This window comes from Bubalus kerabau, chromosome 5 (genome assembly GCF_029407905.1).
Source record: "Bubalus kerabau isolate K-KA32 ecotype Philippines breed swamp buffalo chromosome 5, PCC_UOA_SB_1v2, whole genome shotgun sequence".
NCBI classification, from domain to species: Eukaryota; Metazoa; Chordata; class Mammalia; order Artiodactyla; family Bovidae; genus Bubalus; species Bubalus kerabau.
The window spans coordinates 15,995,866-16,067,954 of NC_073628.1; the positions used below are offsets into that span (position 1 = coordinate 15,995,866).

Sequence of the window (72,089 nt, forward strand, 5' to 3'; positions counted from 1 at the left end):
GAGGCGTGGCTGCAGTCTGATGGCTGCTAGGTGGCAGGTATTCATTTCCTTCCTGAGTTTCCTCAGGCTCACCTTCGGTGGTGGCTGTAATCGCTGGTGTCTGTGACATCCTTTGTTTACTGATGTGGCAGAAAATATTCCATTTCTCACATGTATTGAGCATTTATTAAATGCTAGGCATGGTCTTAAATGATTTATAAATGTTATCACTCTTAATCCTTCCATCGGCACCTGAGGCAATTACTATTATAATTCTCATTTTGTAGGAGATGAAATAAATATGGAGAGGTAAGGAAACTTGCCCCAGGCCACATGCTTGGCAGGATTGAGGAGCTGGGGTCTGAACCCCGAATGTTTACTCAAGAGCCTATATTCTCCCATACTCCTTCAGAGGTGATTTGATGTGTTACTCTGTTCCCACATCATAATTGGAGGGTGGGCTGTGTTAAGCAGAACCAAGGAGTGCTTGGTCACTAAGTCATGTCCGACTCTTTGCAACTCCATAGACTGTAGCCTGCCAGGATCCTCTGTCCATGGGGATTCTCCAGGCAGGAATACTGGGGTGGATTGCCATGCCCTCCTCCAGGGGATCTTTCCAACCCAGGGATGGAACCCAGGTCTCCTGCATTGCAGGTGGATTCTTCACTGTCTGAGCCACAGACAGTAAGTAAGTAAAAGCACCACCATTATCCTGGTGTTATACCATACAGAGTCTCTTTCCCTTCAGTGTGTGTGGGGTGAGGTAAGCCTGGGATTTTCTTCTTCTAGTAGGATACACCAGAGTTGATGGGTGCCCCTTCTAGAGCCTTGTTGCCTGATCTGAGACTTGTCTCAGCAGACTGGAGTGAGAAAGATTCTGTGGCCGGCTTTGAAGAAGCAAATAGCCATGCCCTACCCATGGAGATGGCCACATGGCAGGGGGTTTCTGGTGTGCTTTTGGGCCCAAAGGTGTTCTCTAGTCAACAGCCAGTGAGAAGCAGAGACCTCCAGTCTGCAAGGAAGTGCACTCTGTCAAGAGTATGAACCAGGGGGGTTGGCGTTTCTCCAGTCAAGCTTCTGGGGAGAGTGCAGCCTGATCACACCTGGATGGTGGCCACATGAGAGTCTGAGCACAGGGCCAGGGTAAGCCAGGCTGGGACTCCTAACACACAGAGACTATACGAGGATAAATGCGTGTTGTTTAAGCCACTAGGTTTGTGGTAGTGTGTTTGGCAGCAATGAAAACTAATCCGCTGGGCTAAAGAATTTGCCCAGGGTCACATCCTCTTAGTAAAATGACGCAGCTGGGATATGAACTTGGTTCACATCTGAATCTGATCATCTGACACAAGAGCCACATTCTTAGCTGCTTCTCTAGTCTACCTCTTTCAAAATTACTTTTATAGATGATTTTCTGTTCCATACTGTAATTATTTCTTCAATTTTCTACTGCTTTAGCAACTCATAGCCTCCTGTAATGTTCTTAACAGGAGAGACCTTGGAAAGGGTCTTTGAGATTCCTTTCAAAGAGCTCACCCCCTCTTTGACTTTCTTTTTTTTCCTTTTTATTTATTTCCTCGGCCGTGCTGGGTCTCTGTTACTGCACCAAAGCTTTCTCCGGTTGTGGTGAGTGGGGGCTACTCTCTAGTTGAGGTGCTCAGGCTTCTCATTGCGGTGGCTTCTCTCATTGCAGAGCACAGACCCTAGGGCACATGATCTTCAGGAGTTGCAGCACGTGGGCTCAGTAGCTGTGTGCATGGGCTTAGGTGCTTAGGTGCATCGGCATGTGGGATCTTACTTCCTGGACCAGGGATCAAACCTGTGTCCTCTGCATTGGCAGGTGGATTGTTGGTCACTGAACCACAAGCCAATGTCCCCTCCCTTTGGCTTTCTTTTGGTTGCAATGTTGTAGCCACCTGTTCCGGGAAACAAACTCACTCAGAAGGACAATGCAGATAGTGGAGTGCAGTTTATTATACTGGCGGGCCCAAGGCAGCGTCTCCTCTTAGCCAAGGACCCCGACTAGCATTTGTGAAAATCTTTTATATCCCACGTGTACGTGTCTGAACCCACCACTCCAAATTCCTTGAGACTTACATAAACCAAGGAAAATACAATCCCAATAACCCCATCATTCATGGGCTATGTGCTCCTGTGCTCAAACAGTCAAACAATTAGCCAATAATCAATAAACCCGAGGATACACTCTGATTGATACAGAAAAATTTATGGCCTGTCTGGAGGAAGGGGTGATTAGTGTATCTTTTCTCTTAGGCGATGAGTAACCTAGATTCGATCGTCAAGGTTCCCCTGTCTGGAAGGGGTCTTATCCTTCTGTTGTTGTTTTCATAGGCACTAAACACAGAGTTCAGAGTCCATTGGAAAGGTGGCCGAGCATGATCAGCATGAACCTAAGACGGAATCCAGGCCCTATGAATTCCTTCTTCAGCAACACTGGCAATTGAGTGTGTCCCAGACCCTGGGCATTTCAGATTCACTGGTGCCCTCACAAGGGCTTCAGGTTTTGACAAGTCTGTACACTGTCCCCTAAATTACATATGATATCTTAGGTAGGAAGGTTGCCTCTCTATGAAGAAAGTCATGAAGATTTTAGATGTGAGGAGATGTAGAATGTAAGAAGGACATTTGAAGTGCTTAGCTAGAGATACAAAATAAACAGAGACCAAACAGGAAAGAAAACTGACCAGGACAAAGGGCTATTTTAGCCATGGGGTAGTATGTCAGATGCCTTGTTAAAAATGATTTCATAATGTGTGTCCTTGAGTCCGGTCAGAATCGGTAACATAATTTGCAGGACCCAATGTCAAAGGAAATGCAGGGCTTCTTGTTCAAAAATAGAGTTTCAAGGCAGTGACAGCAGAACATGAAACCAGGCATGGGGCCCTTCTGAATGTGGGGCTGCGTGGGGCTGCAGGAGCTCGTATGAGACCAGCCCCGAGCATGTTCCCACACATTCAGAGGTATCTGGAGCCCCAGGTGTTGATTGTTAGACATGTATTTCTAGGTAATAACTCTTTTTTTCCCTCTCTGTGTCTAACCTGCCCACTTACTCTCCAGCCGACCCCTAACATTTACAGTTTACTGGGCCATCAGATAACCTACAGCATAGGTGTGCTCGCTTACCCAGCCACCGAGACAGCTGGGGGCTCAGCCTGGAGAGAGCTCAGAAATCTTCCTTAAGCAGAGGCTGCTTTCCTTTCTCTTCCATCTTTCTAACCATCAGTCCACTGTCAGCACAGTCTGTGGTCCAAGACTTTCCTCCTATTTTCAACACTATTTGGGCAAAATCTATTTGATTTCTGCTTATATTGTATGATTACATCCTATGTATGGTAAAGTCCTTTTATGAACTCTTAGAGCTAGGACATGAGACTAATTTAATCTAATCTCCTCTTTTCATCAAGATGAAAATCAAGGCATTGCAGTTTTTAGGATAATACGACCATCACCAGCAAATCCACAGCCCGGAGTCATGGCTTCTAATTGCACATCCACTGCTCTTTCCTGCATAACAAGCAACTCCTTTCTCCATGGAGTTATTTATTATCTTCCTAGCTATGACCTCAGCATTTTTTTTTCTTCCACAGCTGCCCTTGTGAAAGTGTGTTAGTTGCTAAGTTGTGTCTGACTCTATGCAACCCCATGGACTGTAACCCACCAGGCTCCTCTGTCCATGGGATTTTCCAGGCAAGATTACTGGAGTCGGTAGCCATTCCTTTCTCCAGGGGATCTTCCTGACCCAGGGATTGAACCCAGGTCTTCCTTGCAGGCAGATTCTTTACCATCTGAGCCACCAGGGAAGCCCACGGTTGCCCTTGGTCCTCAGACACATTAAATGCCTCTCCCAGTTGTGCTCATGGACTCTATGTCAGGACTGTGTCCAGAGTGCCTGTCTTGGGTTCATTTTCTCTTTCCTTTTCTTTTTGCTGGTGTGACTGGTGGTAGTGGTGATGTATGCAAACCAGTTCCAATTCATTTATTCCTTCTCAATGCCTGTGTGTGTGTGCTCAGTCACTCAGTCATGTCTGACTCTTTGCAACCCCATGGACTGTAGCCTTCTAGGCTCCTCTGTCCATGGGATTTTTCAGGCAAGAATACGGGAGTGGGTTACCATGCCCTCCTCAAGGGGATCTTCCAGACCCAGGAATCAAACCTGAGTCTCCCGAGTCTACTGAATTGGAAGTAGATTCTTTACTGCTGAGCCACCAGGGTAACCCTTATCAATATTTCATCTTTATTGATACTTAACCATTAACATTACACAAATTCTTGCTTGAACACTTTCTAAATATTTAAGATCCAGCATGAAATCTCATGGACAGAGGAGCCTGGCAGGCTACAGTCCATCGGGTCACAGAGAGTCGGATACGACTTAGTGACTAAACCACCACCGCTACTCATGTTTAAAAGAACACAAAAGACCCTCTCAGCTCTCATTCCCTCCAGCCTCTTCTAGTGAGCTTATGCCCTGGGAACTTCTGTCCTTGGATTCTGAGTACCAATGAGGATTTTTATCACAGAGTCCGCCTTCTTGTCCTGATGGTTTACCTTCAAGCCATCTTCCTTTATGGTAGGATTTCAAAACAATGAGGCTCCAATTCACTTTACGTTAGAGACATCTATTCATAGAAATCACAATTGGGTTATTGCAATAACCCTGTGTACGAGACAGCAAAAGAGACACTGATGTATAGAACAGTCTTATGGACTCTGTGGGAGAGGGAGAGGGTGGGAAGATTTGGGAGAATGGCATTGAAACATGTAAAATATCATGTATGAAATGAGTTGCCAGTCTAGGTTCGATGCACGATACTGGATGCTTGGGGCTGGTGCACTGGGACGACCCAGAGGGATGGAATGGGAAGGGAGGAGGGAGGAGGGTTCAGGATGGGGAACACATGTATACCTGTGGCGGATTATGTAAAGTTTAAAAATAAAATAAAATTAAAAAAAAAAAAAAAAGCTATAATGGCCAAAAAAAAAAAAAAAAAAGAAATCACAATTGGGCCTACAAGTGCCCAGACTATAACTTTCTCCATCTTGCTCTCCCTGCTTCCTTTACGTAGGAGCAAGGTCTTTAGGAAGAAAGATAGAAGAAATATGAGATCAGCAAGCTACATTTGACTTACTGGCTGGCATTTGGTGCACAAATCACCACAACCTGTACATGGAGGGAATGTCCTTTGGAAAGAAACTCATTTCCGTCACTGCTCTCTCCCTCCTAGCTGGGCTCTGGCACTTTCTGGGAATCTTTGCATTTTATCATCTCAAAGGTCTGATGATACCTGAAATATTAATGGATTCCCTAAGTCAAGGCAGGTGGGGGTCTACCCATGAAAAGGCCCTGTTTCCTGGGAAATGGGGAGAGGGCAGGGGGTAGAGATATCCAGAGCTTCTTTCTGGCTGGTTCCTGAAAGGTAAAATTCTCAGAATGAGAGAGAAAGCTGAAATCAAGGGTCGATGGCCACTGAGACATGCTGGTAACTGTCAGAGTTTTGCATGTGGCGGTGTATCCGTGACAAATGAGACCTGCAGGAGAGAGCCACGTGCCGGGTGGGGTGTCAGAAGCTGTTCAGATGCACACACCACAGTCAGCGTCTGAGGTTGTCATGTTGTCTTTTTCTCCCTGTGGTTTTGCATAATCCAAGTCTTTCACTCACTCATCTCTAGTTTTCTTTTCTACCGCATTTCTTTGATTCCTTCTGCATGACCTAGGCCCAGGTGCCGGCTAGTGCAGCTGGTCACCCCTGTGCTGAAACCCAGTTGAACAGAATGTGTCCACGGCTCCACTCTGAACAAAATGGGCTGTAGCTCAGACCCATGGGTTTGCATATGCTGTGTGGTGAGTGCATGTGTGCATGTGTGTGTGCATATGTGTGTGTGTGTGTTGCAGGATTGGCTGCAAGTATTTGATAACAAACAGAATAATACTGTTTATATTCACATGGGGAAAGACTTGACTGCAGAACTGAGCTCTTCACAGCATAATTACAACTTGCTGAGTGCTGCAGCTCTGGTGAACAATGAAGATATAATCAGTGCACCTATTTGTCCTCCTGGATTCCAGCTGCTAAAGCAATTTCTTTTTCACAGAACTGACAATTTTGCGGTTCTTGTGAAAATCCATCGTCCCCCCTTCCCGCCACTGAAATCCTGTGCAATGGAGCCAGAGGAAACACTTGAAAGCAGCCCTGTGCCTGCATCATCTCCATGAAATTAGACAGATCGGGTTTCCAGCACCGCTCTCCTGATTGCATGTTTGTTTAAAATGACAGTTGATGTTGTGTATCTCTCTCATTAGGGAGGCTCAGCGATCTTGACATTATTAAGTAACGGCAGCCCTTGCAGCGTATAAGCATAGATCTACAGAGACATCTCAGATAGCACTTGAAGGAAAAGGAGGCTCTGGATGCGGGGAACCAGCAGAAAGATATCGGCCATATTTGACATTTGGCAGGTGTGCTATTAGCCACTCACAAGTAAGTCATTTTCCACGAGGTCTAATCCTCTGCCCCGGATTCAGAGAGTAGCCATCGACATCTGGGTTCAAGTGCTTCGAGTGGCCAAATCAAGTGGAGGAGAAACTGGAGACTCCTGGAGGAGAGAGGGAGCCAGGATAGGGCTGATTGACTTTCCCTGCTTCCCTTCTTTGAGCCCTGGCTGCATGAAGCACCTAATACTGAATGATGAGTCACACGCAGACAGGAAGGATCCCTTGGTTTTCTGAAGATTTTGAATTGTATAGGCACACTGAAGCCTTGATTTTTTTAAAATGAGATTTAAAAAAATATTTATTTATTTGGCTGCATCAGGTCTTAATTGCAGCAGGTGGGATCTTCTCTGTGTCATGCGAGATGGTTCACTGAGGCCCCCAGTGCTCTACTTGTGGCCTGTGGGATCTTAATTCCCTGACCAGGGATCAAACCTATGTCCCCTGCACTGCAAGGTGGATTCTTAATCACTGGACCACCAGGGAAGTCCCTGAAGCCCTGATTTTATTTTATTTTTGTTCATCTTTTTTCACTATATATAAAATTGAAGTGTTGTTCACTTACAATGTTTCAGGTTCAGAGCAAGGTGATCCAGTTATACATATACACATATATTATTTTTCAGATTATTTTCCATTATAGGTTATTACAAGATACTGACTGTACTATACAGTTCCCTGTGCTATACAGTAAACCTTTCTTGCTTGCTGCATATTTTTTTTTTTTTTTGGTTAGAAAGCTTGCATTATATTCATACTAAGTCTAACAAGTAGAATCAAAATGTCATAAATTTTTTAATTAGGCAAAAATTCATAAGTTTTCTAAAATATATATATATTATACATGTTATATATATATATACTTGTATATATACGCATAAAAGCTTTTCTACTACGCTTGATAAAGTGAATCCTTGATTTTAAATGACCAGAGTTTGATAGGCTGGGAGACCTGATTATGATATTGATAATGTTTTCTCATCTGGTGTTTTTAGGGCAACCTGTAGCAACTGCTTTAATACCTAGGGTGCCCTCCATGAGAGGCCTTTGTGATTCTGGAAACTGGTGACACTCACCTTGCTCCTCAGTCAGACTCAGTTTGGCTGCTCCCTCCTGGCCCAGACTTCTTGCCTCCTCGCTCTCAGGGACTGACCCTCTTAGCTGCCTGCTTAGCTGCTTGGGGTCATAGTCTGTCCTGGCCTCTGTGCCTGTCTGGTTCCTCCTTCACCATTCTCCTGCTCCTTCCATCTAGCTCCAGTCTTAGGCCAGGTCCAGATCGAGGTCTGCACCCCACCTCCTTCTGCAGTTCTGGCCACCTGTCCTCTTGCAGGGCTCTCCTGAGAAGCTCACACCATGCTGTGTCCCTAAAGAGTTGACCCCAAGTTAACTCTTTGCTGACCTCTCATGGCCCATCCACTGTGGTTCCACGCAGGCCTCAGACCTCCAGCCCCTAATCCCATCCCTATGTTGGGGGTGGAACCAACAGCAGGACGGCAATGACTCTTGTGAGAAGAAAGGGGGTGGGATAAAGGAGTTGAATTTGCTGAGGTCTATAAGTAAAGGGGAATGACCTCAGAATCTCAAAATCATTGCTGTCGGCTCCCTCTCTTCCCATTCTTCTTGCCCACAGAAGTCATTAACTTCACATTGTAGATCCTCCTTTAGAATGGGGAGTGGGGGAAGGGTGGTGGTGGGGAAGGGGTCTGCTGCTGCTAAGTCGCTTCAGTCGTGTCTGACTCTGTGCGACCCCATAGACGGCAGCTCACCAGGCTCCCCGGTTCCTGGGATTCTCCAGGCAAAAACACTGGAGTGGGTTGCCGTGTCCTTCTCCAAGGTGCACTCAAACCACCACACACCACAGGAGGGCAGTAGAGAGTCTATTGTAGATGAATGAACTTCAAAGGGGACAGATTAATTATAATTACATAAACCACCACCTATGGCTTGAATACATATTTTACTGAACTGCCCAAGACACTGGCCCCAAATCATTGTGAGACTAAGAGAACTTACATGATGCTATCAGTATAACCTAGAAGTAGTAGCATCCATCTCCACGTAAGAGGATTTTAGTCTGGTTTGCCCAAGATAAGTCTCCATTTATATCCACAGTCCTGGGTTAATTACTAAGAGCACCTCCTTTCACTTTGAAAAGTATTCTGATTTGGAGAACAAATTACATGATCACTCTACCTGTAGGTTCCTCGGTGTCTTTAATTGTCCTAAGCCCCAGATGAACGATAGTCAAAAAGTTTAGAGAAATGATTTTGATGTCCAAATGAAGAAGGGTCTGGAAAGTGAGTTTAGAAAGAGAACAGGTAAACAACAAGAACATTTAATCAAGCAAAATACTGGTAATAGAGAAGAAATGACAAAAACTAAGAGGCACTGGGAAAGAAAATTTGGAAAGACTCTCAGAGGCAACAGTAAGTAGGGAAGGGACCTTTCATGGCTACTTACCCTGGGAAGGAAGAGAGTAACTATTTGCTCTCGGGGTTTGGAACTTAAGGTGTTTATTAATCAGAAACCTTTGACCTTTCTTCCTAGACCCTTGTCCCTGGTTCTCTTAAGGGTTTATTTGGGTGAAGGATCAACTGGGCCCTTTGTCAGAGGAGATGATGACATATTCTTCTTGCTCTCCAAAGTGCTTTTGTGGGAATCATCAATTTTTTAACCAAGAGAGTTGAGCTGGCGATTGATCAGATGGGGAAACCCACCGTCTGTTATAGGCCCTTTGTCCATCTGGGAAATTACTAAGCTGCAGTACATCAAAACTATACACAAACAGAAATCAATTGCTCGAGATCCCAACTCTGACCGCAAAGTCAATAAGAATGACAAGAATAAATTTGTTCTTCCCTTAAATGCTCTTTGAACACAAATGGAATGGAACTCAAATACGGAGTGTTGTGTAGAGGGGCCTTTGAAGACTGAGGATGGAGATGAAATGAGAGAATCCAAAACAGGAAGATATGGTCAAGGAAAGAAAAAAAATAGAAACGAAGAGGGATGATGGAAATTACCAGAAAACACCAGGGAACTCCTGTTCTGCCTGAAACTCCTCTTCTGCCTATATAGTCATAGAAATAACTATTTTTTTAATGCCTCAAAGGAAGAAAAAGATAAGTAGGTAACTGCTAATAGCTCTATATTATACTTGCCAGAGGGTGGGAAATGGGGAGATTAGAGCCCTATAGAAAAGTGTGCAGAATCATCACATTTGGGCAAAGTAACCACAATGATGATATATAAACATGGTAATAATAGCTAATTTTTGTTGGACTCTAAAGATAATGCTGGGAAAGGTTGAGGCAAAAGGAGAAAGGGGCAAAAGAGGGTGAAATGGTTGGATAGTATCACTGACTCAATGGACGTGAGTCTGAGCAAACTCTGAGACATAGTGAAGGACAGGAAACCTGGTGTGCTGCAGTTCATGGGGTCACAAAGAGTTGGACACGACTTAGTGCCTGAACAATGAACCACAGCAAAAGATGTGCCAAGCATTTTCTGAAGTGTGTGATGTTTATTAATTCATTTGATCTTAACACTAGTTTGTGGAGTAAATCCTATTATCATCCTTACTGTAGAAATGGAGAAACTGAGGCACAGAGCGGTCAAGTTAATAATGCAATTCACACAATCAGAATGGAGATGAACAAAAGTTCTTGGTTACACCCAAGATTCAGTGCATGGAGTGAGGAACACTGGAAAAATTTCCAGAGCCTAACTATAAAAATAAAGACACCTCAATCCCATGTACATATTCAGGAAAGAAAACCAAAAGCCCACACTTGTGAGTGGTGAATGAATTTCCAGATATAAGTCATTAAAGATATATTTGTGATTAATTCAATCTATCCCCTTAATATTCATTACATATGTGTTTCGTAACTGAGCTTGTTATATTATTGTTGTAGCTTTTTTATAACACATGCCTGATATGTTAGCATGGGTGTGGGAAACGTGGAGGGTAAGTCAGACTAATATTTTATGAAACTGATTTCTGGAGCAGAATTGTGAAAGACAGCATAAATGACAGGGATTCATAAGGAGAAGAATATGTGTCTTACAGGATGGAGGGAATTCATCCAAGCTCTGGCAGCAAGACCACAGAGTAAAAGCAGGGCAAGAAATTACAGGAAAATGCTTTGAAGGAATATCGTCCTGATTTTCAGTGGCCTTTGTTTATCGCTAGTAAAGCAATTCTAAAGTAACTTTTCCTTCAAGGAGCTTATAATTTAGCTGGGAATATGAACTTCATAAAAGTGTATATGGTAATATTCAACCCAAATAGTTTGCAGGCTGTGCAAGGCCAAGGACTGTATTATCTCAAATAGAAGAAAATCCAACTAAAAGTGGCTTGAGCAAGAAGACACCTATTATCTCACAGAAAGTCCAGAGGCACTGTGTGATCACTATGGTTAATGTGCTGCTTCAGAGTTACCTGGAACTCCAGGGTCCACTTCTCTGATTTTCTTGATTTTTCCCTCTTGATCACAAAATGGCTACTGCAGTTCCAGGAATCACAGATGATGTCAATGTCCAGAGTCAGAAAAGGAAATATCTGCATCTTTGTTTCCTTTTTTGGAATAAGCAAGACCTTCCAAGAAGTCTTTCCAAGTACTTATCCTCATCAGTCATAGGCCAAGGCTGCCTCATATACCCGGGACTAAGTCGCTAACTTGGCAAGGCAGAATGAAGTTACCATGATTGCTGGCGTAGACAAGCGGGTCTCAAACTGTGGACCATGGATGCGTGGGGGGCTCTACAAGATCCTTTCAGGGGTCAGCAAAGCCAAACTATTTTCAGTTGGTCTTTATACCAGATATCTGGTATAAAGCAATGGTGGGTAAAACAGATGGCACCTTATCATGAATCAAGGCAAACGTATCAAACTGTACAAACAGCACTATGTTCTCCACTGCCAGAAGCTCACAGTCAAGATCACTTTAAAATGTCCTCTATGGAATAGTAAAAATGACTGATTTTATTAAATCTTGGCCCTGAAATACTTTTCAATTTTTAAATTTATTTTAATTGTTAATTAAAACCTTATTTACAAGTTTCACATGTACAGCATTATATTTTCACTTCTGCATCCCCTACAACATGCCACCACCGGCCACACGTGTGCGTGATCAGTCTTGTCTCTTTACGACCCCATGGACTGTAGCTCACCAGGTTCCTCTGTCCATGGGACTTTCCAGGCAAAAGGACTAGAGTGGGTTGCATTTCCTCCTCCACAGGAGCTTCCCAACCCAAGGACTGAACTTGCCTCTCTTGCGTCTCCTGTCTTGGCAGGCAGATTCTTTACCACTGAGCCATGTGGGAAGACCCCACCCTGCAACATGCTCACCTCTAAAAATGTATTTTCCAGTGTATAGTTGATCTCTTTCCCCATTTTGATGTCTCCTAACTCCTTCCTCTCTGGTAACCACCACTCTGTTCTCTGTATTTATGTGTTTGTTTTTGTTTATTCATTTATTTTATTTTTATTTGTTTTATTAGTTTTTAATAGTCTATGTATGAGTGAAATCATACAGTATTTATCTGACTTATTTCACTTAGCATAATCCCTCGAGGTCCATCTATGTTGTTGCAAATGGGAAGGTTTCATATGTGATGTGTATATATATGTTTTTCTTTATCCATTCATATGTTTATGGGCACTTAGATTGTTCCTTATCTTGCTGATCATAACCAATTTGTTCAATGAGCGCAGCGGGGCAGGTAGCTTTTCAGATTAGTGTTTTTGGATAAATACCCAGGAATGTAATGGCTGGATCATATGATAAGTTTTATTTTCAATTTTTTGAGGTATCTCTATACTGCCTTCTGCAGTGGCTGCACCAGTTTACATTTCAGCAACAATGTAGAAGGGTTCCGTTTTCTCCATATCCTTATCAATATGTGTTATTTCTTGTCTTGTTGATAACAGCATTCTGACAGGTGTAAGGTGATATTTCATTGTGACTTTTATTTGCATTTCCTGATTCATCAGTGATGTCTTTTCATGTGCCTGTTGGCCATCTGTATGTCTTCTTTGGAAAAATGTCTTTTCAGTGTCTCTGCCCATCTTTTAATTGGATTGTTTGATTTTTGTTGTTGTTGTTGAGTTATATGAGTTTTTAAATGTTTTGAATATTAACCCCTTATTGGGTATATCATTAGCAAATATCTTCTCCCATTCAGTAGGTTGTCTTTTCATTTTATTTAAGAGTTCCTTTGTTGTGCAGAAGCTTTTTAGTTCAGTGTAATCTTTTTTGTTGATGTTTCCTTTTGTTTCCCTTGCCTTGTGTAAAAGTGAAAGTCGTTCAGTCTTGTCTGACTCTTTTCTACCCCTGGACTATAGTCCATGGAATTCTCCAGGTCAGAATACTGGAGTAGGTAATGCCAACCCACTCCAGTGTTCTTGCCTGGAGAATCCCAGGGATGGCAGAGCCTGGTGGGCTGCCGTCTATGGGGTCGCACCGAGTTGGCCATGACTGAAGCGACTTAGCAGCAGCAGTAGCAGCAGCCCTTCCCTTCGCCAGGGGATCTTCCTGATCCAGGAATCGAACTGGGGTCTCCTGCATTGCAGGCGGATTCTTTACCAACTGCTCTCAGGGAAGCAGGAGACGTTTTCTAGAAAGGCATTGCTAAGACCAGTGTCAGAGGGTACACTGCCTATGTTTTCTTCTAGGAGTTTTAAGATTTCATGTCTTACATTCATATCTTTAATCCAATGTGAGTTAACTTTTGTGTGTGGTGTGAGATAGTGGTCTAGTTTCATTTATGTTTCATGCGGTTGTCCAGTTTGCCCACCACCTTTATTGAAGAGACTATTCTTTCTCCATCGTGTATTCTTTGCTGCTTTGTCATAAGTTAAGTGTTCATATATGCATGGGTTTATCTGGGGATTCCATTCCTTTGATCTATGTATCCCTTTTTCTGCCCATGCCACGGTGTTTTGGTTACTATGGCTCTGTAGTATGATACCTCGAGCTTTGTTCTTTTTTCCTCAGGATTGCTTTAATTATGCAGAGTCTTCTGTAGGTCCATGTGAATTTTAACATTTTTTGTTCATTTTTATAAAAAATATCTTTATGATTTTGATAGGAATTAGACTGAATCTAGATTGCTTTATATAATGAGAACATTTTGACAATGTTAATTCTTCTAATTCATGAGCACAGAATATCTTTCCATTTATTTGGGTCTTCTTCAGTTTTTTCATTAGTGTCTTATAGTTTTCAGTATACAGATCTTTCACTTTGTTCATTAAATTTATTCCTAGGTATTTTGTTCTCTTTGCTGCAATTTTAAATGGAATTGTTTTCTTAATTTTTCTTTCTGATAGGTCATTGTTAGTATATAGAAATGCAACAGATTTTTGTATATTGATTTTTTATCTTGTATTTGTTATAGCTAATAATTCTTTTTTTGGGGAGGAGTCTTTAGTATTTTCTATATACAAAATCATGCCATCTGCAAATATTGACAGTTTTATTTTTTCCTTTCCAATTTGAACACTTTTTTTTTTCCTGTTTCCTAATTTCTCTGTTTTCCTAATTTCTCTGGCTAGGACTTTCAGTTCTATGTTAAATAGAAGTGGCAAGAGTGAGCACCCTTGTCTTTTTCCTGATCTTAGAGGTATAACTTTCAAATTTCTTACAATTGTGTATGATGTTAGCTGTGGTTTTATCATCTATGGCTTTTACTATGTTGAGATGTATCTCTTCTATATCCAGTTTATTGAGAGTTTTTATTATAAATTTGTGTTGCTGCTAAGTCACTTCAGTCGTGTCCGACTCTGTGCGACCCCAAAGACGGCAGCCCACCAGGCTCCCCCGTCCCTGGGATTCTCCAGGCAAGAACACTGGAGTGGGTTGCCATTTCCTTCTCCAATGCATGAAAGTGAAAAGTGAAAGTGAAGTCGCTCAGTCGTGTCCGACTCTTAGCGACCCCATGGACTGCAGCCTACCAGGCTCCTCCATCCATGGGATTTTTCCAGGCAAGAGTACTGGAGTGGGGTGCCATTGCCTTCTCCAATAAATTTGTGTTAAATCTTGTCAAATCCTTTTTCTTCATCTATTGAGATGATCACATGGTTTTTATTCTTCATTTTTAAAATGTGGCATATCACTTTAATTAATTCATAGATGATGAACCATCTTACATTCCAGGAATAAATCCTACTGGATCACGGTACTTGATCTTATTGATGTATTATTGAATTGGGTTTGCTGATATTTTGCTGAGGGTTTTTTGTGTCTATGTTCATCAGATAAATTAGCCTGTAATTTTCTTTTTTGTGTGTGTCGCCTTTGCCTGTGATTTGGTATCAGGGTGATGTTAGCTTTGTAAAATGGATTAGAAAGCATTCCCTCCTTGTTAATTTTTGGAAGAGCTTGAGAAGAATAGGTATTAAATCTTCTTAGGATATTTGGTAGAATTCACCTGTGAAACCATCTGGTCTTGAATTTTTGTGTTTTTTGGTAGCTTTCTGACTATTGTTTCAACCTCTGAACTGGTAATGGGTCTGTTCACACTTTCTATTTCTTCCTGATTCAGTCTTAGAAGGTTATATGAATCTTTCAATTTGTCCATTTCTTCTAGGTTGTCCAGTTTGTTGGTGTTATACATAGTCATGATATTCTTTATAATCCTTTGTCTTTCTACAGTATCTGTTGTTATTTCTCACCTTTCTGATTTTATTAAATATTTATTTGCTAATATTCTGAGTGACAAAATGGAAAATACACATAAAGCACTTCTGTTGCTATTTTGAAACACAAAGATTCTCTTGAGGCAAAAACGCTTGGTGAAAAAGAAGTACCCACTTGTTTCATGAAACACCACTTTAACTTGAAAGAACAACAGACAAACTGTGGTTATTCAGACTTAGGTGTTTGGAAGAAAATTTCCCCCAAAAGAATGAAGTGAGTCACTCCAGGAAAAACAGCTGATGGTATGCTGTCCCTCAGTATTGGCGGAATTGCTTCCAGGCCCCCCCAGATTCCAAAATCGACAAATGCTCAAGTCTCTTGTATAAAATGCATAATATTTGCTTGTAACCTACACGCATCCTCCCATATACTCTAAATCATCTCTAGATTACTCATAATACCTAATACAATGTAGATGCTATGTGAAAGTTGCTCAGTCGTGTCTGACTCTTTGCAATCCCATGGACTATACAGTCCCTGGAATTCTCCAGAACACTGGAGTGGGTAGCCTTTTCCTTCTCCAGGAGATCTTCCCAACCCAGGGATTGAACCCAGGTCTCCCGCATTGCAGGTGGATATTTTACCAACTGAGCTATCATGGAAGCCCTACAAATGCTATGTAAATTGTTGTTGGAGCATGGTGAATTTGAGTTGTACTCTTGGAACTTTCTGGAAAATTTTTTACTGAATATTTTCAATCTGTTGTTGGTTGAATCTGCAGATGTAGAACCCACAGATACAGGAGGCCAACTGTATTTGTTGCCAATGATAAAATTTGAGCTTTCAAATGACAATTAGAGTTTTGGAGAAACGTGTATCTGTTACTGGCAGCTTGACACTTTTCCAATCCCTAAATACTTTTATGATGAAGTTAGTGGTGATGTTAACAAATGTGTTCTTTTCTTGTATTTTGTAAGTGAAATAACTGAACATTTGGAAGATCTGCATAATTTAGTGAACTGATATTTTCTAAATGACCAAGGCATGATGTTATAAAATCATACATGAGTAAATGGTACATTCGAAGAGCAAGATAAATCAATGGATTTTAGTGCAATACAACATGAAAAGGTCAATCACTTGGTTTAAGATTCCACTTTGCAACTAAGCTTAAAGATACCACTACTTGCAAGTTTTTGAACATCAAAAATATCCACAATTATTTGAAAAGTTAATATTCCTCTATTTTTTAAAAATTACATACCTGGGAAATTAAAATCTCAGTTTTCTTCATATAGTTCAACCAAAACAAATATTACAACAGATCAAATGTAGAGGCAAAGATGAAAATTCAGCTATCTTCTATTAAGCCACATAGTAAAGAGATTTGCAAAAATGTAAACCAATGCCACTTGTCTCAGCAAACTGTTTTGGAACACGTAGTTATTTTTCATTAAAAATATGTTAATTATATTAATGTGTACTGGGTTTATTATTCTTTTAGAAAAATTTGCATGCAAATATTTAAAAATTATCTCAATTAAAATTCTAATCTGGTAAATACCCATAGATACAATTTGCACCCACAAAGCTCATTGAGGTCCTCAATTATTCTGAAGATGTAAAAGGATCCTTAGATCAAAAAGTTTGGAAAATGCTGATTTCAAGACACAGGACTTATTTCTGGGCTTGGGATGGACCCAGACTTCCTGGAAGCTTGTGGCCAACAGAGACCTGGAGCAGTTAGGAATCTCGTTAGAAAGGAATAGCAGGAGAGGCAGGGCGGTCACCCAGCATTTATCATGGGTTCCTTGCAAAGAAGAGAGAGAGGAAGTTCAGTTACTTGTTCAAAGAGAGGAGACCATACCCAGGGGAGGAGACACAGCCCATTGATGGTGACCACTCCTCCTCCTCCCTCTTTTGTTTTAGAAAAGAAAAACAGTGTGTTAGACAAGGAGAAGAAATATCAGTGTGGGAGACTGCTTACAAACTGCAGAAAAACAGAGTTGGAGAAACCGTCACAATCATTTCATTGCAAACTTCCTTTTCTTTCAGCCTCTGTTTTTAGCCTTTTTTTTTTTTCTTTTTTAAACCTTTTATTTTGCATTGCCAATTAACAATGTTGTGATAGTATCAGGTGGACATAGCCTTTTTTTCCAATTCTTTTATTTATTTATTTTTAAAGATTTCTTTGATATGGACTCTTTTAAAGTCTTTACTGAATTTGTTATATTACTGCTTCTGTTTTATGTTCTATGTTTCTTTGGCCTTTGAGGCATGTGGGATCTTAATTCCCCCACCAGGGACTGAACCCACATCCCTGCCTTGGAATGTAAAGTCTTAACCATTGGACTGCCAGGGAAGTCCCTCTAATTTCTTTTGACATTGAATAATTTCTCATTTTTTTATTCTGGGATTCAGGGGTACACATGCATATACATACACAAATTTTGAGACATAAACATACATTTAATCTAAAAGCTACTTTCCAGTGGGACTGAAAGAGGTGTCTTTCAGCTGAAACACACAAATCACAAACTACACTACTATACGTGGAAAACCTTTGAGAAAAGTGATAGGTTTTAATCTTTTGTTTTTATGTTTTTTTTCTTTTGGAGGACGCTGAAAAGAGCAAGGGGGAAAATAAGACTAAATGGTGTTCTATCTTACTAAGCTGGATAAAGTCAAGGATAAAACTATTAGAATTTTTTAAAGAAGACATGAATCTTCTGATTTGGCCACCATGATCTTATCATGGAGCAAAAGGGAGAGGATCAGGAATGTCCTGGTGGTACAGTGGACAGGAAGCCGCCCGCCAGTGGAGGGGACATGGGTTTGGTCCCGGCTCTGGGAAGATTCCACATGTCAAAGAACAGCTAAGACCACGCATCACAGCTACTGTGCGCATGCTCTGGGGCCCACGAGCTACAACTACTGAGCCTGTGAGCCACAAGTACTGAGGCCTGTGCACCCTGGAGGCCATGCTCCACAACAGGAAAAGTCACGCAGTGAGAAGCCCATGCGCCACTGGCAGAGTAGAGCCCCGGACGCTGCAACTAGAGAAAGCCCGGGCAGCAACAAAAACCCAGTACAAGCGAAAATACAATTACTTAATGAATTGTTTCACTGCAGATGGTGACTGCAGCCATGAAATTAAAAGACGCTTACTCCCTGGAAGGAAAGTTATGACCAACCTAGATAGCATATTCAAAAGCAGAGACATTACTTTGCCAACAAAGGCCCGTCTAGTCAAGGCTATGGTTTTTCCAGTGATCATGTATGGATGTGAGAGTTGGACTGTGAAGAAGGCTGAGCGCCGAAGAATTGATGCTTTTGAACTGTGATGTTGGAGAAGACTCTTGAGAGTCCCTTGGACTGCAAGGAGATCCAACCAGTCCATTCTGAAGGAGATCAATCCTGGGTGTTCTTTGGAAGGAATAATGTTGAAGCTGAAACTCCAGTACTTTGGCCACCTCATGTGAAGAGTTGACTCATTGGAAAAGACTCTGATGCGGGGAGGGATTGGGGGCAGGAGGAGCAGGGGACGACAGAGGATGAGATGGCTGGATGGCATCACTGACTCGATGGACGTGAGTCTGAGTGAACTCTGGGAGTTGGTGATGGACAGCGAGGCCTGGCGTGCTGCGATTCATGGGGTTGCAAAGAGTCAGACACGACTGAGTGATTGAACTGAACTGAATGAATTGTTTAAAAAAGAAGGGAGAGGATCCGTCTTAAGCTGTGAATCTTCACAGTAACAAAACGATCATTAAAACCAGGCCTGTGAGGTTCCTGATATCGTTGCCTCGGGATCTTTGCCGTTCGTTTTACCTGTCACAACCTCCTCATGCAAGCCATGTCACGTCAAGTCGGCACTCAGTTCCAGAGGAGACCTAAGGCCTGGTTTTTAGATATACTGAGCTGCCACTCTGGGGCCACTTGTGACCTCCTTCTTCCTGCCCATTTTCCCCTGACTCCTTGAGATTCTGTTTTTCTCTGGTTCCCCTGGAGCACCCCAGATCTGAACTAAGCAAATTTTCTTCAGCTTCCTGGCCCTGGCTATGCAAGCCTGCGTTTCCATCTTATTCCTGGTTCCATCTTACTCTCTCCCTGTTTCCCAAACCCCTCTCTTAACCTGAAATATTCTCCTCTGCTTTCCTCTCTAAGACCCAGCTCCAAAGTTTCAGGTCCTGTGACATTCTCCTTGGTTCCCCCAGGGAGAATGGATAGTCTTCTTTTTGCATAGTTTTCTGTTTGCATCTATGTTACAGCCCTTCTTATGAAGGATCAGGCTTTGCTGTTTTCAAGTCTCCCAGACATGGTGGGAGCTCTCTGGACTCGAGGCTTCACGTTATCCCTCAACGAGTGTGCAGCACATAGCACAGAAGCGGCCTGGGCTATGTGTTCCAAGGATGCTCGGTGTTCAGCGAGGGAACGAGGACAGGTCTACATCTCAAAGCCATTTGTCTGACCACATCTTTATTCTCGACACAGTTCACCCCACCTGCTCCCTCTCCTTTCTTTTTTCCACCCTTCTTTGCCTTCAAAGCTGGAACCTTTCATCAGGGGTCCTGGGAGCCTGCGTTTCACTCAGGGCCCAGCTGTTGAATAATCATTGCCAATTAGGATACACAGGTATTGTCATTTAGCATAAGTTTTCACAAGGCAGTGTTCTGTCCATACTAAGCAGGGAGTTATGCATGTGGGTGCAGTGGATGGAGGGTGTTTTTCAAGTGATGAATCAATTAACCTATTAACTCGTTTCTGTTGAGCCCCTGTGTCATGCTTAGTGCTAGGGCTATGGGGGACTGGGCAGAAGACGAAGACATAAATTAGCTTCGTTTATATGGAATTGCCAATGTTTGGCCCTACAGAGGAGTGTTGTTTATGTGGCTGGGGCTGCTTAGTGGATGTGCTAAGACCCGGGAAGAGTGAAAGGAGCACCCGAGGATTCCTAAGGGAGGTAAACTGTGGTTGGGTTGTTGGGAGGCCAGGAAGTGGAACTCACTTTGGGTCCTGAAAGTGGATGAGTCGTGTTCTGGGGTGGGTAACACATCCAGATGCTGGAGGGCTTTCCTCAGCACAGTCAGTTAAGAATCTGCCTGCAATGCAGGAGACCCGGGTTTGGTTCCTGGGTCGAAAGATCCCCTGGAGAAGGAAACGGCAACCCACTCCAATATTCTTGCCTGAAGAATCCCATGGACAGAGGAGCCTGGCAGGCCACAGTCCATGGGATTGCAAGAGTTGGACATGACTTAGCGAATAAAGAGAGAAGTAAGCACTAGGTTTGGGGCAGGCTGGCAGGAGCCTCGTGGGGAGCTTTGCTGAGCCCATGGGAAAGCAGAGCTACTAGGAGGAAAAGTGCAGGTAACAATACACCTGAGAAAGCCATCTTGATGTGGCTAGTGGAGGTTTTAACCGAACAGTAATCCTACCCAGCTGTTTTGTGGCAAATACACTGACAGGGTTCTAGGTTTGACACGTTCTCCTTTTAAATGTATTTATTTTTAGTTGGAGGGTAATTGCTTTACAATATTGTGTTGGTTTCTACCTACATCAACATGAATCAGCCACAGATACACATATGTGCCCTCCCTCTTAAGCCTCCTTCCCACCTTGCACCCCATCCCATCCGTCTAGGTTGTCACAGAGCACCGAGTTTGAGCTCCTTGCTGTCATGCAGCAAATTCCCACTGGTTATTTTACATATGATAATGTATATGCTTCAATACTACCCTCTCAATTCGTCCCACCCTCTCCTTTTAAGATTTTTTTGATCCAGGTATGCTAATTAGCAGCCAGGATATATTATTTAGGTTTACTAATTTCCTTTAAAGATTGCCTGGCCTCATAATGAAGAGGGATTGAGAATAAGAGCCTTGCTCTGCTTAAAATTTTGAGGCTGCCTGCTGAGGCATGTTCCAGCCCTGTGCAGGACCCTCAAAACATGTTTTTAGTATCCTTCTCTTGGGACAGCAGTCTGGGTACTGGCTTCTTAAGTCAGAAAGCATCTACAGAAAGATATCTCTTGACAGAACTTGGACCCTGAGGTTTCCAGGAGGTCAGAACTGCAACTCTGAAGTTCCCTGTACCCAGCATCTCCTAAAATACAAGAAAGCTTTTCACTGAAAATATTTTTCTTTTGGCCAGGGCTTTTATGTTCAGCTCACTGACTCATGGCTCTCACCATGTGCGTGGTCTGCAGTGAGACCATTGGGACAAATTTGTGGATCTAAAAACAGACAACAAAACAGCTGACTCACAGCAGAGGGTGGCACCATGCTGAAAATTCTTACATCAAACCACATTCTAAAGGGAAAAGGTGATCTCATAGCTTATAATGGACAATTTGGTCTAGCCACCATGTAGGCCATTATTTTTACGTGAAAGCCTGTTTTGAATTTCCAGTCAAGACCTCAAGCCCCCTTTCCCACCCCCCACCCTTCACCAGTGCAGCTTTGGGGAAGGAGGACATCTTCATCTTTTCATTTCTACTGAGATTCATCTCTGGTGGGAGTGGGACTTGGCAGATGGACAGCCAGGGGGCAGTTCTGGTTCAGACCTTCTGTCCTTGTGCACCTGCCGCTAGTGACTGGTTTCATTTTCAGAAGGTCTCCATTTGCATAATACCATGAAATCCATGAAAGAACCAGTGACCATCCTTCGGAGGCTCTAAGAACAACCCTTGGGGAGGAAGGGGACGGGAAGGAGGAGGGGGAGATGTCCTGTGACCAGGCCAGCCAGAACTGCGGGGGCTGATTTCTGCTTCAGGAATAGTGTTTGCTTCCGAAGAGGAAAAAAGGAAGAAAACAAAACCCGGGCAACACCAGAGACGCTCAGCTCCCGCTGTGCTCCATGAGCCTGGGCATCTCCTGCCACCCAGCAACTCTATCCCCTGGGTAAGAGAGAGGCAGCAGGTTTTATTCACTGGGAATCCGGATGACCACGGGACGGAAGGAAACGCCAGATACTCAGAGCGCCAGTTTGGCAGGCAGCTGCCTCCTCCCCCAGGGCTGCTGCTGTTTCCTGCTCAACAGAAAAGAGCTGTGAAATATCAGTTTGGGAAGTGTTGCTGGGTCTCCGTTTGTAGCTCCTCCTCTCGGGGTTTAGTGCAATCCCATCCGTTCTGCCAGTGAGTCCCCCTGCTGTCAATCGGGGTTATCGTATCAATAGACTCGCAAATAATTGCCTCCCCCAACTCCTCCATTTCCCAGAGAAGCTAATCCCTGAGGGGAGAGGGGAGGAAGCTAAAGAACCACATCAGAAGGAGAAACAGAAAGAAAAATCTCTCCCAGGAAGGTCAGGGCTGCACATGCCTCTTTATGAGCTGATATGGCAACAGGGTCTGGGGCTGGCAGAGCAACGTCCGCTGCAGACTAGACCGAGGAGTAGGGGAAACGAAGGAAGAACAGCATCGGCTTTTTACCCTGCGCGCCTCATAAAATGAATGATCAAAAGTAAATTACAGACTTGCAAATGGGTGGTTAACGACTGAGACAATATGAGTGCAGAGGGAAGCTCATCAAAACACCCTGGGCAGGAGGAGCGGGAGCGGGAAGCACGGAATACAAATGACAGCAGTAAAGCCGGAGCATCAAAGCCAAGGGCCCCCGGCGGAGGTCTGGGGTCATCCCCGCACCTGTCCAGGGCAGGCGGGAAGAACTTGCCCAGGCTTCTTTCAAAGGAGGAGGAGATGAAGGCGCTGTGTGCAGGGAGGACATAATTAAGGGGACTGTGCATGCAGAGGAGGGAGCCCGAGGCACAGAGCCCGGCTTCCCGGGAAGCAAGCATCGGAACAGCCCTCCTGCTCTGCGGTGGGTGAGCCTGCGGTGGCCCAGGGGACGGCAGGACGGGGAGAGCAGGAGAGACAGTGATCCCTGGCAGCAGGTCACAGCTCCCCTCACCACCAAGGCCCGAGCTCTGGAAGTCACGGAGCCAGTGAGGCTGAGGTCAGGGAAGGCCAGGTTCCTAAAGACCTCTGTGGGTCTAGCCCATCAGCTGCTGCTCCATTCCACGGGGGCTTGAACAAAAGGCAGTGAAGTCTGGTTCTGGGAGTGGTGTAGGAGGAAGGAGGGGGTGAGGCAGGGCAGTGCTGCTGCAGTGGGACCAGCAATTCCAGGAGGCGTGCCGAGGTAGCATCTTTGCCAGTTTGGAGAAGGAGATGGGAAGCTGCTGCTGTACGGAGAGTGGATGCTACTGCATCCTGCAGAACCACAGCAATTTATCTATCCAATGAGGACCCTGCTTAACCACGAAGCCAGTGATTTTGAACCCCTGATGTGCCAGGCACTATTCAAGGGACACAAATGCTTATAATTGTCCCCTGCATTTAAGAAACGTACACTATAGCATAACTTTGCTGACAAAGGTCTGTATAGTCAAAGCTATGGTTTTTCCAGTAGTCATGTATGGATGTGAGAGTTGGACCATAAAGAAGGCTGAATGCTGAAGAACTGATGCTTTTCAACTGTGGTGCTGGAGAAGACTCTTGAGAGTCCCTTGGACAGCAAAGAGATCAAACCAGTCAATCCTAAAGGAAATCAACTCTGAATATTCATTGGAAGGACTGATGGTGAAGCTGAAATGCCAATACTTTGGCCACCTGATACAAAGAGTGACTCATTGGAAAAGATCCCGATGCTGGGAAAGATTGATGGCAGGAGAAGGGGACAACAGAGGATGAGATGGCTGGATGGCATCATCGACTCAATGAACATGAGTTCAAGAAAACTTCAGGAGATAGTGAAGGACAGGGAAGCCTGGCATGCCGCAGTCCATGGGGTCTCAAAGAGTCAAACATGACTTAGTGACTGAACAATAGCAAATACTATATCAGGGAGACTGATGTACAAATAGTTTCAGGAATAATTGCAAAAAAGAAAAGAAAAACTAACTCTAAGCAGGGTGGGAGGCTTTTCAGAGGAGGTGATGTACAATTGGGGTTGTAAGGGTTCAGACGAGGAGAGTGGGGACAGGGCAGCTTGCCAGGAAGAGGACCCAAAGGCAAGAAAATAGCCTGATGTGTTTAGAAAGTGGCAAGCAGCCAATGTGGCTTAAGAGCAGGAGGTGAGTGTGGGAACCTGGAAAATTGGGCTGAGGACGGATTTGGGGGAGGGTCTTTACGTCATGCCAAAGAGGTTGGACTTTATCTTCTATGGGAGCCACGGAAGGGTCCTGGGTAGGGGATTGGCATGGTGGGATCTGTGTTTGGAAAGCTTCCCCCAGCAGCAGGGTCGGGGTTGCTCATACATGGAGATGCCTGGGGACATCTGTACTGTGGTCGCTGGGTACATCTGCTGTGCCAGGTGCCTACCTGCTTGTACACAGAGACAGGGCCCAGCAGGTAGGAGCACGGGAGGAGCAAGTTGGCAGGGGCCAGGGAAGGGTATCAGATTTCTCTGTCCCACCCAGGGCGGGAGCCACCTGCTCCATCAGGTTTGAGCCAAGTCACACAGTAGGCTGCGTTCCTACCTGCCCTTTAGGTTCAAGTGGTGGATATCTAGCTCACAAGACACAAGGTGCAGAGCACAAGAGAGCTAAGGAAGCCCAGAATGAAGCACTAGCGTGGCATCTGCCCAGACATTGCCTCAAGAAGCCAAGAAATGAAGAAGCTTGCCAGTAGGTAGGATTTCTGATAAATGAGCAAAGACAACTAAGATGGTCTCTTTGGTCCCCTTATCACTTACCCATGGCTTTGGCCCTGATTTAATTTTCTTTCGCTGACATTTGCAAAGGCTGTTGGGACTGGAATCCTCTTACCGGCTCCTCACCCATTGATCCTGTAGGTCACAGTGTCAGCGTCATCTCCTGGGAAGAAGCTTTCTCAACTCTGCAGACTGGCTTTGCTTCTCTCATCTCTCCAGGACCAGTTCTTTAGCAATGGCCTTGTTTGGGATCTTAGAATGTTCTCCTCCTTCTTTCTACTTCAAAATGTATTTGCCCTATGATGCATCCTCCCAAGGTCTGGAGACTTGTTAAATGACTGGCTAAAGCCATCAGTAAACAAAATCGGAAAATAATGTTAGGGCTGAACATGGATGCATGTGTTACTTTCTTGCTTTCGTTAAAGGGAGTGGCTGCTAAGCCGCTTCAGTCGTGTTCGACTCTGTGACTCCAGGCTCCAGTGTCTTTGGGGATTCTCCAGGCAAGAATACTGGGTTGCCAGTTAGGAGTGGCCAATTCTTTGAATTTTAGGTATTTGTTATGGTCCTTGAGAGGCTCTCATCCTGAAACAGAAAGGGTCACCTTTTGTAAGGAGGAAGAGTAGAGTTATTTTGACTTGATGATCTTCTCCATCCTTTTTCAACTCCCATATCCACTATGTAAATCCATTATATAAGTCCTCCTTATCCAAGGCCCTCTTATCCTCTGACAGCTCCATCACTTCCAAAGCATTGGCTGGAGCATGTGCCCCCATCTCTGGGGAACACAGACTACCAGTTGCTGGACATTCTCCCCTTCTTCCTTATGAACACGACTTTGTTGTGGGTAGTAATAGATCCGACAAGAAAGAATACATTTCTTAGCCGCCTTTGTATCTAGAGATGGACACAGGACACAGTTATGGCCCATGAGGCATCAGTGAATGTCATTGGCTGGGGCTTCCAGGAAAACTCTGTAAGGGAATTGGACTCAGTTGGCACATACACTTTGGGTACTTCCCTCATTTTGGATCTAGGACGTGATGGCTAGAGCTGGAGTAGCAATCTTGCAACCATGTGGCAAAGACCAAGCAAATTTCAGAGACTTCAGTTTTGACATAATTAAGCCATTAAATCAATGTCAAAAACTGGCCACATCTGGAGTTCTCCTTGAGAAAAATAAATCTTGATCTTGTTTAAGTTACCATATTTTGAGTTTTTCTATTACATGCAGTAAAACTCATTCCTGAGCTGACACACCCATCATGCTTTGCAGTACCCTGACTCACTCACTAGTGAGTTAGTCAGCATTTGCTGAATGCCTGCTTCATGTGGCACCTTTTTAGGCTTTAGGAGATATCTGTTCTAAAGGGATCTGAAAACCGGTAAGTAAGTACACCTTGGGTCTAGAAGGCCCTCCAGGCCAGCTCGGGCTCCATCTCTAAGCCTGTTTTATACTGTCTCTTCTGCTTCCCCTGTCCCAGTCTCCAGTCCCACTGGTCTGATCTGTGGGACACGCCTCTCCTGGGGTGGGGTCTTTGTGCTTATTGTTCTTCCTGCTTCATGCCCCTCCCTCTCCATCACTTCCCAACTCCTTGGGGCTTCTCAAGGCTTCCCATCACTGCTACCTGTGATCTTAAACAAGCCCTTTCCTATTCCCTTTATTATTCTGAATCTTGATAGGTTTTTTTGTTTGTTTGTTTGTTTTGTTTTGTTTATAGTATCATCATGATTTGAAAATATTTTATTATTTTTCTGATTATATTTTTTGGATCAGTTTCTCTTTGTGTTGCTCCCTGCCCCCCTCACACCATCTGAAGACTAAGCTGCATGCAGGGGAGGTGCCTCGCTGTTCCTCTGTGGTTTACTCACTTAGACCCTGCAGAGCATCTCGTGTGCGTTTCACAATGGAGATGCTTGGTGAGCGCAGTCCATCCCCATTATATGCCAATTCCTTATTTGTGAATTTTTTGTTGCTGTTCAGTTGTGTCCGACTCTATCTGACTCTCTTGACTGTAGCCCGCCAGCCTCCTTTGTCCATGAGATTTCCTAGGCAAGAATACTGGAGTGGGTTGCCATGCCCTCCTCCAGGGAATCTTCCCGATCCAAGGATCGAATTGCAACTCCTGCGTCTTCTGCATGGCATGATTCTTTACCTCTGAGCCACCAGGGAAACCCCATGTAGGGGACTTCAGTTCACTTCAGTTCAGTTCAGTCACTCAGTCGTGTCTGACTCTTTGCGACCCCATGAATCGCAGCACGCCAGGCCTCCCTGTCCATCACCAACTCCCGGAGTTCACCCAGACTCACGTCCATCGAGTCGGTGATGCCATCCAGCCATCTCATCCTCTGTCGTCCCCTTCTCCTCCTGCCCCCAATCCCTCCCAGCATCAGAGTCTTTTCCAATGTGTCAACTCTTCACATGAGGTGGCCGAAGTACTGGAGTTTCAGCTTTAGCATCATTCCTTCCAAAGAAATCCCAGGGCTGATCTCTTTCAGAATGGACTGGTTGGATCTCCTTGCAGTCCAAGGGACTCTCAAGAGTCTTCTCCAACACCACAGTTCAAAAGCATCAATTCTTCGGCACTCAGCCCTCTTCACAGTCCAACTCTCACATCCATACATGACCACAGGAAAAACCATAGCCTTGGTTAGACGGACCTTTGTTGGCAAAGTAATGTCTCTGCTTTTGAATATGCTATCTAGGTTGGTCATAACTTTCCTTCCAAGGAGTAAGCATCTTTTAATTTCATGGCTACAGTCACTATCTGCAGTGATTTTGGAGCCTAAAAAAATAAAGTCTGACACTGTTTCCACTGTTTCCCTATCTATTTCCCATGAAGTGATGGGACCAGATGCCATGATCTTCGTTTTCTGAATGTTGAGCTTTAAGCCAACTTTTTCACTCTCCTCTTTCACTTTCATCAAGAGGCTTTTGAGTTCCTCTTCACTTTCTGCCATAAGGGTGGTGTCATCTGCATATCTGAGGTTATTGATATTTCTCCCGGCAATCTTGATTCCAGCTTGTGCTTCTTCCAGCCCAGCATTTCTTACGATGTACTCTGCATATAAGTTAAATAAGCAGGGTGACAATATACAGCCTTGACGTACTCCTTTTCCTATTTGGAACCAGTCTGTTGTTCCATGTCCAGTTCTAACTGTTGCTTCCTGACCTGCATACAAATTTCTCAAGAGTCAGGTCAGGTGGTCTGGTATTCCCATCTCTTTCAGAATTTTCCACAGTTTATTGTGATCCACATAGTCAAAGGCTTGGCATAGTCAATAAAGCAGAAAGATGTTTTTCTGGAACTCTCTTGCTTTTTCAGTGATCCAGCTTTTTGGCCTTTTGGCTAAGATCAAGTGTAGTAGGAGACTTACTGTATATTAAATAAGGTATCTAAACACAAAACAAGGTTTTGTATTGTTGGGTTGACAAGAACCTTGTGTCCAAAGGCGTATAGGAACCTAACCCTGTACTTGCTCGCGTATCCATGGTCCAATTCCTCTAATTCAGTGTTTGTGGTGATGTCATAGAACATCACTCTCAAAAATGGCAAGACTGGACTGCATTTGTTAATGAATGGTACAACGCGTTTGGGATGCAGTGGGGGCACAGAAGAGGGAATGAGGATTTTCAGCCCCACAGCCAGAGCAGAGTGAGGCCAAGTTAACTCTGCTCTCAAGCTGGCAGATCTTGAGGTTGTTCATTGTGGGTGGAGGGAGGTTTCTTTGATTCTGTTTATGTCATCCTACAGAAGGACTGCCCCAGAATCCACAAGGTGCCCTCAGGTGGTGATAATTTTGAAAACGGAATTAAGAGCCAGCACCTCTCTGCGCCTGCGTGTGTCAGACTTTATAGAGGAGCAGGGTGACAGGGGGAAATGGAAAGGAAATGGGCAGACAGCCCTCAGAGTGGTATTTCAACCCCAACACAAAGCATCCAGTGGTAATTGTAGAATAACCTTCATTTAAATGCAAATCAGCCTGTAATTAAGATAAGGGACCTACCGTTTGGCAGCATTTTTGTTGTTTCTTTTTCTTTTTAAAATATTTTTTGGGGGGGTGACAATGACGGTTTCTCAGATACTCCTCTGCTTTATTGATGAGCAGTCATTATGTTTATGGATTGTGTTGTGAGTGCAATATTTGGATAACTGCAGAATAGAAATTAGCGTCACTTACTTTCAGCTGTCCACAGCAAAAGAAAAAATAAATGTGTACAGTGCATAATGTTGACAAAAGCAAAACTTGCTAAGAGTCCTGGCCTGGATGACACCATGTAACATGATAGCCCAGATCCCCAGGAGCCTGAGACAAATGCACTGAGTCCAGAGTTACAGGAGGAAGCGAACAGCTTTGTTGATGTCTTCTAGCAGAGCTGCTGAGCCCTTGCGAAGGGTGTGCAGTTGCACCAAGTGCCTTCTCTTGGTGGACAATGGGCAGATTCAAGGGCACGGTTTGTAGACATTTTCTCAGTAGGATCTCCAAAACGGAGGCCGTCGACCTGCCTGCATGTTAGTTTGTGACACCGAGCAAGTCTCTTAACCTCTTTGGCCAAGTTAACATTGATCCGTTTACATATCACCTGCTATTGACTGGTGGACTCACACTCTGGATTATGAAAAGTCAGGCCCTTAAGGTAGACTGAAAGACAAAGGGCTCTTTGCCAGGTAGTAGTCATTCATTTATTCATTCACATGCACATTTCTTTTTCTGCATGTGTTTTACTAACACCTGAGCTGGGCTTCCCAGGTGGCGCTAGTGGTAAAGAAACTGCCTGCCAATGCAGAAGACATCAGAGACCCGGGTTTGATCCCTGGGTTGGGAAGATCCCTTGGAGAAGGATATGGCAACCCACTCCAATATTCTTGCCTGGAGAATCCCATGGACAGAGGAGCCTGGAGGGCTGCAGTCCATAGGGTTGCAAAGAGTTGGATGTGACTAAAGTGACTGAACTGCCAAGCCCTGTGAAGAGGTGAGATGAGTACCGGAGCTATTCTAGATACTCAGGGACACAGTAGTGACACACAGGGATGCACAGCATGCCTGGACCACTTCTGCAGACGCATCTGGCTGCCGTTTTAGGAGGCTTAGTCCGACCACCTCAACCAGCCCCTGATGCCTCTTTTTTCTAACTAGTTGACCCATTTCTTTCCAGCTAGAAAACACCTGAAACAGAGGGTTTCCAAGCAGTGAAAGGTTCAGAAAGTTCAATTTATCCCTTTAATTAGCAGGGAGGCTGCTGTAATAGTTCATTAGGCATCATTTAAGAAAAAAGTACTCAAACTTCCTCAGACATTGTTCTCTTCCAGAGAACACATTTCTTTTTCTGTGTGTGTTTTAGCATCTACTACCACCATGAATGCTATGCTGTATTATCCTTCTGGAATTAGTCACATAGTTGCCTCCTTAGTTTTTTTTTGTTGTTGTTGTTGCCTTGAAAGCATACGGTATATTTCTAGGCTCCTTTGCTGGGTAGCAGAAGTTTGGGACAATAAGCTGGATATTCTAAGCAAAGACAAATTCAGATGCAAATTGCACAGACCTCTGCTCACACAGGCAGAGGCAGACTCCCGCCCCCATACCCAATCCCAAACTTGTCCTCTGACACCTTCCTTCTCAACACCAAGAGGATTTTACAAAAATGTATATACTTTAAATGAACATACCTTGCCTGAGAAGTGATTTCATAGCTTTCCTTAAACTCTCTTTATCTATATTAACCTAATCTGTTTGTCTGGCTATGGGTGATTGCTAGGAAACCTAAGGGACAGTTTTTAGAGTTAGTACATGGCCACCAATGACTGAGATGTGCTGTTGGATTAACTGGGGATTTAACAAAATCTTCATGTCTTTTAAGAGTCTACTATTTTATGAGGTGATTGTTAACCTCAAAAGTCATTTCAAGGTTCAGTGAAAGTCATGGAGGTGAGGTGGCCAGCAGAGCACTTGGGCTCCTGTCCTTACCATTCTGTATCACCCACACAGTGAGCTGGCTGGCCAATCGGCGGTGGCACAGATATGTACACTCATCCTTCATTTTAACTCAAGGGACACCTCCTCCAGGGAGCCTTCTCTGATCTCCCCTAAGAGCACTGGAATCAATTAGGTATTCCTTCTTCCCTGTTCTGTAAGAGACACCTCCTTGTCTCTTCCCCAGAATGCTGTATGAATGCTACCAATGCTCCTATTCTCAAGGTGCAAAATAGATCTTAAGATTGTTGAAACAATGTTTGGGGGATTCCATGTAGCTTCTACACTGGAACAATGTAGAACAATGTAGAAGCTGCTTGTGCGTGCTCAGTGCTCAGTCGTGTCCGACTCTTTGCGACCCCATGGACGCCAGGCTCCTCTGTCCATGGGATTCTCAAGGCAAGAATACTGGAGTGAGTTGCCATGCCCTTCTCCAGGAGATCTTTCTGACTCAGGGATTGAACGCAGGTCTCCTGCATCTCCTGCAGTGCAGGCAGATAATACCTTACCCACTCAGCTATCTGAGAAGCTGCACAGGATTCCCCAAATGGTTCATTTTGGGTGTACCCTGCAAGCTTTCCTTTTACTTGAAGGGGTCACCTTTTCAAGCATCGTATTCATGCGGCTTTGAGGGTGGTATCAGCTGGAATTCTTAGGAAGCCAGGAACTGGGGGAAATGACCTCAATTCCTAGCCTTCAGATTTAGATATTCTGCTTAATAATTAAAGCTTCCCTGACTGCCCAGAGGCTAAGACTCCATGCTCCCAATGCAGGGGGCCTGGGTTCGATCCCTGGTCAGGGAACTAGATCCCACATGCTGCAACTAACAATTCCATATGCTGCAACTTCGACCTGATGTGGCCAAATAAATATGTTAAAAATATAATTAAATAAGGCTGTCTTCATATGCGTGTTTGAGAGAAGTTTGTGGGATTTGATTCCTCTAGTTGGAGCGTGAGAGCTGGGAAAGGCAATCTGACCTTGAGGGGAAGTGGACAAATGGAAGGGACTACAGGCCTGGGTGGTCAGTGGGCCCCAGACACACGGCAAAAGGCTGAGAAAAAAATATGACCATTCACGACCCCTATGGAGGGACTTGTCGGTGGATTTGGCAGAGTTATACATCATCATTTAATTTTAATTTTCTCTCTTAATTCTTGTAGCTCCATTTCCCCCTAAACTTCAGTCATGTTTTTAAACTATTGCAGTTCTGGGTGAGCTGTGCTTAGAGCTGTAATGGAAGGATTTAGGTCTACACTTTATGGGGATGGAACTGGGAGAGGGCTGGGGCAGTGCAGAGAAACAGCCTTGAGAAATCTGAGGTAAAGGGGACAAAAGCCTGAGGCAGTGACTTGGAGAGAAAGCTGATGAACAGCTTGAAGATAGATTTGTGCAAAGTTCAAGTACTCCTCCTGGGAGGGACTGGATTTCTTGCAGTGATTCACACGGGGACTCAGTACAGTGATTTGGTTCTATAATTTGGTATCCAAATGAAAAGCCCCACCTGTCCTGGGAGGTTTTTTGAGAAGAGAACGTACTCATTCCTCCTGCTCTTTGGCTTCTAAGCAGTTAAAAGTGGATCCAAGGGTCTATATGGGCATCAAAAGGCAGCATTTGCTTTTTTACTAACAATTGAGTATACAGGAAAATTCAGTTACCTTAAATTTTGGGACCTGCAGAATCCTGGTCTGGACAAGGACCACCAGCTTGCAGCAGGATAAAGAGGAGATGAACATCAAAGACACTTTCAGATGTCTGCAACAGATACTGCTGATTATTTCTGGGCTTCATTGAATACATTCAGATTACTGGGATGTGGTCAGTTCAGCTAGAGAGTAGTGAGATATATATATATATAGCCATCCAAGTTCATGGACTCCCCTGATTTCTATCCCTGGCTTCCTGAGGGGTCTGTGGACCAAATTAAGTTCTTCCTTCCTTGGGAAGAAACTTAATGAGCAAGAAAACCATCAACCAGCATTTTCTTAGGGATTAATCAGGCTACAGAGACCCGGGTGTCTTGACCACCCCTCCAGACGCATCTCCGTAGGGAATTAAAGTCTGTGAAAGGGGAAGCGTAGGTCTTTCTGCCCCACGGGTGTCTGCCTACCCTGTGCTCCATGTGTGTCCAGTCTTGAGTCTTTGCTCGCTCTTCACTAGCTCACCGTGCCCTGAACATCCCCCCACCAACCGCCCACAGCCAGCCCCATTCTGAATGTCATATTCTTCCAAAGTGAGAAAAGCTCATTTACTTTCCCCTCACTCTTTTCTGAAGGAAAAGCAAAACAGACTCACACAAAATGACGGCTATCTTCCCAGGTGTAGACAAATCATCTCTTTCCAGGACATTTTCTTTTCACTTTTGACAGCAGCGCTGGACTTGGTCTGCAACCTGCAAGGATTCATTAGGGCTGGGGAGGGGCGCCTGCAACAGTCACTGTCCTTACGCTCCACCTGCTGCTGCAGAGACCACAAGGAAAGGAGTGCAGTCAGAAAAGCACATGGTGATTTGTGGAGATGTGGATGAACCCAGAATCCATCATATGGAGTGAAGTAAGTCAGAAAGTGGAAAACAAATGTCATGTATTAATGCGTATATGTGGAATCTAGAGAAATGGCGCTGATAAATCTATCTGCCGGACAGGAACAGAGACTCAGACATAGAGAATGGACGCATGGACACAGCAGGGGAAGGAGAGGGTGGGACAAATTGGGGGAGTAGGAGTGACATACACACACTCCTATGTGTAAAATAGAGAGCTAGTGGGGAGCTGCTGTACAGCACAGGGAGCTCAGCTCAGTGCCCTGTGATGGCCCAGGGGGTGGGGTGGGGGAGGGGGGAATCACTTACAGCTGATCCACATTGCTGTACAGCACAAACTAACACAACAACAAAAAAGAAGAGCACATGTTGATCGGAATGAGCTTTTTGTTCACATCCCCAGCAAACACCGGACCTCAAAGCCCCTTCTATGACTTTAATGTTGTCAGTGTCAAATTGACTTTGTGTGGACGTGTCAGGGACTGTGAATGTCATCGTGAACCATTTAGCTCAGGGCCTACTATGCACGTAGCACTTTACAGGGTGCTCTGTTGGCCGCAAAGAAGAGTTCAATGATGAACAATGGGAAACATCGGTTTTATCTCCCCACCCCGGCCTGCCACGCATTTCAGGATGGTTAACTTTATGTGTCGGTGTGGCCAGGCCATGGTGCCAGACACATGATCAAACAGTGTCCTGGGTGTTCCTGTGAAGGTGTTTTGTGGATGAGATTAACATTTAAACTGGTGGACTTTGAGTAAAACGGATTGCACATTGTAAAGTGGGTGGGCCTCGTCTAATCAGCCGACGGCTGGAATGGCATCATCTGAGGTCCCCAGCACAAGAGGGATCCTGCCAGCAGATGACTGGAGCTGCAACGCTGAATCTCTTCCAGTGTCCAGCCTGCAAATCCAGTCTGTGGATGTTGGACTTGCCAACTTCTACCATCACATGAGGCAGTTCCTTAACAGAAATCTTTTTCTACACACACACACACACACAAATGTGCACACACTCACTCCTGACTGTTTCTCTGGAGAACTCTAATTAATACAGATATTTCATACCTCTTTTATCCGATTTACTACTTTTAAGGCAAATTTTCCCCAGGGGAAGTTGTCTGTGATCAAGTTCTCCCATAGCAGCATTGCTGTCTGCTTCCTTGGGGACTTGGCAGAGAAATTATTCTATATCTTTAGTCTTGGATTTCTTAAGGGAGCATCAAGACTGGCAGAAATCATCTTTGGCTTAAGCAAAGAAAAATTAAAATTATTGTAGGATACTCAAATGTATACTTTCGTCCTCATGCTCCAGGGATAGAGTGATTTTGTCACCTGACAATGTTGTCATTCAGTTGCTAAGTTGTGTCCGACTCTTTGCGATCCCACAGACTGCAGCAGTATGCTAAGCTCTTCCGTCCTCCACTATCTCCCAGAGTTTGCTCAACTTCATGTCCATTGAGTTGATGATACTATCTAACCATCTCATCCTCTGCCACCCCCTTCTCCTTTTGCCTTCTATCTTTCCAAGCATCAGTCTTTTCCAATTTGCCAGCCCTTTGCATCAGGTTGCTGACGTATTGGAGCTTCAGTTTCGGTATTAGTTCTTCCAATGAATATTCAGGACTGATTTTCTTCAGGATTGACTGGTTGACCTCCTTGCCGTCCAAGGGACCCTCAAGAGTCTTCTCCAGCACCACAATTCAAGAATATCAGTTCTTCAGTGCTCAGCCTTCTTTATGGTCCAACTCTCACATTCGTACATGACTGCATGACTACTGTAAAAATCATAGCTTTAACTATACAGACCTTTGTCAGCAAAATGATGTCTCTGCTTTTTAATACGCTGTCTAGGTCTGTCATACCCTTCCTTTCAAAGAGCAAGCGTCTTTTAATTTCATGGCTGCAGTCACCATTGCAGTGATTTTGGAGCCCAAGAAAATAAAATCTGTCACTGCTTTCAGCTTCCCTCCTTCTATCTGACACAAAGTGATGGGACCAGATGCCATGATCTTGATTTTTTTAATGTTGAGTGTCAAGCCAGCTTTTTCGCTCTCCTCTTTCACCTTCATCAAGAGTAATATAGCTTAAATCTTCATCCTTTTCTTCTCTCCTTTTCAATAATTTTGGTACTGTTCTTTATCCGCTCAGAACTGGATTTTATGGTGGTCTCTTTCATATATCCCCCTTCTCTTTCACTTTACCCTCCACACTGCTAACCCGGTGACCTTTCCAATGTTCAAAGAGTTGTCTAGCCTTTTAAAATCCTATAAAGGCTTCCTATCAAGTTCAGGATAATGTTTAAATCTCTCAGCATTGAATATTAGTTATTACTGCTGCACAGCAAATAACTCCTAAATTTAGTGGCTTAAAACAGTAAATACTTTGGCATACAGCTTTTGAGCTATAGGAACCTGAGCAGGGTTTACCTGGGGTCCTGGCTAAGAGTCTCCCGTGAGGTTGTTGTCAGGCTGTTGGCTTGGGCCTCAGTCTCTGAAGACTTAACTGGGACCGAGGGCTTCTTCCTCCATACTCACTTACATGACTGCTGGCAGGAATCTTCAGGGTTTTTTGTTGCTGTTGTTTAGTCACCCAGTTATGTCTGACCCTGTGATCCCTTGAACTGCGGCACTCCTGGCCTCCCTGTCCCTCACCACCTCCCGAAGTTTGCCCAAGTTCATGTCCATTGCATTGGTGATGCCATCCAGCCATTGTATCCTCTAACGCCTCTTCTCCGTTTGCCTTCAATCTTTCCCAGCATCAGGGACTTTTCCAAGGAGTCGGCTGTTCACATCAGATGACCAAAATATTGGAGCTTCACCTTCAGCATCAGTCCTTCCAATGAATATTCAGGGTTAATTTCCTTTAGGATTGACTGGTTTGATCTCCTTGCTGTCCAAGGGACCCTCAGGAATCTTCTCCAACACCATAGTTTGAAGGCATCAACTCTTCGGCACTCCAGCTTCTTTATGGTCCAGCTTTCACAGCCTCATGTGACCACAGGGAAGACCATAGCCTTGACTATATGGTCCTTTCTTGGCAGAGTAATGTCTCTGCTTTTAAAAATGAATTTATTTATCTGGCTGTGCTGGGTCTCACTTGCAGCGTGCAGGATCTTTAGTTGTGACACGTGAACTCTAGGTTGCAGCATGTGGCATCTAGTTCCCTGCTCAGGGACTGAACCCATGCCCTCTGCATTGGAAGCATGGAGTCTTAGTGTCTGGAGCATCAGAAAGTCCCAGGAACTTTCATTTTTTTACCTCATGGGTCTCCACTGGGAAATGTTTCCCCAAAAAGAGAGGCAGAGAGGGAGGGAGAGAGAGAGAGAGGATGCAAGATGGAAGCCTCAGCCTTCTACAGCCTAATTTCAGGTGTGACATGTCATCATGTCACACCTTGCTTTATGCTCTGGTACAGACCAACCTCCATGCAGGAGGGGCCACACGAAAGTCTGGATGCTAGAGTGAACGGTTCATGGTGGGACCATTTGGAGGCTGACTACCATATATGACATTTAGCAGCTTTCCAAGATCTTGCTTGTGCTTACTTTTCCTGTTTCTTATCATATTCTATCAATCTCCCTTGTTACCGTTAACTACTTCCTCATGCTCTGGCCTTCAGTTTCTAATGCATGTGTCTTTCAAAACTGTTTGCCATTAAGTGCTGTTCCCTGTCCTTGAAAAATCCTTTTGAAATGAAGTGAAAGTTGCTCAGTCATGTCTGACTCTTTGCAACCCCATGGACTATGCAGTCCATGGAATTCTCCAGGCCAGGATACTGGGGCAGGTGGCCCCGATTCCCTCCTCCAGGGGATCTTCCCAACCCAGGGATCGAACCCAGGTCTCCCGCATTCTTTACCAGCTGAGTCACCATGGAGGCATCTTTATTTTGCCTGGGTGAGTCTGTCTTGACTTTTATTCCTCCCTATGACTCCATGGGGCTTTCCTGGTTGCTCAGTGGTTAGAATCCACCTGCCAATTCAAGAGACATGGATTCAATGCCTGGATCAGGAAGATTCCCTGAAGAAGGAAATGGCAACCCACTCCTGTATTCTTGCCTGGGAAATCCCATGGACAGAGGAGCTTGGTGGGCTGAAGTCCGTGGGGTCACAAAAAGATCAGACACAACTGACCGACAAAGCAACAGCAATGATTCTATGGGGGCAAAACCCTCCATGACATCTTTCCCCAACTCCAGGCCTTTCTCTGTGCTTCCATAGCACCTTCACATTCACCTCTACCTTCAACCCTTTACATCTTCTTCTAATTATTAGCTTATGAATTCCCGTACATTCTGCTGTGATGTTCCCGAGCTCAGAGATGGTGGATTTTTTTTTTATCACCCTTTTTATTCCCAGTGTCACTCAAAATGCTAGAACACAATAGGAGTTTTCATAAATGTGTGTGATGAATGAGTGAACAAATGAATGCACAGTTTGTGGCAGAATATGAAGTTTAGGAAGGAAGGAACACATGCCCTTCTATCAAATTTTATTGCATCTCACAATTTGGTGGGTCAGGAAGATGGGAAGTCTCCTCTTGGCAATTCTTCTGCCCTATGCAGCATTGAATGAAGTCAACTCAGTGGTATACAGCTTGTGTATAAGCTTGATTAGAAGGTTAAAGATGGCTTTGCTCCAGTTTAAGTGTTAGTCACTAAGTCATGTCCAACTCTTTGAGATTGGATGGACTATAGCCCACCAGGCTCCTCTGTCCATAGATTTCTCCAGGCAAGAATCCCGGAGTCAGTTGCCGTTTCTTTCTCCAGGGGATCTTCCTGACCCAGGGATAGAACCTGCATCTTATGCATTGCAGGCAGATTCTTTACCATCTAATTCACCAGGGAAGCTTGCTCTAGTGTAATCCATGGCTAAAGGGATGGGGCTGAGTTGGGAGGACCTGTGTTCAGCCTTACCAGAACAGCAGCTGTAGGTAGTCAGACTTACAGTGTGACAGCTAAGGGCTCCCAAAGAGAGTCTTCCAGTAGAACTCTGGGATTTCTGGTCTAACTTTGGGAGCGTTGCTTATACTGCATGTAGTGATTCAAGTATGCACAGAGCTAGCCCATGTCCAAGAAGAGGATACTGGATGATCGATAGAACCAGGTGGCAAGGCTCGCTGAGGAGCCAACTTTGGAGGTCAGCGCCCACAACTATAACCAACTATTGTCATGTTCTACTGAAGCTAAGTTTCTCTGTTATTGTTCCAGAAATGTAATTTTCAAACATTTTCATCCCATCTTCATTCATAAGAAAGAGACTTCCTTGGTGGTCCAGTGGCTAAGACTCCATGCTTCCTATGCAGGGGGCACAGGTTCGAACCTTGGTTGGAGAACTAAGATCCCACATGCACAGCCAAAAAGGAAAATGGAGTGCTTTGCCTTATGGGATAACTAACCCTTCTAGGGTGTCCCAGTAAGAACAGAACAGACCACCGTGGACCATTGGATGATCTGAAATGAACTGAGTGTTATGAAGGGGACTCTTGGATGGGGTGAAACTTCTAGGTTACCTCCCATAATTATTATTCTTTTAGGATCTGAGGACTCATATTTGTTTATTAAATATTTCTGGACACCTTGCCTTCATACTTCTATAATGTCTTAGCTCTTAAGACATTTTCCTTGTTTTGTAGCCCCAAATAATCCTTTCAGCTATCTAAACTTTTGTGTCTTTGGACATAAAAGAGGAAATCAGAGTGCCTGACATAGTTTCCTGACCAGGTAGCTATGATAATCGAACTATGTAATAGTATTAAACCGTAAAGTATATGAAAATATAAGAGATGATTTACTTTGTTTTCCACAAAAGCTGTGGCCAATCAATGTGCATTCCTACAACTGTCTTATGTGAGAGGGAAATGTTTTAACATTCTTTTTAAAGGCCATTTGGATGACTTGTAATTGTTTTCCTTTTCCTGATAAGGTGTGAAGGTCTCTAATAGCTGTCAACAAAATGTCGTGAAGTGATTTAAGTGGCAGACCCTCTTCTCTTATTGGTTGGCCTTTATTTGATCCAATACAGAGAACAACTTTGGAACAAGAGAGGAGGCAAGAAGGGGTGAAGGGGAAATATGTTAGATAAGCTCTCACTTAAATGGTGTTTATTTTGGGAAAAAAATGCCATCATCGTTACCTTCAAAAACCAAATGTGTACTGGTATCTACTCTCTTCCTTTGAGATGGACCCATACTTAGTCCAAATTCCTCTGCTTATTACCAGAAACCATCAAAAGGAAAAATAACACATGGACTTAAGCTAATTTTTGTTGTCCTTTTTAAGAGATTCAAGTTTGCCAAATCAGCCCTTCCAGGCTCTAAGAAAGAAAACCAAATCATTGTTCATTTAATGTTTAATTAAATTTATTATAGCTAGTCTGCTGGCTTCAGGTTGGATTTATGGTACACTAACATTAGGGTTTATGTGTTCTATCCGTACTTTATAGCACATCGGGGTCTCTTGTATAACCAACATGTACAATACACTTATGCCCATTTTATGTGAGTTGGAGCACAATTTTACTATTTTAAATGATCATACAAGTTTATAGTTATCGTTCCCCCCTTACATCACTCTGCTAGCAATGTCTATGATTTATTTGATGCCAAAATTCTTGATGTGGAACACAATTCCCAATTATAGCAATCTTCCTGTAGGGGAATGGTACGTGGCTCATAGCAACCCACTTTGGTCTGAGATTTCTAGGAACGCAGTTACAAAGTGAGGGGGCAGTATCCCTTTTCACTAGCGGCAAGTGGCTGCGTTTGCTTATTCGTTTTCTGAGGATAAAAGTGATAGGTTTTCCCGTGGAGTGACAGAGAAGGAAGTAAAAGTGATGCTTGCCCACCCAGTGGACACGATCAGCATTGGTCTTCGGTCATACTGAGTTTAGAGTCATGTACCCTCTACTCTTCTGCGAGGGTTCCCACATCAGATAGCACACCGGAAAGGAATTTTCTAGATTTGTGCAAGTCTCACCCTGCATGAATAGAAAGAACACTGAGGTTCAGGGCCCCCAGGAGGGCCTTGCCGTGGGCCATAGAGCCGGTCAAGGCCACACCGCACCGAAAGGGATCAGAATTCAAGCCTAGGGTGGTCTGTGCTACTCACCTGTCTCCTTTCTCTGGTGGTGCCCCAGTTGCTGAAGCTAGCAGGAGGCATGTTCTGTATCTGGTGCTAAGTCTTTGTTATGGAAATGCCCCCACTCCCCAGCCCCGCTGTCTCTCCTACTGCCCACCCCCTCCAAAACCTCCACATGTGTTCTGATTGTAATCAATACTCTTCTAGTGCATCAGGTGAAGTCTGAGAGATTCTAAAACCTCTGCAAAGAAAGGGAAAGTGGGTTTGAGGAGAATTAACTTGACGGCCCTGTGATGACTGCCCCCTTATCCAATCCCTCTGGGCCCCAGCATCCCACGCCCGGATTAGCTGCTTCCTATATGCTTATTTATGTGCCACCAGCCAATCCCCTTCAGCAAGAGCAGCAGCAACCTTGATTTGTTTTCCCCCTTTACAGCTCTGTTACTGGAAGAGGTGGATGGAACATTTAATTTGGCATTACATTCTATTCTGGGGCATAGTCCCCTGTGGCAAAGGTGAAGGGGATGGTTTGCATTTCTGATTTTGCTCAGTTCAACTCATTTTTATGCCCAGGGAAGAGTTCCTGCTCAAGATTTTCTTGCTTCTCTTGCAGTTTTATTTCTGATTTCGTGGAGACGATTTCATAGAGTGAAAGGATCTGCTTTCCTTTGTATCCAGACTGCCATTTTTCCATTAGGAGTGTTGGCAACAGCCTTGTTTCTGCATCTACGTGCAAAATAGACAGCGCATTTGAATTCAGAACATAGTTCTGTTCTTGAGGGATGCGGTCTGTGTCAGCGGCGCACACGCCGGGGGATGTACCGTGCGTGCCAGGGAAGGGGGTTCATCCTCGCTCTCCCCTTCTTTTCACGTGTTTACCTCTGATTTAATAGTGGGTGGTGCATACAGGGGAGGGTTTGCTTCTTTATCCTTGAATCACCTTCAGCTGAGTTGACAGCCGGCCTGCTCTGTGTATTAGAGTGTTAAATCTAGAATACACTGGAAATTGCTATCACGTCTCCCAAGGTGAGATCTCTTCAAGCCTTGCGGCGGTGCTGAATGGCTGTATCCCCCAGACCTGCCGACAGCCTCGGCCTGGAGACCCCGCCGCATCCGTAATTGCTGGTTTCTCTGCTCAGAACTGCCCTCTGCCCTCTACGTCCTAAGGTGGCCTCTCTCTGCAGCACTCAGCCCCCACATTCCTTTCTCCACAAAAACAATAAAAAAGTTTGCCCCTGGTTAAAAAGAGATAACAGGCCCCAGATGGAGTCACCTGTGCTCAGTCACCAAACCGCGACTTCAAATCTCACTTAATTGCAGTTTCAACCTCTCCTGGGAGTGGAGTCTTAAACCAGACCATCTGGCATGACCTGGTCGGCACTGGTGAGGCGATCTGCCTGACAGACCCCTGCCGCCCCCCATAGGAAGGTGACCTTGCCTGAAACAGTCCACTCTTTGCTGGAAACTTCCGCATCCTGCTCCCTTCTGCCTGGAAAACTCTTGCATTTTGTACAGCTCTTTGCAGCTCCTTCCTATCTGCTGGATGGAGTTGCTGCCCGATTCACGAATCCAGACATAAGACCTTTAAAATCTCTTCAGTTGAATTCTGTTTTTCACACCCCCACCCCCAATTTCCTTCTCCCACTGCAGCAATGACCACACTGGTCTGCTCGTCATTCTTCTGGCCTCTGCCTGGCCTCTGCTTCAGTGTGACCTTGGCTGGGAGCTGTCTGTGCATGGTTACAGGGGGAGAGGGCTGAGGCCAGGGGAGAAACTGAGGTACAGGCGGAACCTCGCCCCTCCCCCTTCCCCCTTTCCCCTTCCAGGGTTACTCCATCACTGACTTTTCCAGGTGGACACTTACCCCTGGCTCTCAGCCGGAAAGAATCCAAAACCCTTTGTTTCTGAGGAAGCCTTTTTCCTTCATGTTTGTGAGGGAAAGGAAACAGAAAAATGAGAGAGAACCACAATTGAGCTGCAAACCCCACATAGAGCCTGTGGCTGTTGAAGACAAAAAGGGCTTTTGGAAATAAATTGTGAAACAGAAAGGGGAAAAAAAGCCCCATAATTTTCTCTGCGCTTGGGCGGTTTCTACTGTTCCACTGTGAAGGAACATCCCGTCTGTTTCTAGCCATGGCTCAGAACACGGCTGGCCAGGAATCAGTCCCCGAGTGACACACAATCCCTCATCACCAGGGAACTCTGGGGTGTGACCACCCTCTGCTCCATGGATCCCCCAAGATCCACGGGGCAGGAGGCACCATGAACAATTCCAGCGCCCATCACTAGATGGAGCTCTTGCTATGCACAAATCCAGGCCCCCTGGGCCCTGGGGTAGCGGCGAATCCCTTAGCTGGAGGGCAGCATTTTTCTAGTGGTACTTGGTTAAGAGAATCCATTTCTCTTCCAGTTAGGCCAGAAGCCCAGCTGCTTTTGCAGGTGCTCAGGAATTCTGTGCGTGTGGATTCATGCGTAGCATCCTTACGTGCACGCGCTCGTGCGCATGCACACATCCAAACTCCCACTCATTACGTTTACTAGCTATTTCCCCGAGGCCTGGACCCGCCCCACTGGCAGCCTCAGTCTCCCCAGGTGATTCTTTGTAGCCCCAAGCTCCCCATTTTGGGGTAAGACTCTCTGGCTTCGTGAACACACAGCTTCCATGTAATTAGCTGTCTAATTGCTCGCCCACACTGAGCCCATGTGTGTGTTACTAATTATGATTTATGTAAAAATTCTTTCTGCCATTCTTTGTTCTCTGCTTTCTCTCTATGGAGGGGCCAAGGGAGGGATTTGATTTGCAAACTTGTGAATGGAAAGTTTCCCTTCCTCTGTGTTGTCTGGACTCTTCCTTCCAGTTTCAAAATCCAGGCCTTGTCTTGGACCTAATTGCCACATGCCTGCCTCCTGCCTCTCGCGCCCATGACACAAGCTCTAAGGACAGGGTGTGTATCACCCGGAAGGCAGCTTCTGCCATGGCAGGTGTCACATGAACCCGCATGCTGACCCCAGACCCGTATTTCTAACATAGATACCGCACCTGCGTTTCACACCCGCGTGCACGGTTGCTCCGTGGACTTCCCCACCTGACTGCACACAGGCAGGTCCAGTGCAACACGTGCACAACTGGATCCTCAACCTGCCCTCCCCCCACACCTCATCGAGTCTAGGCCAGGCACCTAGAATCCTTGAGTCCTCGCTCTCCCTCTCTCCGAGTTTCTGTCTCCGGGTTTGATTGGTTTACATCCTCCTGTCTCTCTACCTGTCTGGAGCTTCCTGTTCTCCCTGCTGCTGTTGGAACCTGACCCTCCTATCCTGGCCTGGAGCTCTGCCACTGTTCCGGCTGACCTCCTTGTGTCCGGGCCTGAGACTCGTCACCCGTCTCGCTCCATCCACAGCAGGGCTCTAGGCTGATCTGCCTACATACATGCTCCTTAGCCCCTCGCCTGTTCCGAAGGCCCTGTGGACCCCACCTTATGTCTTCAGGCCTTTCCTGAGATCACTCTGCCCCCTCATCTCCTGGGACCCCCTGCCCCCCAACACTGAATGCTCCAGCCTCGCCCAGCCTGCAGCTCCCTCAGGCCACACTGCAGAGACACCCTCTCAGTCCTGGCCTGGAGGCACCCACACTCATCCCTGGGCTTAGCCTCACCTGTCCCTGCCTGTGTAGTGTTACTCATGTCTGTTGGAGCCCTTATCACAGGAAACTGCAGGCTTCCTCACCTTATCTGCCCATCTCACCTGAGACAAGGAGCTCCACGAGGCAGGGACCCTACCGGTCTCCCCAGCACCGACACCTAGTGGTCACCCCGCGAGTGCTGAGTGGATGGACAGATGCCATGACTTGCACAGGCACTGTAGTGTGGTGTGTGAGTGTGTGCATGCGTGTGTGTGTGTGTGTTGCGGAGAGATAGAAGGAGAGAGGGAGGGAGGGATGGAGGGAGAACCCGAGTTCTGGGCTCACAGCAGGCCCTCAATCTCTCCCTTTTAGTTAATTATTATCTAAATGAAGGCCTGCAGGGCACATGGCATTTTGCTTGCAGCCTGGGGGAGGCTGCCTCCACAGTGAAATACTCAGAGTACACAGATGTACTCTCAACAAACGTGTGCCCTGAAGGTGAAGAGAAGCTTTGATGAACCTTTCGGGGCCGCCTGAGTGAAGGGCTGTGAATCAGGGGCCAGTCAGCAAGGGCCCTGGATTCTGGACAGCCTGTGACCAGACCCCTCACTGAGAGGTCTAATCAGGCCCAGAGAGCGGCAGAGGGCAGACAGCGGAGCTGCTGCAGGCCTGGTTTAGCCTTGAAATGGTCCCAGTGGAGCCCAGAGGTGGATGCGGTATTTCCTGAGTTGGGGGGACACGGGAAACTGTGAAGCACTGCCCGGGTCCCTGGAGCTTGCCACCTAGCCCTGAGGAGGCCCTCGGCAGCCACCCACCAACCCTCAGCCCCTTCTGGGTCTCCTCACTGCCTCTCACGTGATGCCCTTCCCAGAGCAGCCCCCTGGAGACCGTGCCAGGTGCAGGAGCAGAGGCCCTGAGTGCCAGCCTGCCCAGGGACACAGTGATGGGCAGCTGTCACTGCAGAGCCCCCTCAGAGTGGCTGAGGTGTTTTGTTTTGTTTTTAAGACTGGTTTATTTGTTTTTGGCTGCACTGGGTCTTCATTGTTTCACGTGGGCATTCGCTAGTTGTGGAGAGTAGTCCCCACTCTATGGTGGGCAGGCTTTTCCTCGTGGTTGCTTCTCTTGTAGAGCATGGGCTCAGGGTGCCCAGGCTTCAGTAGCTGTGGCATATGGGTTGTTGCCCCAAGGCATGTGGGATCTTCCGGGACCAGGGATCGAACCCATGTCCCCTGCATTGGCAGGCAGATTCTTTATCTCTGAGCCACCAGGAAAGCCTGTGGTTGAGGTTTTGTCAGGTCTGCATCACAGTCTGACTTTCCCCTTCCCAAGCCTGTTTCTTCTTTGTTTCCAAAGATGTTGGCCCTGACTCATAGACTGTACCCCAAATTCCATCTCAGAGTCAGTTTTAGAGAATCCAGCCTAGGATGCTGCTGACCCAGGATGGTACTAAGATGCAGTTGGTCTGCAGGGGAGGTCTGGAGCTGGCTCGCTCACTCTTTGGTTGGCCAGAAGAGCCCTTCACTGCAGGCAGGTGGACTAAAGAGAGCCTCTGGCACAAAGTTGGGGTCCAGTGTTTACACCTGACCGATGGGGCACTGGCAGGGGGGAACAGACTAGTGGGTGCAATATATCAGGTGTTTGAAAGGTAGGGAGACAACATTAGCCATGAGGATAACAGGATTGGATGGCTATTGCTAGAGGTTATTGGTGCTCTGCAGAATGAAAAGAAACAGCTGAGAGCAACAGGCAGCTGAAAGCCAGAGGGCGTCTTTGGTTGCGTCTAAAGGAGGTCAAGCAGATGGACCGAGGAAGCTGAGGGCTGGGGCCAGGGCTTTGGGGCAGAAAAATTGAGCTTCAATTACTAGGTAAAGACAGGTTCTTATACCTTGGGCAGAGCCCAAGTTAGTAACATTTGGGATTCTGGCTGACTGGTCAGGGATCTGGAGTGACAAAGGTGGGGAGATTGGAGGACCGAGGCTTGTGAATGGGCATATGGAAGTGAGTGCTGTGTGTGAAGATCTTTGTACATATGTTAATGCCAGTTGAATTCACCCCCAGGGAAGAGGCACTAAATGACCACCAAGGTAAAATAATGGGCAAGAGGACGGACGTTAGCCATGAGCATGTCTGTGATGAGGCGTGGTGGCCAGGAACGTGGGCATGCGTGGGCCCTTCAACATGGACGCCCACTCCCCAAGGCCGATTTCCACCACTGCCAACTGTTCAGCCTGCTGCTGCAAGAGATTCATGCTAAGATTCCACAGTGGCCCCATCCCTCAAGGAGACCAACCGGACACTTAATGGTGACTTGGCTACTGTCATAGTCTACCCTGCTACTCTAACAAAAATACCACAGACTGGCTGGCTTATACGCAGTAGGGGTTTATTTCTTGCAGTTCTGGAGGTAGGAGGTCCAAGACCGAAGCACAGGCAGATTTGGGGGTCTGGTGAGAATCCACTTCCTAGCTCAGAGATGCTGTCTTCTCCCTGGGTTCTCACTTGGCAGAAGGGGGCAAGGAACTCTCTGGGGGTCTCTTTTCTAAGAGCACGGATCCCATTCAGGCAGCTCCAATCCCAGGATCTAAGCACTTCCCAAAGGGCCCCCTCCTATTACCATCACACTGGGTGTTAGGATTTCAACAAAACAATTGGGAGGACATTTAAATAATTATTGCAGCTACATTTCCATCCTGAAAGAGCCTGGGTTTCATTTACATAGGAATTTTTTGTTGTTCGGTCACTAAGTCTTGTCTAACTCTGCGATCTCATGGACTGCAGCATGCCAGGCTTGCCTGTCCTTCACTATCTCCCGGTGTTTGCTCAAACTCATGTCCATCGAATGGGTGTTGCCATCCAACCATCTCATACCCTGTTGTCCCCTTCTCCTTCTGCTTCAATCTTTCCCGGCATTGGAGTCTTTTCCAATGAGTCAGCCTTTTGCATCAGGTGGCCAAAGTATTGGAGCTTCAACTTCAGCATCAGCCCTTCCAATGAATATTCAGGGTTGATTTCCTTTAGGACTGACTGGTTTGATCTCCTTGTAATCCAAGGGACTCTCAAGAGTCTCCTCCAGCACAGTAGCCCACCACCAACGCCCCCTCCGCCCCCGCCCCCGCCCCCCTCCGAATTCTGGAGGAAACACTCCTTGAACATACCTAGATAAACAGATCCACGAGGCCAAAGGGAAGCCTGTGAGTGACATGGAGTAGCATCAATCTGGTGCCCTTCAGGGAAGGACTTGCTGCGCTGGCGTGGGACAGGCAATCCCACTCTCAGCATCTCAGAGTGGACCTTGATGGATGCCGTGGCCTCATCTGAGGTCACATCTCACTGAGACAGTGCATGCTGGTGCCTCAGCCAGGGGGAGCCCACATGGGGTACCCTAATAGCACCCCTCGCTCCAGAGCGCCTGCCTCAGGACCCCTCCTTTCCCTCTGCCCATCCTGCTTTTGCCTCTTTCTTCCTCTGTGGCTGATCCCTAGTGGGCATCTTGCACCCCAGCTCAGCCTCACAGTCTGCCTCCAGAGACCCCAAGGGGGCACCACCCTCTGGCGCAAGCCTTTCTGACTCTGGCTTGGAAGCTCGGGGGGTCTCACATCCCGCTTCTCTTCTCAGCACTGAGATTCCATGGCCTGGGTTCTTCCTTTTCTGGTAGACTCTTCTCTGGTTCCTGCTCAGTTCTGAAACTCAGCGTGGAGAAAGCCTAAACTGGAAATCGAAAATCCCCCAGTAATCTCGAGCACACATCTGGTTGTTGGCCACAAATCCATTTCCTCTCTGAGATTGACTGGGGTCCTTTCGTGGAATTGTGATTCAATTCACTGTGGAAGTTTTCATCTCGTCTTTCTGGTACTGGAGCAGAAAATGGGAGAGAAACTTCTCTTCAAGACCAGCTGGATAAAAAGTAACCCCTTGTCAGGAAAGGGTAAAGGTACATGGTTGAAAATAACAGTTTTGAGAGAACAACAGTAATAAGTGTAGCAGAGCCAGTTATTGTGAGGTCTTAGAACAATTTGAGCACTTCTGCTGTCCTCTCCACAATCCCCACCCCTACACCCCTGTGACCAGTCCCCAGGCCTTTTCCTGGGGGCAGGGATGAACTGACCAGATGCATGGAGGCCCTGGCTTCTCCAGAAGTGACCTGAGCTCAGGACACAGGTCATTCTCTTCGAGGTGAACTATGACCAATAAAGGACCGGCATCGAGGAGATCGGAGCTGAAGCATCCAGTCTTTTTCTTCCCAATGGCTTATTCTTAAATGCGGTGGTTCTGGGTGGCCTCTTTGGATGTGACCTTTGGGATAAAGGCCCAGCAGTGTTTCCTCGTGAAGCTGTGGTCATCTTGTTAACATGTGACCTTGGACCTTCTGTTTGCTCTTCCTCCTTCTCTGTTTCTCTTCCCTCTCCCCTCATTCTTGTTTCTTGGCATTTTGCCTGTCCCCTCCCCTATGAGGGTTATCACATCAGCTTTGGCCCATGATCTGCTTCCCAGAGGACCCAGACCAGGACAGACCATTCCTATGTACTGAGTTCTTGGTGAGAGTCAGATACTCTTCTTAGTGCTGTGTACATATCAACTCCTTTCTCCCCCATGAGAGCGTGAAAAGTGGGTGCTGTTTTCATCTCCGCTGTGCAGATGGAGAAAGTGCAACGCAGGGTTTAAGTGACTTGCCCAGGGTCCGCATGCTAGTCAAGCTAAGAACTAAGATTTAGGTCAGCCATTCCTGCTCCTGGTTATGCTTTTGCCTCTTGAAGAATGGCCGCTGTCAGAGCATCAGCTGAGATGTTCCTGTTTCAAATATCACATGAACTGGCACCTTTAGAAAGTCTTCCCCGATAAGTGAAGAAGAATATTATATATTTCTGAAAGGAAAGTCTTTTGACACCCTCTGCATTGAAAGGCCACTGTTTATTGGGTGTCTGTGATTGTTGCAGCCTGGGTTCCGAAAATGAATCTAGCCACAGATTCAGTTGTTTACCTGATTTCTCATGGTTTGATTGTTGGTTGTCAATGCTGACCATGCATGGATGCTCCCAGCTAGCAGAGCCATTCTCTCTCCTCCTCTGGGTGTGCACCAATGACCAGGTGTTGATAAGCACCCTGTCCACTGATGCTCTAAATCACAATGACAGAGAGAAGCCTCTGGAGGACTGTGGTCTTGAGTGAGATCTTGGGGGAAAGGTGAACAGAAGCACTAGGCTTCTTCTGTGAATCTTTGCATCCTGTTCCCACAGGGGTGCATAGACACACTTGAAGTTCATGAATAGACTGAAATGTATAGACCTTTATGAAAAGGTCAGTGTCTGCATGTTTTCCTGGGAAGGAGTAAGGAGAGGACATACACATTTCATCAGGTTCTCAGAACCATTGCTATTAAGAACAAAGAAACCTGAGTTTCAAGCCTGGATTGCTCCTTTCTGTGAGGCCTCATGTGACTCATTTGCCAGCTGGGGTCTCAGTTTCCTCGCATGGAAACAGAACCCTAGTACTTCATAATGCCCACAGTCACAGGTAGTAAACACCATCCGTAGAGGAATGTCGTCTCCAGGACACCTGATCTGGGCAGGATGGAGGTCCTTCCTCTCTGGGAATCCAAGACTGAAGGGTGTGCAAGGGTGAGACTGGCAGTAGCCATGTGTGAGTGTGTTAGGTGTGGCTCATCCAGAGTTGAACTTCAGAAAGGATCTGAGTGTGAGTACATGTGGAGGTGAGCTAAGGGTGCAGTTGGGTGAGTGAACAGAGAGGGACTGAAGCCTACATGGCCTGTGGTAGTGAGAGTCTTGCTCCATGAGCAGCTTGGAGTCAGTTCCAAAGTGTAGCGCATGTCCCTGGGTTGTCAGCCCTGAGGGCCAAGCATGCAGCTAGGGGAAGCTCGGGGGCAGAGATACAGGTCTGCATGAAGGGGCCACCTGTGTGGACTAGCATGTAAGAGCCAGGAGCAAGCCTGGTGGGCATTGGAGGGGGGTGGCCACAGCAAACTGTGAGCTAGAGACAATCACTTGCATTATCCATATTGTATCCAAAGTCAGTTGTTCCCAAACATTCCTGCTAGAATCACCTGGAAGCCTGGAGAAAATGATCAGTTTCTAGGACCTGTATCGGGAGATTTTAATTCGGTGTGTCTAGGGCAAGATCTGATAATGAACATTTTCCGAAGGATCTCTAGATAATTCCAGTGATCAGTCAGTTTGGGAAATATACCATTTAACCCATTTGGGGACTTCCCTGGTGGTCCAGCGGCTAAGACTTCATGGTTCCAATTCAGGGGGACTGGGATCCACCCCTGGTCAGTGAACTATACCCTGCCTGCCCCAACTAAGACCTAGTGCAGCCTAAATAAATGAATAAAATATTTTTTCAAAATAATACAATAAAATAGAAGGTTCTTTATCTCTTTAAAAGAAATTAAAAAATTAAAATCCCATTTAATTTAGCTCAGGCTATCCTGTCCCATTGGAATTTTCTTCCCACCCACAGTTTGCTCCACATCAACACTCAAATGTCTCCTCTCTGTGCAACCTTCCAGGCCTTCCCCAGCCAGAAAGAAGTCGTTCCTTCCCTGTTTCCATCTAGAGTTCTTGCTTCTGTAAACCAGGGATTACATCATATTCCAATGACTTGCTTCAAATCTGTATTTTCTGCTCGAAGGTGAACTCTTCAAGTGAAGGATGTTGCTTTATCACTGTTTCTGCCGAAGAATTCGGTGAATGTGTGTCATGTCGCAAAAGGCCAGATGTACCAATGAAGAAATAATGGAAATGGGCGGAGGCAGACTCCTGGCTTCCAGAACACTGGGCTGGAACCAGTGGACAGATCCAGGGGAGGTATTTGGACCTTGCCCTTCCTCCCTGTCAACAGTCTTAGCTGTTGCAAAACATGGAAACACGAAAATTAAAAAACATTGCTTCTAGGATTGTTTTAGAATTTAGAAATCCCATTGGATTTAGAAATCCCTTTGGTCCAAAGAAAACAGGATTTGACACGAGTTTGGTTCCGTTCAGCATAACTCACTCTGTTCCCCTCGCTTTTACCTCTTTTCTCTTATTTCTGCAGGACCTTCATTGTTTCCCCGAGCAGTTAATTCCGGCTGAAGTGTTAATAATCGATTTCAGTTTCTGGAGTATTTTTATTTTAATGTGAATTCCCAGAGACCGACTGTTCTTTTAGACTCTATGTTGCTAATGGCAGAATGTAAGATCTTTACAACAGGCTGTGAGTGAAGGTATTTTTGGAAGCCTTTGTGTTCATCCTTGTGTTCCTGAAAACTCGTTCAAACTCAGACACAGCAAGCGCTCATCCCGCATTGGAGTATTCTAAGCATTCTATTAAGTGCTTTTGCGTTCCATGTATCACCCAATTGAATCTTCACAGCAACTCAGAGGTAGGAATTTTATTCTATACTTACACATGAGGAAACGGGGATCAGAGCGATCACATGAGTTGCCTGTGATCACACAGCATGTAAGTAAGCGACGGGCTGGAATTTAAATGCAGGTCTGTTTGACTTCATGCTCATGGCTCCTTTTCCATTAATTGGGCTTATAAGTGGTTTCAGCTCCAAAGTGGACCCTGACACAGAAGGAAAAGCCAGGACTCCATGGAGCAAGGCCTTCATTCTCCAAAGAACAAGGATATTGGGTCCATACGTCCCCAAAATTTTAGCCCCAGTGATGCATGAGTCTCCTGCTCCCAAGGAGAAATTAACTTCAGGGTTGTGATCCAGGAGCCACATCCCTGGCTGGGAAATCAGGGGTCTTGGTGCCAGGTTGCTTGACTTCCATGACTGTACGCTTTCTTGGTTGTTGAATTAGAGGCTTGTATGACACAACCGCCAAGGTTCCCCTCAGCTCGAATAGAAAATGAATATTCTTGTTTTGGAATGTGGAGTTCCTGTATATCCAAGGTCAAGGCCTCTGTTGAGTCTTTGCGTGCATGCTAAGTCACTTCAGGCATGTCTGACTCTTTGCATCCCCATGGACTGTAGCCCACCAGGCTTCTCCATCCATGGGATTCTCCAGGCAAGAATACTGGAGTGGGTTGCCATGGGGATCTTTCTGATGCAGGGGTCAAACCTGTGTCTCTTACGTCTCCTGCGTTGGCAGGTGGGCTCTTTACCACTAGTGCCACCTGTTGAGTCCTTAAGGCCCCCTTAGAAGAGGATGAAGAATCAGAAGTGTTGGGACCTCAAATCTCTGGTTTAAAAATCAACCTTTGGGAGGTAGGAGCCTCAATTATTATTTTATGACATATGAGGGAGATGAGTTAGCAGGTCTTAGAGCCCCCGTATGAACAAGTGTCCCCAGAATATACTTTAGAGGTCTAGCTGCCCACTCATGACAAATCCATGCCGATTAACCTAGTGGTTGCTTGCTCAGTGTTTGGAATGGGTCTTAAGCTGCCTTGGTTAATTGCTAAATAATTCATGACACTCTGGTCCTGCTATTGTTGCCTCAAACAGCTCTCGATTCTGCCCTTTGCTGCCACCCCCACCCCTCCCCTTGAGCTCCTGTATGAATTACAATTTGAGGGGGAAGACGTGAGGATGACAGTCCCCAGGGAACCCAGACAAACACAGTCATGGTTTCTATGGCACCCTCGAGACCCCAAACTGCCGAACCTCCCACATCTCTTATCCTAACATTTAGAGCTGCCTTGTAGTTCACCCGAGGACATGTTCCAGGAAAATCATCGAATATTTATTAGCGTTATTACATTTTCTCCTGCACCTTTCATCCCAGAGGATACCAAAATGCTTTGCTAACAAAATACCCAGGGAGATTTTTCCTATTTCTCAAATCAAGCTGTGGTTTCTTACTTTTTCCTCTCACACACCTCTCATGTTTGCCTTCTCTCCATCCATTTATACCTGAATTTTAATGACCCTTCGCTGCCTAACACATAACAATCTAATGTCTTAATCTGGTTCTCTTCATTTCCTGTGGTGTCTGAGACAAATCACCATAAACGTGATTGTGTATAATACACATTTGTTCTCTTAAGATTCTGGATTCAGAAATCTGGAATGCAGTTCATTGGGCCAAAACTAAGGTGCTGGCAGGCTGTGCTCCCTCCTAAGCTCCAAAGGAGACAGTCGTCTGCCTTCTCCACTCTTAAGGCTTGTGCTCCTTGCATTCCTTGGCTCGTGGCCTCTTCACTGTCTTCAAGGTCAGCAGCAGAGCATCTCTGGCCCTCTCTCTGGTCCCTCTTCACATTCTTTCTCTTCTACACTGAAACCTCCCTCAGCCTTCCTCTTTTAAGGACACTTGTGAACACATTTAGGGTCCACTTGTTTAACCCAAGATAATCTTATCACACCTGCAAGGTCACATTTGCCAATAAAGTAACGGGGTTCAGGGATGAGAGTTTCCATGTCTTTGGGACCATCTCCCAGCCTGCTGCACCTGTCAGTGAAGGCTCTTTCCACCTGACCAGTGTCACCATTGATTTCCTACCACTCCCCCCACAGACCATACACCTCAGCCCACTGGACTGCCCAGCTCTGTTCAAAAATTTGCATATTTCTCCTTTGGTGTCTTTGAAAGTATTAGTCGCTCAGTTGTGTCTGACTCAGTGCAACCCCATGGACTGTAGCCCACCAGAATCCTTTGTCCATGGGATTCTCCAGGCAAGAATACTAGAGTGGGTAGCCAATCCCTTCTCCAGGGGATCTTCCTGACCTAGGGATTGAACTTGGATCTCTTGCATTGCAGGTGGATTCTTTACTGTCTGAGTCACCAGGGAATGCCTAAGCAATCAAGGAACTTAAGACTTTGAGGAGACTGTACAAGCAAGTATTATTTCTGCAAAGTGAAAGAGAAGATATGGGTGTTGTAGGAGCACCCACCAGAGTGGAATTAATTCAGCAATTACAGCTTCTACGAAAAGGACAATCAGAACATTATTATTCATAACAAAGATCCACCTTCATTTGCATAGTGCCTTTTATGAGGTGTGACCATAATGTAATAGATTGATTTTTTTAAAAAAACAAACATAACAAATTATATTACAGGGAATCTCAGTGTCGGAAAGGATATTAAAGGCCATATTGTTCAACTCTCTTTCCAATGCAGCTGTTTCATCTACAACATGCCTGATATGTGTTTGAACATTCTGCAAAGAGTATTGTATTTCAAAAAAAGTCACCTTGAATATATATGTGTGTTGCTGCTGCTTCTAAGTCACTTCATTTGTGTCCGACTCTGTGTGACCCCAGAGATGGCAGCCCAACAGGCTCCCCCGTCCCTGGGATTCTCCAGGCAAGAACACTGGAGTGGGTTGCCATTTCCTTCTCCAATGCATGAAAGTGAAAAGTGAAAGTGAAGTCGCTCAGTCGTGTCCGACTCTTAGCGACCCCATGGACTGCAGCCCACCAGGCTCCTCTGTCCATGGGATTTTCCAGGCAAGAGTACTGGAGTGGGGTGCCATCGCCTTCTCTGATATGCACGTTAGAGAATGTAAAGGCAGGTTGGTGCCATATACATTTATCTGTCAATATATAAAATTTGTATATATATGAGAATGTAAGATGCTTTTCCTAAGATTCCATCATTTTCTGAATACAAAGGCCAGGTTAATTGTTTCTGATAAACGAGTCTTTATTTTTCTGGCCAAAAAGATGTGCATGGGTTTTCCTTTTTTTTTTTGAAATAAATACAAGCATCTGCTTCTGTGCACAGGCACCTTACCCTCTCCTGACACCTTGTCTGACTTTTCAGTTATGTGGACTGGTCTCTTCACAGATCCAAGACAGGGTGTCCTAGGACTTTGGTTTTTGCAACCAGAATCTGTATCAGGCAGCTTCATGGGGAAGCCTATTTTAATATAAGGCTGCATCTTATGATTTTCAGATGCTCTGATGGCTGTGAGAGCTCACCTGAGGTTTAATCTCCTGCACGACTCCTGTCCCTGCAGTAGGTGGCTTGCTGCAGGGTTGTGCCCTGTCCCCCGCCTGCATGTAGTACACTGAGCCCCCATCACCCATCATCTCATTAAGTAAATCTGCTCTGGCCTCAGGGGTGAAAGGGAGACTCTCACAGTCAGAGGGCCAGGATCACTATAAGTGTAGCGAACAAGAGATTTATTTTGGCCATCAGAGCTTACACAATTGGAAAGGAACTTGCAAAGAAAAGGTCAGAAAGGAAACTAGAGGGAGAGAAAATGAGCCAGCAACCAACCGGACAAGCTGAGAACACGTCTAGCCTGGGAACACAAGGGCGGGCTGGGGGACACTTTGCTCTACGAGGCTGCCCCTCTGGGTCCTCAGCAAGTGTCTGGTACTGAGCCCGAGTCTGTGGCTGGTGGGCAGGGTTGGCAGTGGAGAAGGAGGGTTGGGTGAGGAGTGGATGGAGCTACGAGACCTGTTGGGCGACTCATCACCACATCTGATTAGGGCGACCTTCAGAGTCTGTTAGTTACGGTATGACCTGCCTTCCAGATTTTGGGCAAATTCTTGTTTTGACCAATTCCAACTTGGAAATATAGAGAGAAGAGATTCTGGGGTGTTTTGGTTTAAGCCAACTGACACAGCAGTGTCCATCAGAGTCATTGCATTATGCTTGTCTCCTGCCACCTGCACTTACCAGCACGCATCCTTCCTTTCTTATGATGGAGTCTACCAATAAGAAACTAGCATAAATAATAATTACTTATTATTGGTATTCAGTTCAGTTAAGTCGCTCAGTCGTGTCCAACCTTTGCGACCCCATGAATTGCAGCACACCAGGCCTCCCTGTCCATCACCAGCCCTGGAGCTCACTCAGACTCATGTCCATCAAGTCAGTGATGCCATCCAGCCATCTCATCCTCTGTCGTCCCCTTCTCCTCCTGCCCCCAATCCCTCCCAGCATCAGAGTCTTTTCCAATGAGTCAACTCTTAGCATGAGGTGGCCAAAGTACTGGAGTTTCAGCTTTAGCATCAGTCCTTCCAAAGAAATCCCAGGGCTGATCTCCTTCAGAATGGACTGGTTGGATCTCCTTGCAGTCCAAGGGATTCTCAAGAGTCTTCTCCAACACCACAGTTCAAAAGCATCAATTCTTCAGCGCTCAGCCTTCTTCCCAGTCCAACTCTCACATCCATACATAACCACAGGAAAAACCATAGCCTTGACTAGACGGACCTTTGTTGGCAAAGTAATGTCTCTACTTTTCAATATGCTATCTAGGTTGGTATTATTGAAGTAAAATAGGCCCAGTTCTCATGAGTGATTCAACATGCTTTGAAATGTATATACACCTACGTAATCATCACCCCAGTGAAACCCTGTAAGCTTGGAAACCAGGTTTTGTGATTTCCTTGGTGGCTCAGATGGTAAAGAACCTACCTGCAATGCAGGAGACACAGCTTCGATCCGTGGGTTGGAAAAATCCCCCGGAGAAGGGAATGGCTGTCCACTTCAGTATTCTTGCCTGGAGATCCCATGGGCAGAGGAACCTAGCAGCCTACAGTCCATGGGGTTGCAGAGTTGGACACGACTGAGGTACTGACACTTTCACTTAACGTTGTAAAGGCTAATCTACCCCTCTTTTCTTCATATACATTTTCGAATCAACTTGTTAATGTCTATAAAATATCTGTTTGAAATTTTTATTGCTATTTCATTGACTCTATAGAAAATTTGGGGAGAATTGGCACTAACAATATTGACTCTTCGTATAATACACAAACAGCGTATATTTCTTCATTTATTTATATCTCTTTAATCTCAGCAATATTTTGTAGTTTTCAATGTAGATCTTCAGCACATCCTTTGCTAATTTATTCTTAAGTGTTGTACATCTCATGATGTTTTTGCAAATGATATTTTAAAACTTCATTATCCAAATGCTGTATACTGACACTGTGAACTTTGTATCCTGTGCCTTTTATTCACTTCTAAATTTTAATAGCTTTTTATTTAGGTGGCTTCTTTAGGATTTTTGACATAAACTCTCATAATACTTACGAATTTCTTTCAATTTTTTTTTGCTTTTTGTTTACTTTTCATTTCTCCTTGTGTTCTAGCTAGAACATCTAGTACAATAATGAATAGCAAGTTGAAAGAAACATTCTTACTCTTTTCCTGAAATACAGGGAAAAGAGTTCAGTATTTTACCATTAAGTGTGTTGTTAATCATAGGACTTTTTGTAGATGTGTTTATCAGATTAAGAAGTTCCCTTCTATTCCTACTTTGCTTAGTTTAAACCATGAATGGGTTTTGAGTTTTGACAAATGATTTTTAAATTTAAATGACTATGTATTGATATAATATATAATTCTTTCCTTTGCTTCATTAGTATGAAATATATGGATTGGTTTTTGAATGTTAAAACTACTTGTTTCCCTGGTATAATGGTATATATGACTCTACTTGGTCATAATTTGAAATTCTTGTGTATTGATGGGTTTGATTTGCTAATATTTTGGGAAGGATTTTTGTGTCTATGTTCAGGGGGGCTATTTGACCACAATTTTTCCTTACTTGAAATGTCTTTGGCCAGTTTTGAAATCAGGATTTTTCTGGCTTTGTGAACCAAATATAACATGGTCCTTTTTTTCATCTTCTGAGGGAGTTTGTGAATGATTTCATTATTTCTTAAGTATGTCATAGAATTACTGCCAAACTATCTGGGCTGTAAATTTTTGTTTTGGTCATGAATTTCACATTAAAAAAGCTAGATACAGGCTATTTTTATTTCCTATGCTTTTATGTCAGTTTTACAAGATTGTGTTTTCAAGGAATTTGTTCAGTTCATCTAAGTTGTTAAATTTATCAGCATAAAGTTGTTACAGTGTTCCTTATTTTCCTGTTTATAGGTCTGAGCAAATGTAGTGGTAATCCTCTTTCTATTTCTGATAGTGACGATTAGACTATTCTCTATTTTTTTGTATTGATCTTGTTCAGGTTTTCTCAATTTTATCAATCTTTCTAGGTATCTTTTTTCTGTTTCTTCAGTTAAAACTTATTTTGGGTTTAACATTCTCTTTTTTTCTAGCTTCTTATAATGGAAGCTGAGATCACTTATTTTAAAATTTATTTTGCATTTAATATAAGCATTTAACGTCACAATTCCACTCCTAGCACTGTTTTGGAGGAGTCACATAAATGTCGATATGTTGTGTGTGTTTTTACTATCATTCAATTCACAGTATTTTCTAACTTCTCTTATGAGTTGTACTTTGATCTATGGGTTATTTAGAAGCATGTCGCTTCATTTCCAAACACTGGATGATTTCTACATGTTTTGTTTTTATTAGTTCCTTATTTAGTTCTTTGTCAGAGAAACTATGTGTGAGATTTCAACCTTCTGAAATGTATTGAAACTTACTTTATGGTCCAATATGTGGTCTATATTGACACATATGTACATATACGCATATGTACATATATATGTACACTTAGTATACAGTTTTAGAGTTGTATTGTTCTAAAAATCTTAATTAGATCAGGGCAGTTTATAGTGTTGTACAAATCGCTGTACTTCCTTATTGATTTTCCCCCCTAGTTTTTCTAACAATTTCAGATTGAGAGGTTTTAAAATCTCTATGTATTTTTCTACTTCTCCCTTTACTTCTGTCATTTCCTGCTTTGTGTATTTTGACGCTCTATTGTTACAAGCACCGACAGAATTGTTCTATCTTCCGCAAGAATTGATCTCTTTTATCATTGTGATAGTTCTCTTTTTGTCTCTGGTAATATTCCTTGTCAAAATATCTGTTTGCCTGTTATCAGAATAGCTACGCAAGGCCTCTTAGGCTTACTCCTTATATGATTTATCTTATACCATTCTTACTCTTTCAGTGCATTAGGGCCTTTATATTTAAGCAGCATCTCTTATAGACAAAATATTATTGAGTCTTGTTTTTCACCCAGCCTGAAAATCTCTTCCCTTAATTGGAGTGTGTGACCATCTTGCTTTTAGTGCAATTATTGATGATTTTGGACTTAATCTACCATCTTGCTCTTTATTTTCCACATTTCACCTTTCTATTTTGCTTCTCAGTGTTTCCTTCCCTGTCTTCTTTCAATTTGTCCGATGTTTACGAATTCAGTTTCATTTATTCTGTTGGCTTTTTAGCCATGCCTCCTTGTATATTTTCAGAGTTGTTCTAGGAATGAACTTCTCAGTCTACTTAAAGTTAATATTGCACCTCATTACATGTCTTATAAGGGTTCTGTTTACCTTCATCTTTTCTGCTATTGTTTTCACTTATTTTACTTTTAAATGTGTTAAAACAAGAAAATAATTGTTTTATTTTTGCTTTGAAAAGTCAAAGCCAGGGCTTCCCTTGTGGCTCAGTGGTAAAGAATCTGCCTGCCAATGCAGAAGACACAGGTTCCATCCCTGGGTCAGGAAGATCCCACATGCCATGGAGCACCCAAGCCCGTGTGCCACAGCTACTGAGCCTGGGCTCTAGAGCCCAGGAACTGCAACTGCTGAGCCCATGTGCCACAACTACGGAAGCCCACACACCCTAGAGCGCATGCTCCACAAGACAAGCCACCGCAGCAAGAAGCCTGAGCACCACAGGAAGACGAGCCCCGCTTGCAGCAACTAGAGAAACCCTGCCCGCAGCAACAAAGCCCAGCACAGCCAAAACTAAATAGAAAAAGTTTTAAAAAAAGTCAAGGCTATTGATAAACACATTAAGAGAAGGAAAAATAATGTTATTTCTATTGATCTGGATATGTATCTATTCCTAGGCTCTTCATTCCTTCTTGTACATCAGAAGTTCCATTCTTCAGTCTGAAGATCTTTATAGCATCTTGTAGTGAAGTCTGCTAAACATGAATTCTTTTAGTTTCTACTCACCTAAAAATATGTTTCTTTCACTTTTATTTTAAAGGTTATTTTTCTAAATATAAAAATTTAGGTTATTTTTGGAGTTTGGTTTTGCTTTCTTTTTCATTAAGTACTTTATAGAACTTGCTCTTTTGTGTTCTGGCTTCCAGTGTTTGTGATGGGAAATCAGTCACTTGCATCATTGTTCTTCTGTCTATAATGTATTTTTTGCTGGCTTTTAAAACATTTTCTATTTATACTTGAACTTTGGCAATTTAAATATGATGTACTTATGTTTTTGCTATTGTTTTTAAATTTTACATGTGTTCACTGGCCTTGGGTTTGAAGGACAGAATTCTTGGTTTATTTGGGAAGTTTTGGTAATTATTTCTTTAATATTTTTATTCTCCATGTTTTTCTTCTTCTGGAAATAAACTGCGTGTATATTACAACACTTGTGACCATTTCGCAGAATATGGATTGTATATTATTTTTAAAAAAGTCCTTTTCTCTGTGGTCTTCAGTTTGGATCTGCAGCGTGTTAGTCTCTCAGTCTTGTCTGACACTCTGCGACCTCGTGTACCGAAGCCTGCCAGGCTCCTCTGTCTATGGAATTCTCCAGGCAAGAGTACTGGAGTGGGTAGTCACTCCCTTCTCCAGAGGATCTTTCCAACCCAGGGACTGAACGCAGGTCTCCCACATCACAGGCACACTCTTTACTACCTGAGTCATAAATACGAATCTGTCAAAGCTCACTGACCCTTTCGTATGAAATCTCTGATCTGTTCTTAAATCCCTTCAATATATGTCTCTTCAGATATTGCAGTCAAGTGTTAGAATTTCCATGTAGTTCTTTTAAATCTCTCTTTAAACTTTTCTATATTTACTTAGGTTATATGTATATTATCTTTAAACATATTTATGAATAGCCATTTTAAAGTCCCTGTCTACAAATTCTAACACGTGGGTCATCTTAGGGTCTGTTTCTATTGACTACCACTGTAGCATTCTGGGTTTCTTTGTCCTTCACTATCTGCTAGATTTGCTCAAACTCATGTCCATTGAGTCGGTGATGCCATCCAACCATCGCATCCTCTGTTGCCCACTTCTTCTCCTGCACTCAATCTTTACCAGCATCAGGGTTTTTGCCAATAAGTTGGCTCTTCACATCAGGTGGCCAAATTATTGGAGCTTCAGCTTCAGCATCAGTCCTTCAAATGAATATTTATTTAGGGTTTATTCGCTTTAGGATTGACTGGTTTGATTTCCTTGCTGTCCAAAAGACTCTTAAGAGTCTTCTCCAGCACCGCAGCTCAAAAGCATTGATTCTAGTTTCTTATCGTTTGCTGGACTTTATTGGTGACACATTGTAAGGAGTCTGGATTTTGCTCGACTTTTAAAAACAAAGTTGAATTTTATTCTAGTAAGTAGTTAAATTATTGGTGAGTCTTTTGGTCCTGCTAGGATTATTTTTTCTTTTCTTTATTAGGGTGGACCCAATTCAGTTTTGTCTTTAGTTCTAAGGTGTGTCTCCTATTTTAGAGCATGGCTTTTACTCTTAAGGTATGATGTTTCTGATGTCTCAGTGGAACACCTAAGTTTCTCAGTGAGGTATCTTTACTATCTCTTAGAATTGTGTGACTCTTGTATCTCCACTCACCTTCCTCTGCCAGAGAACCCACTCTCTGCTAGGTCTTGGGGATGACCCCTTTCGAGGTCACCCTTCTGTGTATCTCCCTTCTCTCCTTTATCTTGCCCTGTAAATTTGAGGAGCACCACTTTTCCTGAACACTGATCTCTGTTTTCAGAGAGCTCTGCTTGAACTCCATTTCCCTGTGCTGTTGTCTGAAAAGCATTCCTCACCAGAGGGTATATGCAAATGAGAAGCTCACTGCGCATGTCTTCCTTCGCTCTAGGATCATGGTTCTGTGCTTCCTGCTGTCCAATGCCTATAAAGAGTTTCCTTGTACATTTTACTCAGCTGTATAGTTGTGTACAATGGGAAGCTAAAACTGAAAGTCTCAAAACTGGTTCAAATTCTTGTGAATATTCATATAGCTTTTCTTTCTTTTTCTCTTTCCATCTCATTCTCTTTCTCTACTCTGCCTTCCTTCCTTCCTCCCCCCTTTCTTTCTTTTCATCCTCCCTTCTTCTGCCATTAAGATGATAATATCAGCCACTGTCAGAAGTTACTTACTTTTCCATTGCTTGAAATGCTTTCAGCAAATACATCCTCTGAATGTTGATAACATTCATTATTTTCCTGGATCTCTCTACACATGAGAGGTGGTGACCATTTTCATTGGAAACTTCTTGTTCAGCAGACAGTATGCAATGGAGCTGTGTAGTAAGTTTCTCTGAAGTCATTTGTTTGAGGAGCTAAAGTTTCCAGTTGCCCATTGACTGAATCACAGGGACAGATAAGGTGGACTAAAGAAATAATAAATGTTGGAAGATAAATTACCACCCTAATGAGTCCCTGAATAATTTAATATTTAAAAAAACTTTAAAACTCACCTCTAAAGACAGTGAGGTTAGGGTTGTTACTTTGATTTTCAGCAACTACAAGGGGATCTGATTGGATAATTAGGGTAGAAAATTCCATTCTCTTTTAGATAGCAGTCCATAAGGTAGCTGGTGAGATGCAATAGATCTCACAGATTCTACATATATTTTAACCCATTTGCCCCTAGATTTGGGCCATTTATATTTCAATTGCCTCTAGGTTCTTCTAAAGTTTTTGGTTTAACCTATTATAGGTGCTAAGTCCCTTTTTTTGGCATAGGTCACCAATGGACAAACGCAACAATTATAATAGTATCTGCTTATTAGAGAAGAAAATTTTATGTTCAGAAATCTGGGGTGTTATAGACCAAATTCTGAAACTAGATTGTACTTTTGGTTCAGCTATATAAACCTCATGTGAAAAAAAAATACTGAAAGCACTTCGTCTGTTTCTCTGTTATGTTTCATCACATTTCATCTTGTATTGTGTTTTAATGTAACAGAGCTTACTTATCTGTTTGTTTTTCATCTGTTTTCCACGTTATTATCTAAGGTCCATTAGAACAGAATACTTGTGGGTTTTATCCATTGCTGTCTTTTCAGAGTTTAAAATAGCAAACAGTAGGTTCTTGGTAAACATTTTTTTCCCATGTGTATTTCATCTTGTCTTTCTAGACTACAAATCCTTACCCATCTCCAACATTTGTTTGCTTGTGGAACAATTAATAAGGATTTAAGGATTTGATAAATGAATAAAATCTCTGAAGATTTCAGTTAATGTCATTAAATATTCAGGTTGAAAGAGGGCTTGAATACCTAGCAGTGAAAAAGAGGCCAAATCCAGAGCCTGGAAGAGAACGAGGCATGCTTGATTTTTGTGAAGATGTCTTCCTGCCTATGGCCAGCAGCTACAAAATCTCATTTGGTACTTTCTACAGAGACACTGATTTCAGATGGAGTTGTGTTGAATTATGGAGGTCAGGGCCTGGAAGTAGGATTGCATAGTCTTTTCTTGGCTGTTTTGCTGTCTTTGCACAGAATGACCTTGGAGAATCATAGCCTCTTTGTGCTGCTCTGTCCCTATGGAGATGAGCGCTTTCTTCCCCCTTCCCGCTTAAGTGTTTTTAGCCTCAAGAATTTGCCAGAATGCTTAGATACCAAGGTGACAGACATCAGAGACAATGTGACAGCAAAATAACTTGTTGGAAAGACATAGAGAAATGGAGTGCACTCCTAGAGAGATGAGGAGCACGGAGTCTGGAATAATTTAGTGAAAATTTTGGAGGTCCTTTTATGCATTTGATAGGTAGACAGTTTGGTCCTGATTCAGCCTGGAGTGTAGCCAGCACCAAGGGAATGAGGTAGTTCTAGTGAGCAGTGAGCTGTATAGTCCCATGGGGGTCTTGGGGCTTGAATGGCAGGAAGTGAAGCCAGAAAGAATTAGAGCTGAAGGTGCTACCTGTCTCCCCTATCACAACTGGCCTGCTGGGGCGATTGCTGCTCCAGCTCTAAGGAACTCCTCTAAAGATCCCATGTATTTCAAGGTCCCACAAATCACGAGTTGCTCTTCCAGCTCAACCTTCCACTGTTACATGTTTGTTATAATGGGAAGTAATACTGTGGACAAACAGGAGACAGAGCCTTTTATTTACCTGGTGTTTGGCTTGTTTGTTACTTGGGGGTAGGAGGCAGCTGGGAACTATCAGGTAGAGCTAATGATGAGGATGAGGAAGTGCGTGGGGAAGAGATGGGGGAGAGTAAAAATCCATCTTTATTTTGCTGGTGTCTTCATTTGCAGCCACATCACGAGAGAGGTACTGAGAGCAACCGAAGTTGCCATAACAACTAATAAACTATAATTAGTCAAAGGAGCAGGTAGAGTCAAGATTACCAGAAAGAAAAAAAGAAGAGAAGAAAGAGAGGGAGAGAAAGGAAGGATGGAAGAGAGAGAGAGAGAGGGAGGGAGGAAGGAAGGAATGTAAGAAAAGAAAGTAAGTTTTCAGTGCACATTGATGTGGATATAAAAGTGTGTTTTAGAACATAGTGAAGAATAGCATAGGATAACGAATGAAAACATGGAAGAGGAGAAGAAGAAAATGATAATATTTTGTATAAGGGTATGTATTTAAAAATTTTGAAAAAGGAGAGAAAGTTCTAAAAGTGACAGTTGATTTGAGATAGTAAATCAGAGGATCTCTCTCTCTCTCTCTCTCTCTCTCTCTCTCTCTCACACACACACACACACACGCACGCACACACAAAACACACATGTATACCCTCCAGGGGAGAAGCAGTTTGGGATCATCATGCAAGGCCAGACTGACTTAGGTGATTCTCATGATTGGAATCACTCATGATTTCCAAGAGTGCCTTTCCATAACTGAACAGATGCATTGCATGTGCAGCTGCTTTGTGCCCCCATGGGTCAGTACCTTTTCATGACTGCCCCTCCACATCACAGACCACAGTCTCTATCACTTCCACTGCCCTCCCTCCCAGCTTCCTGCAGAATGGTGCCAGTGAGGAGTGACAGGAATGATACTTGAATGGGAGGCAGCAGGCATGCCAGGTCATCTCCTTCAAAGCCTGGGATGCCAGGTCTCATTAGATTATGCTAAGTCACTTCAGTCGTGTCTGACTCTTTGCAACCCTATAGACTGTAGCCCTCCAGGCTCCTCTGTCCGTGGAATTTTCCAGGCAAGAATACTGGAGTGGGTTGCCATTCCTTCCTCCAGGGGATCTTCCTGATCCAGGGATCGAACCTGCAGATCTTACCTCTCCTGCATTGGCAGGTGGGCTCTTATACTAGTGCCACCTGGGAAGCCCTCATGAGGTTAATGGGTTTATTCATTCAATAGACACTTTTTGAGTCCAAAATCCCAACTACCAGTTGGGCGTGAGGTGCTGGGGCATGAGACACATAAGATTTGTGACCACAGGGATGTCGAAGTTGGTTTGGGTCTATAACTGAAAGTGAGGTTTAGGGAGTAGGGCAGGGAAGGGACCTCGTGGTCTCTGAACCCTATTCACAAGCTCTGCTGGGAATCAGAGGAGCCACACCATGGTGGGCACCCCAGAGCAGGAGAGAAGAGAAGCTGCGGAGAAAGAGCAGTGGACATATGCCCACGTCTGCAACTCCCACCTTGGGCGAATGACGCTCCGGTTCCTTTTGCTGCTGACTTGAGCCCACCTTCTCCCTCTTGAGCAGGGAGCATCCTGGCTGCCTCAGTGGACCTGACAACCATGTCTCTGAGAAGAATGAGGCTGATGAAGTGTATCTGTGTCTGTTTTCAGTTGGAAACATTAGCAAACTCAACTACAAAAGGCCACCTCGCTGAACAAAAAACTTGCAATGTGCAAAGTACAATAGAAATCTCCTGGCTGCAAACACAAGTGTTTTTGGCTGCCAAGACAGAGGGACCTTGCAGAAGATAGAGCATGAAAGGGATTCTGCACAAAACAAAAGTCAGAACACAATGGTGTATATTTCAGGCACATGAAAAGATGTGTGGCAGCCATACTAAAGAGGCATGATTTTTCTACAGAGCTCGGGCAGGGGGAGAGCAGAAACCCAATCAGACAATAAAATTGTGCAGAGAAACAGATCAGGTCCTGTGGAGGGAAAGGGGAAAAAGGCCTATTTTTATGAATTAATCTCTAGTTGGTTTTCATAAGTTGTTCAGAAACAAGCCAGCATATGAATAATGCATACTGTACACAGCCCCCAAAACACTGAGCTAGCTTCAGTGGAGATTGTGAAAATGAAGGGATTTGGAGAAATATCTTTGAATAAAAGGACCAGAGAGAAGGCATCTGAAGGTGGAGTTGTGAGAAGCGGTGGGCAACAGACATCCCGGGGGCAAAGATGTTCCTTTCTTACTTCCCTAATTAGGTTTCAGATTCTTGGAGAGCTGGGAGAACCTTTTCATCTCTTACAAATCTGTCTTTTTCCCTCCAGGTTGCATAACACAATACTTTGCACATAGCAGATGCTCAAAATAGTAGTAGACATATTAATTCAATGTTAAAGTGGTGATGAATTTGGCTGGTTACTAGGTTAGTAATTATTGTATCACTGGTATGGAAACAGAAGGAAGAAATCTATATTCTTGGGACTAACATTAATACAGGTGAGGAACCTTTTAGTTGCCTGAATGAGTCAGTGAGTGAAGTCGCTCAGTCGTGTCTGACTCTTTGTGACCCCGTGGACTATAGCCCCCCAGGCTCCTCCATCCATGGGATTCCCCAGGCAAGAATACTAGAGTGGGTTGCCATTTTCTTCTCCTTAGTTGCCTAGATGGATAAATAAACCCAGGGATGGTGGGCCTCCAGTGATGTTTTATATGGTAGTGCAATCCATTGATAGTCCAATCAGTCCCAGAGTGGCATACTTGCTTTATCTAAAGCCTGCAATAGTGAGCTGAAGTTAGAGGTCTTGATAGGTGCTTCTACAGAACAATATCCTCAAAGAAGCTCTGTGGAAAAAGGATTCCATGGTCAATTAGGCATAGGAAGTGCTGCTTTCTATATGCCCTTCATTATCATTTAAAAGGCTTAGAGAAATCCTACAGTAAATTGCCCTGTTGAACCTTGTTTAATCCAATGCTTTCCAAACTAAGTTGACCATGGAAGGTTTTCTTTTTCTTTATTTCCTTCTCTTTTTTAAAAAAAACACCCATTAGCATCTTTCAGAACTAGTTTTCCATGAAGTGAACATTGAGGAATTCTGATTTGGGGGAGCATTAAGAAACAGGGCATTTACCAAGTTTTCTGTTTTCTGTGAATGGAGGTGGGACTGGAAAGGGTAACTTACACAGGGATCCTTCTTCCAAGGAGATGTAGTAGAGGAGACAGACTATCAACTATACACCTTGTGTCCATAGAGTTCTTTGACTTGAACCATAAGCTGTGCTCTTTGTAAAGCACACCATGGTTATAATTTCATCATCCAGTAGCATTTCCTCACTCTATCCCTGACTCCCTAGGGTTCCAACCACTGTGCGTTCTTTACCTGGATAATCGTCTCCATCCTCAACCCAAGTATCTTGGACCCCTGACCACGGCCACTGTGATGTGTGCAGCAGTGACCATCAATGGCCACAAGTCATTGCCACTCAGAGCCTCAGAACACTGTTGCAGTTACTCCTGGGCTATTCTGATTGGCCAACACCACAGCTGCTCAGAAAAGTGGTACCAGGCATTGTTCACTCTTCCAAGGATGCATGGGGCTGCTCCTGGTGACTCTGGCTGCTGAAGCTCTCTGTAAACAGGTCATATGGACCCTGTTGTCCAGCTGTTTTCATAGTAACACTTCTCACGGCATGAGACCCATGCTCTTGAGTATCTACCAGCAAGAGACTGGTAATGGACTTCTCTTAAATGGACCTGCTCTCATTGTCCTAATGTCAAGAATTTTCTCTCCCGTCTCAGTGACAGAGGACTGAGCCCAGGGAGCACCTGGAGGACCTCTGTGATGATGAATTTTCAGCCTGTGGTGCTATCTGATCACTGTCTTGCACTGTATGCCCCCTCTACCCACCAGGTCCTAGACCTTGTGGTCTTGGGGACCACTCATTGCTTCCTCCGGTGTGAAGCAGGACTGACCTATTCATGGAGATGGCAGCTCCTGCTTCTCCCCTTGGAGGTGCATAGTCAGGGGAGGGGTCTGCTTGTTCTGTGAAAGTTAGTTACTTGTGTTTCTGCCCCAATCATTCACCGTCTCCCATCTTTTAGCCCACGTACACCTGCTCTGCGCTTCCATCTTATGCCTTTGGTGTCATCATAAGACTATAGCAGAGTCTCAAGGTTAGTCCTAGATTCACCAGTTTTGCTGCCAATTAGGGGACTCTATTTGTCACCCTGCTTATTTAACTTCTATGCAGAGTACATCACATGAAACACTGGGCTGGATGAAGCACAAGCTGGAATCAAGATTGCTGGGAGAAATATCAATAACCTCAGATATGCAGATGACACCAGCCTTATGGCAGAAAGTGAAGAGGAGCTAAAGAGCCTCTTGATGAAAGTGAAAGAGGAGAGTGAAAAAGTTGGCTTAAAGCTCAACATTCAGAAAACGAAGATCATGGCATCTGGTCCCATCACTTCATGGGAAATAGATGGGGAAACAGTGGAAACAGTGACAGACTTTACTTTTTGGGGGCTCCAAAATTACTGCAGATGGTGATTGCAGCCATGAAATTAAAAGACACTTACTCCTTGGAAGGAAAGTTATGACCAACCTAGACAGCATATTAAAAAGTAGAGACATTACTTTGCCAACAAATGTCTGTCTAGTCAAGGCTGTGGTTTTTCCTGTGGTCATGTATGGATGTGAGAGTTGGACTATAAAGAAAGCTGAGCACCAAAGAATTGATGCTTTTGAACTGTGGTGTTGGAGAAGACTCTTGAGAGTCCCTTGGACTGCAAGGAAATCCAACCAGTCCATCCTAGAGGAGATCAGTCCTGGGTGTTCATTAGAAGGACTGATGTTGAAGCTGAAACTCCAATACTTTGGCCACCTGATGCGAAGAACTGACTCATTTGAAAAGACCTTGATGCTTGGAAAGGTTGAAGGCAGGAGAAGGGGATGACAGAGGATGAGATGGTTGGATGGCATCATTGACTCAATGGACATGAGTTTGGGTAGACTCCGGGAGTTGGTGATGGATAGGGTGGCCTGGCGTGCTGCAGTCCATGGGGTCACAAAGAGTCGGACATGACTGAGTGACTGAACTGAACTGAGGGGAATCTGGTTGGGTTAGCCAGACAGCATATTAAAAAGCAGAGACATTGCTTTGCCTACAAATGTCCATATGTCAAAGCTATGGTTTTTCCAATAGTCAATAATGGATGTGAGAGTTGGACAGTAAAAAAGGCTGGGCCCCAAAGAATTGATGCATTCAAACTGAGGTGCTGGAGAAGATTCTTGATCAAGAAGATCAAAGCAGTCCATCCTAAAGGGAAACAACCTTGAATATCCATTGGAAGGACTGATGCTGAAGTTGAAGCTCAAATACTTTGGCCACCTGATGCAAATTGCTGACTCATTGGAAAAGACCCTGATGCTGGGAAAAATTGAAGGCAGGAGGAGAAGGGGACTACAGAGGATGAGATAGTTGGATGGCATCACCAACTCAATGGACATGAGTTTGACAAACTCCCAGAGATGGTGAAGGACAGGGAAGTCTGGCATGCTGCAGTCCATGGGGTCGAAAAGAGTCAGATACGACTGAGCAGCTGAACAACAAAGGGGACTCTGGGTAGGTTAGCCATCTTGAGCCTCTAATTCTTCCGCTGGAAAGTGAGCATGATGCTGTTTACTCTCGATAATAAAATAATTTAATAAGCCACTGCATGAAAGAGATCTTGGTATATGTCAGGCACTTAACGATGACTAGCATCCTCACTTACAATTTTCTTCAAGGTCAGTGCTGTCCAGTAGAATTCTCTCTGATGATGGAAATGTTTTCTGTCTGTGCTGCCTGGCGTGGAAGCTGTGGGCTGCATGTGGCCAGGTAGCACTTGAAATGTTGCCAGTGTGACTGAGGAACTGAAATTTTAACTTGATTTAGTTTTATTAATTTAAATAGCCACAGAAGGCTAGCAGCTACTGTGCTGAATGACATAGCTCTCTATAAATTAGTTAACTAGCAGTGTTTAATACTCAGGATGTTCCAAAGATGAACTAGAATTCAGTCTGGGGGATCAGAGGCCAAAGCTTTTGGCTGTACAGCCTCCCTAGATTTCTCCATGGACTTGATGCTGTCATGAGCAAAGAGAGTTCTAGAAATATGGCCAAGACAGCTGCCACGCCTCTCTGCCCTGAGGGCTGGGGAGAATTCATATATCCATTTTCCTGGACATACCCTTCAGAGAGGGAGGCAGGGTCTTAGAGGGATTTCAAATATGCTTGAGCCTGGAGAAGATGTTCTATATAATGGAGAGGTTTTGAAAATCTTGCCACAGAAGTGTAGAAGGCCCATCAGGCTCCATTCTGCTGGATTCCATGCAATTATACCCACCACTGGTCCAGAGATGAAATAATGATATTTGCCAAAGAGATTTTATGAACTTGCATAGTAGCAGACTGCACCACCTAACCTCACATGAAGTCATTTCCTCCTTAGACCCAAGCTAAATGTATAAATGTTAAGGTCTTAGAAATGTTCAAACCATCAGAGAGAGAGGTTTAGAGAATATGATGGGAGGGGGAATGTAAATTTGGTGAAAAATTAGAATAACATGCAATATTTATTTCTGTAGTACAATTTACATATCTAAAATCATTTTGCTAAGAAGAAACATAAAATGTATTATGTATAACTTGATTTGCTCATAAAATTATCATTTAGGTAAAATTAGAGATGTGAAGAACTGGAAAAACAAAATGGAAAAAATAGGAGAGAACAGATTTTTTACTGATTCATTTTCTTTATATATTTATTTAACAAGAAGCATCCTTGGGTGGGGGGGAAGTTCCTTTTGACATCTTTCTTTCTCTTACTTTCTTCCTCCCTCCCTCCCCACCTCTCTCTCCCTTCCTTCCTTCCTCCCCCCCTCCCCCCCCGTCTTAGGTCTTCACATCTTCATATAAAATACTCGTTTTTCAGTTTAAGCTCGTTTTCTGGTTACAGGTACAGCAGTGGAGAATGGTTACCTGTCGTCTTCCCTAGACCATCCTCCAAGTCACATTTACTTGGAGACATCTCAGGTGTCTTCCCTTTACAGTTGAGCAGCCCTGTTTTTTCCCTCTCTTCCCCCTCCTCCCACCCCCATCAATCCCTTGCCACCCTTTCCCTGCTCTCAAGCCCAGGGCTCCAAGGGGAGCTGGTGTTGCCCAGCTATCTGATTACATGTGGTGTCCGTGTGGATCCATGGATCCCTGCCACTGCCCCCCACCTCCAATTTGGTTTGTGGGTAGGCTGGTACTGGCTGATGAAGTGGGGGAGAATGAGAGCCCTAAATCACAACGACTCTTGTCTCCGAACCGTTCATTACATGCCAAGTTCTCTCCTAAGCATGTTGCATTCATTACTCCATTTGATCCTCCCCCACCTCTGAAAGGACAAAGCTGTGATGATTCCATTTCATAGCTGGAGAAAGCATGGCTTAATAAGGAAGGTCAAGTAGCTTGCTTGTGGTCATGCAGCTGGTGAACCAGCCTCTGAGCCTGGATTCAAACCCGGTGTATGCGAGTCCCTCCTTTGGCCTATTACCTGCTACCCAGCAGTGCCTTAAAACAAGAATCATATTTACCTAGGCCTTGATGGTTAAAAACATTTCTATACACACTACTTATGTGATTTTCACTGCAACAACTTTCCTGGGGGAGGCACAGGGGTGACTAATAGCATCCCATTGTAGAGACGTGCAAACAGGGTAGGAGAGGTTAGAAGCCCTGCCCGAGGTCACACAGTAAATGGTGCTGGCATTCAGACCGCACGTCTCCTACCAGAAGTCCCTTTCTGTCTGCACAGCAGCTGGCCTGAACAGAGGGACATGTCTTTGGAACTGAAGTGTGCACACAAGCAAACTTTTCAGGCCTGATGCCAGTGAATCAGAGTTGGGTGGAGGGGTGCAGAGGCTGGCATAGCCCAGGGGCTTTCTAGCTGGTTTAGACCTCTACTGAGTTTACAAGGATTGAGACACATCAGGAGGGGAGGCTTCTGGCCTTTCTTACTGGTTTTGTTTATTTGTTTCTTCTTTCAAAATTCTTTTTATGAGGCTGCCATCAAAACACTCATTAGGCAGTGTTGATTTTCATTAATGTTGATTCTCCAAGAGCTTAATCAATCTTCTGTGACCAATGACCTCCTTCCCATGGGAGAAGAAA

The 72,089-nt window shown here is 44.5% G+C and overlaps 1 long non-coding RNA gene across 1 annotated transcript; it reads left to right on the forward strand.

Annotated features, from left to right (window-relative positions):
* The first annotated feature begins 26,098 nt into the window (after positions 1–26,098).
* Positions 26,099–54,145, forward strand: LOC129653674 (uncharacterized). Its single transcript, XR_008715191.1, has 3 exons — positions 26,099–26,164; positions 33,125–33,305; positions 53,700–54,145. It is a non-coding gene; the product is annotated as an uncharacterized LOC129653674 (long non-coding RNA).
* The last annotated feature ends 17,944 nt before the right edge of the window (positions 54,146–72,089 follow it).